We start from the raw sequence: 72,089 nt of genomic DNA on the forward strand, positions 1-72,089 counted from the left end.
AATTAAGAGAGTTAAAAAAAAAAAAAAAACTGAACCCTTAACATACTAGTGGTGTATTGTGCGGACTTTAAGGGGCATCAGGCAAGGAGATCAAGACATAGCAAGGGGCACAACCTGACCAGCTGGCCATCTACTTCTGCTTGGGTTTGATTGGTAAGGGAAGGCGAGGCAGAAGTGGAAGTATTAGGTAGCCTGCCCAAAGAAGTTGGTCAGTAGCAAAGCCATCATGAGCGACCAGAGTTGCAAAAATGTCAGTGATTGCACAGTTTCCCGCCTGCTCAATGTGGTGGAAAGTGAGCTCCAGGCAGGGAGAGAGAAAGGAGACCCCACAGAAAAACAGCTTCAGATAATCCTGGAGGATGCAGCCCTTTGGCAGAGATTCAAGGAAGCCACTAATGAAATGATTGTGACCAAGAATGGCAGGTGAGTTGATACTCTGCCTTGTCCGGGCTGGGCTGGGATTTAGAATACACCTTGCATATTGAACAGGGTGCATGCAGCCTTTCAAATAGGAACAGTGTGTGAGCTGATTAACCATGGTCATGAGAACTATATCAAAGTGTGTTCCCCCGCCCTCCTTTCCAGCCCCAGGCTAACACAATTAATTTCTCAGACAGCATTGTTAAAAACCTGGGAGAAGACAGTAGTCTGAGTCACCTGTTTGAGCCATGTCAGGTAGGTTTGAGGAAATTGGACAAGGCTGTCTGTATTAGAAGGAATACTATTCATACCCTGGACAAATTGCTGGAAATCTTAGGAAAAAATATTCATTTTTTAATACACTCTGAGCAGCCTATGCTGTTCTGGTTGAGAGAGACAGTTGACTAGGTTTAAGTTGAAAGTCAACTTGGTTTTGAACCTGAAGTGTTACCATCTGAGCAACACAAGTTTGTTAAATTTGTTTTTTTTTTTTACTTCTTGAGATTGGGAAGTAAAGGACAAGAAGAATTATCTCTATATCTACTTCTCCTGTGAGTCTGAGGTAAGTGTTCACTGGAGTGACTTCGGAGGGTACAGTTCTTTGTGACAGCATGGTTCTTTTGATATTTGACCACATTTTAAAATTCCAAATTTTATCAGTTAACAAAATTGGCAATGGTTCTTTATGGCATAGTTCAAGAAAGACCAACCAATCTTCATAGGGGATTTCAAGTGAGAATAAGAAGCTTTCACTTCATGAGGATGAAAGCATTATGAAGGCAAATAAGTATCTTGTTCAAATAGCAAAATTGGCATCCATTTTTTAGCTGATGACCCATGGGTCTACTTCTGGACTCAAGGGGTTCAGACATTAGGAAGCATCTGTATTTTTAATAGTTTGGCACTTCCTGGAGTCAGGATGTGTGTGTGTGTGTGTGTGTGTGTGAAAGAGAGAGAGAGAGAGAGAAAGAGAGAGAGACAGAGAGAGAGACAGAGACAGACAGAGACAAAGATAGAGACATAGAGAGAAATAGTGTGGGCTAACAGAGAAAAATTAAAGTCAACTAAATACCCAATAGACTACTTTTCCTTGACTGAGATGCCTACATTTTTAACTTTCAATTTATATTATGTATATATGTATGTATATTTATTTACGTAGGTATATATAAATAAAATGGTTTCTTCCTTCTGCCACAGTGGAATTCTGGAACTCAAATATTATTTGTGACTTCTTAAGGAAAAGGAATGAGCTACCTTTGTCATTGGGAATAATGCAATCGGGAGCAAAAGGAATAACAGTCAGGAGTTTAATCTTGCATTTTTGCTCTCTGAACATGGTTAAAAACTTCCCTGGCTCTCTTTCCTCATTTAACTATTGGATTATTTTAAACATTTGCATTTAAGTTGATTTTTTATAACCTCTTTTCCTCTTTGTTGATCTGAGTTTATACATTGTGTTCAACACTCAAACATTTACTAGCTATGTGTCTCTGTCGAAATCTCTTAATATCTCTCAGCATCAATCTTCTGATCTGTAAAGTACAGAATTGTGAGAATCAAATGAGATAATGAAATAATTTTGTTTTCTTATTTTGGAAAGAAATGGAAGTCTATTTGAACCTGGGGGGGGGTTCTTATTCTAATGGTATAGATTCCTGCCCTTCCCCCTCCCCAAGGTATTATGTATGACAAATATTGTGTCTTTTGACCTTCACAATGTCCCTGCGAGGTTGTTGTTCAAATGATGATGATGACAGTTGATATTTATGTAATGCTTCAAAGTTTGCAAAATACTTTATAAATATTTCATTTTATCCTAATTTTCAGCCATGATCAATCCAGTTTTATACTAAAGGCCTATCATCCGGTTTTGGGGTTTGACAGAAGCGATAAAATTTAGTAAGGGGGGTAGGGGGGTTTAGTGGTAAGAAACTGTTATAGATATTGTTTGTCTTTATTATCATTTTAAACACACACGCACACGCACACACACACACATACACATACGCATACATACACACATACACACACATCTGAGGAAACTGAGACTCAGAGAGATTTGAGTGATGACCAAGGTGTCACAGGATACAGGAGTCCAAGTCTTTTAAAATTTTAATTCCAAGTGTTTCGGGGGCACTTCCACTGTCTGGGTCTCCCAGAGGGAAAGAATGGTTAGTTCACATGTTTCATCAGAAAATGAATAAAAACATTTCATAAACTGCTACAAGTAATTGAAATGTTGAATTCTCTATGGGCATAAACTTTTTCTATCAGTTTCTATGTCAGCAGTCTTGTAGCTTTTGTTTTTTCTTTCTTCCTCCTATCAATCATGTCATTTTTTTTTTTTTTTTGTCTCTTTCCATATCATTCCAGGTCAGGATTTTGGTAGCCAGGACCTGAAGTAGATGAATTCCTATGGCTTTTTTTTTTTTTTTTTAAATCAATGAGGATTTATGTGGTTTATTACATATAGTTGAAATTTATATAGTACTTTAAGGTTTGTAATTGATGAGTCATTTTAGTCATGTCCAACTCTCCTTGACACTATTTGAAATTTTCTTGGCCAAAATACTGGAATATTTTGCCATTTCCTTCTTCAACTCACTGTACAGATAAAAAACTGAGACAAACAGGGTTAGGTGACTTGCCACGTATTTGATGCCAGATTTGAAATGAGGAAGATAAGAATTCCTGATTCCCCTCCCTAGTTAGTGCTCTATTCATTGTATTACTTAGCTGCTCTTAGTTTGCAGATCACTTTTTCAAAAATGAACTCATTTTATTCTCATAATAAACCTGGGGGATAAACACTATTATTAACCCCCTTATTACACAGCTCATAAGTCTCTGAAATTGAATTTGAATTTAGCATCTTCTTGACTTCTGATAAAAGGAGGAAAAAAAAATCAACTTCAGGCATTAGTGGCTCAGTGGATAGAGTGCTGGTCTTCTAGACAGGAAGATCTGAATTCAAATTTGGCCTCAGATATTTACCAGCTGTGCAACCCTTGGCAAGTCACTTGATCGCTGCCTCATCTCTAAAATGGGCCTAATATAAGATTTACCTTGCAGGAGTGTTGTGAAGGATCAAATGAGGTAATATTTATAAAATGTTTTGATATCCTTACAGTGCTATATAAGTATTAGTTATGATGCTTGTAATTATTTCCTTTAATTAGATGACCTTTTTAAAGCAACGAATGGTTTGATTCCATAGAAAAAAAGATAGTTTTGTTATAAGGGTCAATTTGACTCATATACTAAGAATCTAAATTTTCATGCTTCTGGACTGTTGTTTTTTAATCCCAGCTTTGAAGTCCTTGGCAATTTATTTTACTCCTCTATATCAGTTCTCTCACTTGCTAAAATAGGATAATTCCTATTTTATATTATATAAGGATTGGAATAAGGATAGGGACTAGACCTAGGATCGAATTAATTTAGGTAATTTCCAGGTGGGCAAACTCAGTCTTCCCATGTAGGTTAGCATCTTCTCTAAATTTATAGTCTTGGAGAAATGCTTGAGTAGTGGGAAGATAAATGACTAGCCCAGAGTGTATTTCAGAAGCAGGACTTGAATCCAAATCTTTTTGACTTGGATGCAGCTTCTTTACCCACTCTTTATTGATTCTCTTTTTGCTGAGCAATAACTAATCAAAACAATTATAAAGTGCTTGGCAAATGAAAGAAAACAGCCCCTTAGCTAGAGGGAAGAATACTGGTTTGGGAGACAAAACAACTAGGCCAGACTTCTGGTTCCAACTTGTGACCCTAGACAAGTCACTCACCTTATCAAGCTCCATTTTCTTCACCTGTAAAATGGATGAAGTCATATTTGTGCTCCTGCCTGCCTTCTAGACATGACTGGGATAAAGGGGCTTGTCAGCCTTGAAGTATTATGTAAATACAAGTAAATCTATTTTGCAGATTTCTTACATGTAGGTTTTAGGGTAGTTTTCCAAATTCCAGATGTATCCTTTGAGCAAGTAGGAAAGGGAACAAATAGAATGGAAATAAATAGAATTTATTTTGGTTAAAGGGAATGCTATCTCTTTGAGAACACTGGATTTTTCCGCATAAAGATACATGAAAGGTTTCAAAAAGACCAGCAATATGCTGAGGTGAATATTTTAACATCTAAATTAGCCAAAATTTATTTTTAATCTTCATTTTTTGAAAATGTTGAATTGCAAATTTTCTCCCACTCTCCCCCACACCCTGAGAAAGGAAGCAATATATCATTTAATCCATGTGAAGTCATGCAAAATATATTTCCATATTTGTTATGTTGCAAATAAAATAAAATAAAAAAGAAATATAAAGAAAGTAAAAAAAAGTGAATTATTGTGTTGATCATCGTTGTTGTCCAGTTATATCTGATTCTTTGGGACCCCATTTAGGGTTTCTTGGTGAAGATACTGGAATGATTTGCCATTTACTTCTTCAGATCATTCACAGATAAGGAAACTGAGGCAAACAGAGTTAAGTAACTTGTCCAGGGTCACACAGCTACTAAGTGCCAAATTTGAGCTCATCTTCCTGATCCCAGACCCATTATCTTCTAAAAATGATGAAAGAAACCATGAGAACTATCCACTGCCCCATCTGTTGCTCAGTCATAGTAGCTGAGTCTTTCCCAGTTGATGGCAATATTACTCTTATTGAAAATTAGACATTTTATAACAGAGTTTTACCATTCCATGGGCTGCCCAAGGCAAACTGTTAAATGTTTGTTCCACAAACATCAAATTCTTGCTATGTGAGGGAGCTGTGACCTGGTAAAGAGAGAGCAAGTCTCCCATTACACATAGAAAGTTTAAAAAAGGAATAATGTGACTTTTCTTTTAAGTGTGATGCAATTGGGTAAATTCTCTAGAAAATTTACAAATAGAACTGAAAGATAGAAAATATGATAATAATATTTATATATCTCTTTAAGGTTTGCAAAGCACTTTACAAATATTATCTCATTTGTTCTTCACTATAGCTTTATGAAATAGGTGCTATTATTATCTCCATTTTATAGATGAGGATACAGACACAGACAGAGGGAAGTGATTTTCTCAGGTTATAGATAATAAATGTCTAAGGGTGAATTTGACCTCAGTCTTCCCAATTCCAGCTCAGCACTTTCTCTCTTTTGCCGCCTAGTGGTCTTAAATTGTTACTGAACCTAAGACTATGCCAAATAAGAAGTAGAGCTGATACTCTGGCCCAAATTTTGACTCCAAAGTCCAGTGTTCTTCACTATCAATATTCTTTTTTTTTTTTTTTTTAAATTCAGTTTTATTTCACTTTCTATTTCAAATTCTTTTCTTCTCATCCTATTCATTTACTGAGAAATTAAGAAAAATGAAATCCATTACAAACATGTATTACATTACATTACATGCATTACAAACATGAAACAAATTTCTACACTAGTCTAGTTTAAAAAAGAAAGAAAAAAGAGAAGAAAATAAGCTTCAGTCTTAACTCTGAGTCCATTAGTTCTTTCTGCAGATGGCTAACATGTTTCATCATGAGTCTTTTAGAATTGTGATTGATCATTGTATTAATCAGTTACAATTCTTTCAAAGTTATTTTTACAATATTGTTATTACTGTGTAGATTGTTCTTTTGGTTCTACTTATTGCCCTTTGTCTGTTAATATGTCTTTCCGTTTTTTTTTTTTCCTGAAATCATTTCTTTCATCATTTTTATAGTACAATAGCATTCCATCATATTCATATACCATAACTTGTTCAGCTATTCCCCAAATGATGGACAGCTCCTCAGTTTCCGAATCTTTGTTACCACATGCTTTATTACTTATGCAATTCACTTAACTTTTCTCCAGCCTCAGTTTCCTCAATGGTAAAGTGGAGATAATAATAGCATCTGATGGGGGTGAGATGGTACCTCAGAATTGTTTTAATTTGTATTTTTCTAATCATTAGTGATTTAGATCATTGTTTTGTTTTTTTCCCCATGAAAACTGCCTATTCATATGCTTTGACCATTTATCAATTTAGTTCTTAGTCTTGTAAATTTGACTCACTTCTCCATATATTTTAGAAATGATTCTTTTATCAGAAAATACTTGTTGCAATATTTTCCCATTTTCTGCTTTTCTTCTGATTTTTAGCTACGTTGGTCTCATTTATGCACAAACTTTTTAATTTTATGTAATCAAAATTATCCATTTTACCTACTGTGAGCCTCTTTATTGTTTGTTTATGAACTCTTTCCCTATCCATACATCTGATGTGTGATTTCCTAGACTTAACTAGTTACTCTTTATGTCTAAATAATGTTACAATTTTGAGCTTATCTTGGTATGTGATATGAGATGTTTATATATACCTTGTTTCTACTTTCCAGTTTTCCCAACAGTTTCTGACAAATAGTGAGTTCTTATGCCACAGCTGGGATCTTTGGGTTTATCAAACACTAGGTTACTGTGTTTATTGCTTCTTTTATATTGTGTACCTAATCTGTCCCACTGATTAGCCTCTTTAAATCTACCTAGTTCCAACTTGCTTTGATAATTATAGCTTTGTAGTGTAGTTTGAAGTCTGGTACTACTGGGTCTTCTTTCCCATTTCTTTGTCACTGATTATCTTGATATTTTTGACTTTTTGTTCATACTTTAAAAAAAATGTTTTTGTTGTTAATATGGTCAATTATGCTTATATTTTCCCTTATCTTGAACCAGCCTTTTATCCATGGCATAAAGCTAGCCTGGTCATAACAAATAATCTCTGTGACACATTGCTGTAATCTCCTTGTTAGTATTTTAATTTAAAATTTTTGCATTAATATTAGGGAAATAGTGTATTGTTTTTCTTTTTCTGTTTTGACTCTCCCTGTCTTAGTAACGTGACCATATTTGTATCATAGAAGGAATTTGGTAGGATTACTTCTTTACTTATTTTAAAAAAACACTTTAAGTAGTACCAGAATTAATTATTTAAAAAATTATTTAATAGAGTTCATTTATAAATTCATTTGGTCCTTTTAAAAAAATAATTCATTTATGACTTTTAAATTTCTTTTCTAAGACAGGGTTATTTAAATATTTTATTTCCTGTTTTGTTAAACTATACAATTTGTATTTTTATAAATATTTGTCTATTCATTTTATTAAGATTGCTAGTTTTATTAACATCTAGTTGGGCCAAGTAGCTTTATTTTATCTTCAAGCTTTTAATACTTTTCCCATAATTTTCTAAATAGCTTTCATTTATTTTCTCCATCTCCCCACTTTTTTAGCTACCATTTTTAATTGATTTTTTAAATAACTTTTTTGGGGAGCTTTTTTTACTTCTTTCTTTAATTCTTCCAGGAGTTTTTGTTGGGCTTGTGCCTAGGCTGAATTTTCCCCCCTTTCGAGGCTTTTTCTTATAGATGTTTTCAAGTCATTATCTTCTTTTCTCTATTAATACCACAATAGTTCTTTTTTTGGTTTGTTCATTCTTCTAGCCTACTTCTTGACTTTGAACTATATGAGTTTTTGAGGGATTTTTGTTTTTTTTTTTTTTTTTGGTTCTGCTCATTTTTGGTATGGGTCTGGGGGATGTCTGACTTGAGCTTTTACTGTTTTCACACTTCAGTTTTGCAAGTTTTCAATACTTCCAAAGTGATGAGATTTGGGAAAAGATCTTCCTGGCAGATTTTCTAGGTTGTAGAGGAGGTATGCTAGAAGAGCTAGGCTATATATATATATATATATATATATATATATATATATAATATCTATATATCTATATTTATATCTATATATCTTTTCAATCTGTAATCTTGACTCCTCTTTATCAATATTCTGCCTTCCTGAACTATGGATAATCTTCAGTATTGTATGTAGACAGTGTCTGAAATGACCCTATCACCGAGGAAAAATGAACATTTTTTGGAAATGTACATTTCAAATACTTGATTCTCAGCATCTGGAGATTGAATCTTCCCTGAATCTTCCTTCATTGGAACCTCAGGGAAGCTTTACTGCCCATCATGTGCCTGCCAGTAAAGAGAGTATCAAGGATTTTGGCAGCTTCCCAACCAAACTGCCACAAGTGTAGTCCAGATATCATCCTCTTGGAGGTCACTGAGGAAGCAGCACAGGGTTTTAGTACTTGAGTTGGAGGTTAGCCAGGTAGTGAGATGAATTCTCAGAAATGATGCTGGGGTAGGTGAAGTTCAATAACCTCAAACATTTTAGGAGCTCTATTTCATACCAAGCTTGGGAGTTGGTCCCCTAAGGGCACTGGGCCATCACATAAAAGCCTACACCCTTCCCAAACATTAAAACACAGAATACTTTAGAGTAGCTAGAGAGCTGAGGCTCCCTATATAAGCTGGGATAGGAGTAGCTCATTTTCCAATATCTAGAGACAGGCAGAAAAAAATATAGTATATTAAATGGAGGGTAATATGAAAGTCTTGTAAAAATACACCACATAAAAAATTATGAGACCATATAGAGTAATCAAAGTGCAATCAGAAAAAAGACGTATATATGTGATGTGTGTATCTATGTATATTATATATATATAATTATGAAACTCTATATCATAGATATGTATATATATTTATGAAACTTAAATAAATAGGTACATATTATGAATATGTATACACACACACACACACACACACACACACACATATATATATATATATATATATATATATATATATATATATATAACCATTGGCTCAAAGGGACTCTTATGCATGGGACTCTCCTCATTGGTATAGATCCACTGATTACCTAGTGCCCTGTGCCTAAGTGAGGGATAGAGTTGGTGAGAGAAGAAAGATATTAATTAGTTTTTTGGTTTCCAGTTTTGAGAGAGAAGTCATACTATTCTAGACTTTCTCTGGGTTCTTGGGAAAAGAACTCTGGGAAGAATCTGATGTAATTTCTATCATTGTGTGCCTGTGCTAAGTACAGGTGATACAAAGAAAGGCAAAAATGGTCTTTGTCCCCAAGAAGCTTATAATCTAATGAGGGAGACAATAGCTAAACAATTATTTACAGACAAGATATATATATATATATATGTACAAGATAACTTAAAATAAATTTAGAAGGGGACAAATAAAATCACTTTTTAAAACTTGTTAACTTATTTGGTTCTATTTGTTAAAGGCAAAAGATTTTATGTAATACTTTACTTCTTATTTTATGTGATTATTTATTTGTTAATATCAATAGATATTAAGTTTATTCTCTCTGTCTCTATCTCTCTCTCTGTCTCTCTGTCTCTGTCCCTCTCTCTATCTCTCTGTCTCTGTCTCTCTCTCTCAATTAGGATTAAGTGACTGCCCAAGGTCACACAGCTAGTAAAAGTCAAGAATCTGAGCTGGATTTGAACTCAGCTTTTCCTGACTCTGTCCATGATACCACCTACCTGCTTGTTAAATTTCTAATGAAAAGAAAGCTCAGTGTAGACTTGGACCAATATACTAGTGCTCAGAGGGAATTTGAAATTTGGTTTTATTCTCGATTTGTATTCCTGTTGTGTAAATTAGAAACAATGGGGTTTGTGCTGTTTTTCTCCTGTTCCTGGGATCCCCTACATTTTGTACATTAGGGATAATGTTGACAATGAGCCCACCAGAAAAGAAGATTTGATTTAGAAAAGATGTTCTCTTTCTTCTACCACTGAGGAACTATATTGGTCTTAGACTATGTTTTTATATTCTTGCCCTTCTATTCTTCTGCTACAACTAGACAGATGGGATTAATGTGAGGAAGGGAGATTTTTTTGTTCTGTCTGATTTTGGAACAGATTTTAGATGAAATTTCAATTGCTCACAGGCTGTTTTTCTCTGGCAGCAATCTAACTGCTCTTGGGGAGAAGACAGAGAGCACATGTAGAAGAGAGCAAGTTCTGTTATGTGAAGAATTACTTGATCTTTTCTCTTCTCATTTAATTAGAGTAGTTTGAAGCTCAGAGATGATGTTATCCATAGCTGATTTTCTTGTGTATATTTCATTTTTGATCATTCAGACATCTTTATTGGGCAGACAGAACAGTGTTTGGCAGTCCCATATTAGGATTAGTGGGAAATCTGGGGGGAGGGGGAATGTGACTAGGTTGGGGTAAATGAGATTTTGCCCAGGGTGCCAAATTTTGAGGATAAAATAGGATAATAATAGCATGTAACTCCCAGGATTTCTTTAAGGATAAAATAAGATAATATTTGGAAAGCACTGTGTTATACCAGTCAATAAATAAACATTTAGGTACACTGTGCTAAGCGCAGGGCATGCTAAAGGAATCAAGACAATCTCTGACTCCAAGAAGTTTATAATTTATGGGGCAGATAGCAAGCTAACAGATATGTTCCGACAAGCTCTATTGAGGATAAATAATAAATAATTAAGAGAGAGAAAGCACTAGATTTAAAAGAAGTTGGGAAAAGCTTATAATTGACTGATGGGATTTTATTTGGGACTTTAAGCCAGGAAAGTCAGGAGGCAGAGATGAGGAGGAAGAGTATTCCAGGCATGGAGAGAGTCACAGAAAATGCCCAAGGCTAGGAGACAGAATGCCTTGTACATAGAACAATTATATAAATAGTGGATGTTGTTAAGAATACCATCCATGATAGTTATTCATGAATCTATTTTAATTTATATAGTACTTCATAATTTAAAGATTAAAAAAAAAACATGTGTTACATGAAAATTAAGACTATAAACTACAAAAATGGTGCCAAATGCTTTGGTCATTGGCAGTAAGAAAAAAATTATTTATATATAAGTACACATACAAATATATGTTATGTAAATATATGGGTTTATACATACACATTTACATATGTATATGCATATGTACATGCGTGTGTGTATATATTTATGTATGTTGATAGTGAGTTGTTTCAGTCATGTGCAGCTCTTTCTGACCCAATTTGGGGTTTTCTTGGCAAAGATACTGGAGTAGTTTGCCATTCCTTTTCCAGTTCATTTTATAGGAAACTGAGGTAAGCAGAGTTAGGGACTTGCCCAGGGTCATATAGCTAATAAGTGTCTGAGGCAGATTTGAATTCAGAATGACGAGTCTTCCTATCTCCAACCCCAGTGCTCTATCCACTGTACCCCTATATCTCTCCCCTTCTCTTGCCCAGAGAGTCATCCCTTATAACAAAGACTGTGGTGGGAAAAATATTTAGCAAAACCATTTGATATAATGAAAAAAATCTGACATTATATATATTGTTCCATGTCTGTGGACTTCCCATCTCCACATAGGAATTGAGGGGAGTATAACATGCTGTCTATTTTTCCTTACTAGACAATAATCTAGGTAAATTATTGAAGGTAAGAATACTGTTGTCTTCTTTGGAGACGAGGGTCCATGTTGAGCAATGTAATTATAGAATCTTAGGGTTTGGAAGGGACTTTAGAAGTCATATAGTTCAGCTGTGGACAATAACAGCAATACTATACAATGATCATCTGTGAATGACTTAGTTATTCTCCGCAATATAATGATCTGAGATAATTCAAAGGACTTATGATAAAAAATGTTACCTACCTCTAGAGAAAGAACTGATAAAGTCTGAATGCAAATGGAAGAACATTTTAAAAAACCTTTCTTTTCTGGGGATTTTTCTATGTTTTCTTTTACAACATGATTAATATGGAAATATGGTTTGTGTGACATGATCTGTAGCAGAGTGCTTGCCTTGTCAATGAGGGGAGAAGGGAGGGAAAGAATTTGGAACTCAAAGTTTAATAACAAAGAAGGTGAAAATTATTTTGACTTGTAATTAGGGAAAATAAAATGTTAGTATGTTAGAAATAAAAATTTTAAAGTATGTATGTATATATATATATGTATGTGTGTGTATATATATGTATATATATATATATATATACATATATATATATCATACAGTTCAGACTCCTATTAAGTGTAAGAATCCTTTCTATAATGTCCCTGAAGAAAAAGATCATTTAGTCTTTACTTGGTGTGGGGTATGGGGCCATCACCAGCCCCATCTTGACTTATGTCTTACCACTGGATTCTGATGACTCTGGAGGAAAGTGTGGGGCTGAAGATTTTGTACAAATCTGCCTCATTTAAACCAGTTCACTCACAAGTCAAGACATCATCCTTGGGATGTCATTTGTCCTTTTCAAGAATGGAGGACCTACAACAACAACAACAACATGGGACTCACTACTTTCAGAGGCAACCCATTTCATTGTTGGACATCTCCATTTATTAGAAAATTCCTCTTTATACTGAGCAAAAATTTGTCTTCATTTTCTATCTGGTGTTATTAATTCTGTCTTCTAAAAGGGGGGGCTCAAACTCAAATGGAAATGGGCCCCCCATGGACTACATATAGATTTAGAAAACCATGACATTACTTATGTTGTCTTTTTATTTATTTTGTTAAACATTTTCTGATTACAGTTTAATTTAATTTGATTTGATCCACCGAACATGTTTGATACCTCTTCTCTAGAGCTAAATAGAATAAATCAAAAGCATCTTTCACCTGATAATCATTTAAATACTTAATTATTTTATCTTTTCTTTTCTTGAATAATTAATTGTGAGGATGTTGAAGGAAGTATCTGAAGGAGGGATAGTTTCAAAAGGTGTGGGAAAAAAATCCTAGGTCTTTTTAATATTAAATTAAGGCAACCAATTCCATTTCATCAACTACTGACTTATTTGCCTGCTTTCCCATCTGTATAAATTTCTTGTGAGAATATTCTAAAAATTCACATAGGGTTTCTTTGTAGGAAACAGGTATGATTTTGAAAATGATATTTTACAGCAGAACACATCTTTATCATTACACAATTGTTAGAACTATTTGGAGAATACAAGATTCCAGTGTCCTTATTTTTGTTGGATCATTAAAAAAAATGTATTTGATTTCAAAAAGCAAAACACTGCTTAAAAGACTCTTCCTGAAAGATATCTCCCTTCTTTCCAATGACACTATTTAAGTTTCTTGAAGAAATAATAACAATATATTATATTAACATAACAATATGTGAATATTAAAATGACAATGACAAATAATAACAACTATAATAATCTTGCTTTACTCTAGAGGGAACCTCTTGAGGTAGATAAGCATTTTCTTAGGTTTTCTTTAGGGTACTATAGATGATATAGATGATATTGCCCATTTTGCATGTGTGAGTTCAGTTTTGTTTACCTGAAGTTCATCCATGTTGATTAATTTGTGTCTTCACAGAGACAAACTTACTAAACACAAAGTTATTTTTATAATCACAATGGGAAGTGGGAATAGGAGAGGACACTTTCAGGTTCCTATGTTAAACCTTCCCTTTAGAACACAAATTTTGGACTTTCTCTTTCAAGTTCAATATGAATCTCAGGCTTCTAGATGAGATTGTTTCTTGGAACTTTTACTTTTCCTACATTAGGTAAGCATACAGTGACCCTAATAACTCGGGCTTTTCGTCTCCCTTTCCACATTATCACTGTGGATCTGCTTTTACTTGCCTTGATTTGGGTCACTATATATTTGCTAGGTGAAATTATAACAGTTTAGAAAATTATAACAAGACTATGAAGTCATTAGCTCTAATAAGCTCTAAGCTTTAAACAAATGTAACTAGCCCTTGGGTCAGTGAACCTCTTAATTGATATGAGTTCATTTTGGGGACCTCTCACTTCTCTGTCTTATTATCCCACCAGGTAGAATATGAGACTGTAGTGTCTGGCACTTGCTTGAGTGTAGCCACTAGCTCCCCTTACAAGCACTCAGATTCATAATACCCAAAGCATAGAAAAATCTTATTTACATTAAAAAGGACTTATGTCTGAACCGTAAAGAATTAAGACCTTCCTATAGGATTATTTTTATTTGCATCTCTTTCTCTCTTCTCTTCCTCTCCCCCCGCCCCCTCTCTCTCACACATATTCCTTTGTTGTTCTCCCATACGTGGAATACATGATCTTCTCATTTTACCTCTTTGAAGCTAGTGAGTAGTAAACAGGATAGGAATTTGCAATATTCCACCTTTTAGGTCTCTTCCAATCTGACATGCAATAACTGATTCTAAGAGAAAGGCCAGAAATTTGACAAAATCATCTCAGTGGACTTCAGACAGTGAGACATAAACTAAGTCATCTCAATGGATTTGGCCAGTGCCGTTGGGGACTCATTGTTAATATTTAAGTTTAATCAGAATAGGCTTCCACGGTTTGGTCTGTGATTCAGTTCAATGAATGCTGAGCATTCTCTGTGAAGAATTTTACTAGACACTGAGGGTAAAGGGGAAGTTATTGTTGTTTAGCTGTTTTTCAGTCATGTCCAAGTCTTCAGTCATATTTTCTTCTTCAGCTCATTTTACAGATGAGGGAACTAAGGCAAACAGGGTTAAGTGACTTGTCCAGAGTCACATAACTATTAAGTGTCTGAAGCTGGATTTGAATTCAGAAAGATGAGTCTTCCTGTGTTTAGGTGCAGTGACCAATCTATTGAGCAGAATATTACCTGTCTTGAAGAAACTCTAATTCTATTAAGAGAGACAAAGCCAGTTTAACAAATATGTTAAGTATTGTGTGTACAATAAGGTGAGAAGATATCACAATGAGTGGGACAGTTCTCTTATGGCATAATTACTAAAATCCATTAATTATTCCAGGCCCTAATTTACCAGGTGAAAAGCTAGAGGCAGGAGAAGGGATGCTGAATTTAGTATCAAAGAAATGGATCTGAATTCTATCATTTAATTAGGTAGTTTGGGAAAATTCTTTACCTATCTAGAAGTCAGTTTCCTCTTCTCTAAAAAATGAGAGGTTTGATCAGATGGCATATAAAACCCTTTCCAATCCATGATTCAAAGAATATGCCCCCATCCCCTTTTCCATCTTGGTAAACTTTTCCAGTGTTTGGTGACCAAGGCTTGCTTCATGGCATTATTTTCAATGACATTTGGCCATATTTCTCTCCTAACATGCATCAAATTGTCCTATTAATACCTTCTCAGGACTGATTTTTAGGTCATGCAATATCTGAGCACTTAGATATTGATCTCTTGGCCACTTTGCTGTTGCAAGGAATTTAAAACACAACCAAAAAAAATGTAACTTTTATTTTTACAAGGCAGTTGGGGTTAAGTGACTTCTCTGGGGTCATGCAGCTAGTAAGTGTCTGAGGTTGGATTTGAACTCATGTTTTCCTGATCCCAAAGTTAGTGCTCTATCTACTTTTTCTATGAAAACTACTTGGGTATATAACTAAATCAGATCTGTTTTTTATTTTTTATTTTTTTTTATCCGTAAGGACGCCAGGTGGAGCCATAGTGCACAGAACTCTAAGTCTGGAGACAGAATTGTTATCAAATCTGGTCTCAGACACTTCTAGCTGGCTAAATTACTGAATCTCTATTTGCATCAGTTTCCCCTTCTGGGGATAAAAACGGCACCTACCTTTATAGGATTGTTGTGAGGATCAAATGTGCTTGCCACATAGTGAATGCTATGTAAATGTTAGCTGTTATTATGGCCACCAAAAACAGTCAAGACAAGTAGATGGGCAGAAGGTCTGCCATTTGCATTTGACTATGTGACAACAGGCAAGTGGCAACTTCTCCTTACCTTCAGCAGCTGTCTGACAAATTTAGACAAGATTTAAAGAAATTGCCATTCTGCCTTAGTGGACAGGATTTCCACTCTAGAAGTCCTTGACACTGAAAAAAAAAACAAAAAAAAACACAGGTTGGGTCCAAAAAGGGGAGAAAATTGGTGAAATGTGTCATGATTTTATGCATACTATTTATTAGAACTGAATAAATAGTTATTTTACATTCTCTTTTCTTTCTTATTTTCTTTTTTTGTTATGTTGTTATAGATTTCCTTGAACCTATTATATTATTTTGGGAAAATACTTTTTCTTCTGAGATTTTTTTATTTGACTTGAATTTTTTTTTGGTCAAATTCACTTTCTTTTCTCTTATATTTGCTACTTTCTTAGCTTATAGCTGGCATACCTTTTATATTTCCTGAATTCAGTTCTTAGTTTATGATGTTACATCTTTTTTTTCCACCCCTAAAAGCAAATAAGTTGGTGTTGGTGGCTATTGAGTTGGAGAAGAGGAAACTGAGGCAAACAGAATTAAGCAATTTGCATAGGGTCACACAGCTAGTGTCATGAGGTCAGATTTGAACTTTGGTTTTCCTGAGGACAAGCCCTCCCTCTATCCATTGTGTCACCCTATAAATAAATGGCTTATTTTTCTATTTTAAAATATAAATTAAAATGTAAATAAACAAGCAAAATAACAGAACAAGAAGCCTGTTTTTATTTAAAAAGCTTTGTTATCAGTTAAATATATATTTTTAAAAGCTCGATTCCATGGTTTAAAAAAATTGTAGACCCTTTTCAAAGACATAGTATTAGAGTATATCATCCTGCTAGAACTTCTGACTTGAGGCAGCATGATGTGGAAATGACCATGATTTAACAAATCACAGCTCTGGTTCTTAGCTTAGCCATTAATTAGTGGCATAACTGTGAACAAGTTCCTAACCTTCATTTTCCCATCTATAAAATGAGTTGGTTGAATTAGGTCAGAGGTGTCAAACATGTTGTTTAGCTCAATTTTCTCAAGTGTAATCAGAGACAAATTAAAATGTAATTGGGAAATAGTTAACAAAATACACAACATAAAGTATATTTTAAATATGTGTGTGTATATATATATATATATATATATATACTACATATACATGTATATATGTCAGAGAGAGAGAGAGAAAGAGAGAGAGAGAGAGAGAGAGAGAGAGAGAGAGAGAGAGAAGAAAGAATTGTTATCTTAAAAGCCAATGTGGGGCAGCTAGGTGGCACAGTGGATAGAGTATCAGCCCTGAAATCAGGAGGACCTGAGTTCAAATCTGTTCTCAGACACTTAACAAGTCTTAACTACGTGACTCTGGGCAAGTCACTTAACCTCAATTGCCTCAGTTAAAAAAAAAAAAAAAAAAAAGTCAATGTGGGGTTGCAGGGATCCTTATGTAGGGTTTTGTAGTCCCTGATTCTGTTTGAATTTGATACTACTTGCCTAGATTTCCTCCAAGGTCCCATGTACAATGTACAAACCCGTCAAGTTCTTTAACATTTCATGCTTCTCTGTTCTCTTGAAGACGCATGTTTCCTGTCTTGAAGATCAGTGTAACTGGGCTGGATCCCAATGCCATGTATTCTTTCCTGCTGGACTTCACCCCGACTGACAGTCACCGGTGGAAATATGTCAACGGTGAATGGGTGCCAGCCGGCAAACCCGAAGCTTCCAGCCACAGCTGTGTCTACATCCACCCAGATTCTCCCAACTTTGGTGCCCACTGGATGAAAGCCCCTATCTCCTTCAGCAAAGTGAAGCTTACCAACAAACTCAATGGAGGTGGGCAGGTAGGACTGAAAGAGTCACCAATCAAGAAATATCAAGGGTGCATTTAGGCAATTAGAGGGACCCTCACAGAGCTCTTATTCCACAGAAGCCAATTATTCCCTGGAGTCCAAATGTAAACAGGAATAAACAGCTCTTAATTGGCGCTTTCAGATTTTAATGGACTTTCAGATGTTAAGAGAGTGAGAGAGAGAGGGGTGTAGTGCAGTAGTTTACTTAATCATGGGGGCCTTTTCATAGTTTTGTCTTGTGCACTGAGGCTTTTATATAGGACTTCAGTTGAGGGGGAAACATTGTTTGTGAGTATTAGAGTTTTGTTATTCCCCTTGTTTTTTTTTGTGTAAGTGGCATGTTGGCAATAGGTAAGTACCTTAATAAAAAGCTGCCCTTGAATGAAATAATTACAGCTTCCACTTTGGATAATTATCAATAGAATATTCAATCAGCTTTGGTTTTCAGAAGAAGAAAAAGGAAAAAAAAAAAACCCTAAACAAAACATCCCTAAATCAGGAATGTTCTCTTTAAGGCTACCAGAGTGCTAGAAACACTGTGTTTGAAAAGTGTCTGTGTTTGAAAAATGACTAAAGAACTTCAGGGATGAGGTTCCATTGAGGTTGTCCAACTACTTTTCAAAATTGAGGCCATGTTGTCTACTGGTGATAAAAGAATCCTAACCAGAGATTCTAATGTTTGGGGGAAAGATGCAACGAAAGGTACTGGGAAGTAAAATGACCTTTGACCATAGTGCATAAGGTAGTGAGCAGCTATGTATATGCACCTGCACATATATGTACTTATGTATATATGTGTGTATTGGGAAGTATAGATAGAATCTCAGAGAGTTGGCTCTCTACCTACTGTGGGACCTGTTCTAGTAGCACCTTCTAAATTTTGGTACTCTGGGACATAGTCCCAGTTGCCTTGCCCAAGTTAATGACTCCTCTTTTTCAGGAGAAAAGCCATTGTCATTGTTGTATTCTCTCTGTCTTCTCAAATTACTTTTAATTGTATTTTATCTTTTATTCCCTTTCACTCTTAATAGAAAGTAAGCTATTTCCTACAGGTTAGAGACTACTAATTTTTGCCTTAATTACCGTCCATTTGGATTAGTACACACTTCACAGAGATCAATAATCAAGAGATTAATAATATTCCTTTTTTGTACAAAATGACTAATATTAAATTGTATATGATTGCACATATATAACCTATATCAGATTGCTTACCATTTCAGGGAGGGAGAGAGGAAGAAATACAATTTGGAACTCAAAACTTAACCCCTCCCCAAAGAATGTTAAAATTCTTGGGAGAAATTAAACTATTATTTAAAAATTAAATTAAAATTAAAATATTATTTTTAAAAGAGAAATTAATAAACATTTGTCAAATCCCTTAGATTCAATTTACTTTAGTTTTATTCTTCCCCTCTTCCTAATACACTTTACAAATATGGGAAAATGAGGTTCAGGAGGGGTTAATTGGCTTCCTAAAGGACCTGAGCCAAGACCTTTAAGTGACAGAGATCAAACTTATATCAGGATCTGGTATTCTGTTTCCTCTAGCTCCATTGCATTTTCTTAACCACCAAAAATATGTGTGTGTCTGGGATAGAGAAATAGACACACACACACACAAAGACAGAGAGACCCAGAGAGAGAGAGAGACAAAATGAGAAAGAGACACACACAGAGAGACAAAGACAGAGAGACAGAGAAAGAGAGAGAGACAGAGACAGAAACAGAGAGAGAGAGAAAGAGGGGGTGGCAGTTATCAGGATCTTGTGGTACAATAAATAAATGCTGGATTTTCAATTAAGTGCCCTGGGTTCAAATCCCAGATCTGCTCTTTTATGAGTTTCGTGACTGCATCACCTGTTTTCTTATCTGTAATAAAAGGGGCATTAGAGTAGATGAGTTTTAAGGTCCTTTCCAACCCTGAATCTTTGATTTTATTTTCTTAAATAATGATTTCCTAGAATGTAACAGGTAATAATAAGGAATTAGGTATAGTGGATTAAGCTTTAATAATAATATCCTTTAAAAACAACAATAACTTTTTATTTTTCAAAATACATGCAAAAGTAGTTTTCAATATTCATCCTTGCAAAACTTTGTGTTCTAAATTTTTCTCCCTCCCTCCCTCTCTCCCAGAAGCAAGTAATCCAATATAGAGTAAACATGTGCAATACTTTTAAACATTTCTACATTTATCATGCTGCATGAGAAAAATCAGAAAAAAAGGGGAAAAAAGTAAGAAAAAAAAACAAGCTAGCAAATAATAACAACATCACAAAGGTGAAAATATTATGTTATGTTCCACATTCACTCTCTATAGTCCTCTCTCCGGATGTAGATGGCTCTGTCCATCACAATCCTATTAGAATTGCCCTGAATCATCTCATTGTTGAAAAGAACCACATCCATCAGAATTGATCATTGTATAACCTTATTGTTGCTGTTTACAATGTTCTCCTGGTTCTACTCATTTCACTTAACATTAATTCCCGTAAGTCTCTCCAGGCCTCTCTGAAATCATCCTGCTGGTCATTTCTTACCGAACAATAATATTCCATAACATTCATATACCACAATTTATTCAGTCATTCTCCAATTGATGGGCATCTATCAGTTGCTACAAAATTTTTTACACCTCTAAGTCCATTTCCCTTTTTATGATCTTTTTGGGATGCAGACTCAGTAGACATTGTGGAATTAATAATAGTATTGAATGCTAATAAAGTATGCATCAATTTAACTCAACAAACATTATAGGCACCCCCCCCCACATACAAGGCATTGTGTGAACAAAAGATTAAAAAAATGAAACTATTGTTGACCTCAAAATAAGGAAATGAGCATTTATATAGTACCAACTATATGTCAGGTGCCTTTTAAATGCTACTCTATTTGATCCTCATAACCATCCTGGGATATTGGTGCTATTATGATCTTTATTTTATCATGGAGGAAACTGAAGGTAAGAGAATTTATTTTTTTATTTTTTTTTTATTTAATAGCCTTTAATTTACAGGATATATACATGGGTAACTACAGCATTAACAATTGCCAAACCTCTTGTTCCAATTTTTCACCTCTTACCCCCCCCACCCCCTCCCCTAAATGGCAGGATGACCAGTAGATGTTAAATATATTAAAATATAACTTAGATACACAATAAGTATACATGACCAAAACATTATTTTGCTGTACAAAAAGAATCAGACTCTGAATTATTGTACAATTAGCTTGTGAAGGAAATCAAAGATGCAGGTGTGCATAAATATAGGGACTGGGAATTCAATGTAATGGTTTTTAGTCATCTCCCAGAGTTCTTTTTCTGGGTATAGCTAGTTCAGTTCATTACTGCTCCATTAGAAATGATTTGGTTGATCTCGTTGCTGAGGATGGCCTGATCCATCAGAACTGGTCATCATCTAGTATTGTTGTTGAAGTATATAATGATCTCCTGGTCCTGCTCATTTCACTTAGCATCAGTTCGTGTAAGTCTCTCCAGGCCTTTCTGAAGGTAAGAGAATTTAAATGAATAGCTGAGGCTACATTTGAACCCAAGCCTTTTCTGAATGGAAGCCTTTCACTCTATCTACCATACCATTTAACTGTCTCTACTCAAGGAGGTAAATGTCTGTACCTTAGCCCCAGGGCTTTTTTTTTCAATTGTACTACAAAATACACATGAACTTTTAACTTGAGAAACACATTTATTAATCACTTACTATGTAATAATAGTTGATATTTATATGGTATTACCTACTATGTGTCAGTACTATGCTAAGTGTTTTACAACTCTTATCTTTTTTAATCCTCATGACATGCTTGTGAGGTAGGTGCTATTCTATAATCAAGGAAAGTAAGGCAGACAGAAGTTAATTTCTTGAGGTTAGATATGAAATCAGATCTTCCTCACTTTAGACTCAATGCTTCTTCTATTGTATCACTTAGCTGCCTTCTTATAATTAAAAAAAAAATAAAAGAAATTACGAGTCTGACTTTCTCCTTCCATGAGGAAAGCAGGCATAGTAAAATAAGTGAAATCAATCTTCCCTGTACCTCTTCTTTAAAAGGCTTCTACTTGCCTCCAAAGAACAGTTATTTGTAAGGTTACTTTAATTATAAAGTACTGTGTGAGAAATATAACTGAGCATAAGGGAGATCTTCACCACTAGTGGCTTTGAATGAAAATTCTCTACTGCTGTTGTCAACTTCTTGGTGAAGGGTTTGAGTGATCCAATATATGATGGAACCACCTAGATTTCTTTCCCTTGTTAGCCCAGTTTTTAATCTACTTTTCTGTTTATATTTCTTGATCTTCTCTTTCTTTTTTTTCTCTCTTTCTCCAACAGATAATGCTGAACTCTCTGCATAAATACGAACCCCAGGTTCACATTGTTCGAGTTGGCAGTACTCACCGGATGGTGATGAATTGCTCCTTTCCTGAAACTCAATTCATAGCTGTGACTGCCTATCAGAATGAGGAGGTAGGTGGGTGTAGCCTGTACCCCTTTTATTTCCATGTCAGGAAAACATAGCGATGGCTTCTCGGGGTGATGCTACATCATGTGGCAAAGGCATCTAGCTGAAGGTAAGATCTAGCAGGTCCAACTGAGCCAGAAAGATCACGTGTCTTTCCTGAAGATCAATCTAATTGAATGAGAAGAAGTTCATCACCAAAAGATTGGTCACAAATGATGACTTTTTTTTTTTTTTACTATGTGAGGGTTGAGATCTGTGTCAGTGAAAGGAGTGTTCACTCCTGGGAAATCAGAGCTCCTTGCATCAACAGAATAAGCAGGTTTCTAAAATTCAAGAATATTTCTTGGATATCAGGAGGCAGAGAGGGATAAGACTGGTGAAGGGTTTGAGTTATCCAAGAGAGGTTTGTGACTGAGTTTAAACCTGCATTTCCTTTCCCTTGTCAGGCCAGTTTTTAATCTCCTACTTTTCTGTTTATCTTTCTTGATCTTCTCTTTCTCCCTCTCTTTCTCCAACAGATAATTCTGAACTCTCTGCATAAATGCAAATGCCTGAATTTGAACCTAAATCTTTCTAAGCCCAAGACTTTAAATCCAAAGTCTTTTGCCCACACCATGTTATTTTTGGGCAAATTTCTTCACCTCTTACTTGATTTCATCATTTGTAAAAGGAAGTTGGACTGGCCAATCTCTAAGGGTTTCCCTGGAACTAAAGATCTCTAGTTCTGAGTGTAAGATATGAATATCTGAACATAAGACCATGCTTGACTTACCCATTAGGATGAATATCTTCCCTCTCTTTTCCTTACCCTGCCAGTATCTGGAGTAGCATCCACTTGCTAGTTGAGTCATTGGAAAGGCACAGCAAAGCACTAACACTGCCACAAAGCCCATTAATCTTGGTGACAAGTCAATGGAGGAGGTATAGCCTTTGCTCAGTTACTTAGTGTAGGCTTATAGAAATCAGTACAAAAACGGTTTGTTTCTCTAAGTTTTCAAAATCAGCCTGTCATGCTCCGGTATGAAATGAAGAAGTAACATTATTTTTGTTTTACTAAGTATCATTTTGCCCAAATAAATAGGTAAGTGACTTTTTACAGGATAGTTTTATCTAGTGCATCTAAGCTGGGGTGTAAAGAATCTGGGGGTCAGTCTTTGTTCTCTCCTTATGCCTCATCTTTTAATATTGAACTCTAGGGTAAAGCTGTAATTTTCATTCTTTTTGCAAATATCATGGATAAGATGTGACCCTCTGCAGGCTAGAGAGAAGGCATTTGGCAAGAGAGAAGTTGAAAGTTAGTTTCACAGTAGTTCAAGAGAATGAATACAGTATCTGGTTTATACTCCAACCTACCTTAGGCAGCTGAATGAATAAAGCCCAAAGCTTAGGCTTAAGAGGATTTGAATTCAAATTCAGACACTTATTAACTTAGGCAAGTCATTTCATTTCTGAAGCTTTCTCAACTGTAAGGAGGGGAAAATAATAGCATCTGCCTTTCAGGACTGTTGTGAGGATCTAATGAGATAACAATTGTAAAGCATATAATGCCATAGTGCTATACAAGCAGTTGATATTTTCTCCACTAATGCTGGTTTATTTTTATTTTTGCAAATCCAAGATAACGGCACTCAAAATCAAGTATAATCCATTTGCCAAAGCCTTCTTGGATGCCAAGGAACGGTGAGTAGATGTATATGATCACAAGGAAATTTCAAGTTTAAATTCTGCAAATGTAGAATCTGTGATTATTTTGACAGGAAGTATCTTAGACCTTACCTTTGGATCATCTATGAAGAAAGGGCTTGCTAAGCTAGTTAAATATCAGCATGGTTGAAGAGGATGAATGATCTTTCAAGTACTTTTAAAGCCCCTATTTAAATAGAAATTACTGGTGTAGTAATTCCAGCTTTTTAATTTTTTCCTTAATGACATACTATCAAGACTTTTATTTGGAAATACTTTGGTAGTCCAATTTGAGTATGCAAGTAGGTGTTTGACAGTATTACATAATTCAAATTTTTGAATTCAGTTTTCACTTAGTCTTAATTTGCATCAATTGCCTAGGAAACTTGGGTAATGGGAGATAGTATGATGTAATAGAATAAGCTCCGAGGTTCCAAATAAAGTCTTAGCTCTTCTGCTGTATGACATTAGGTATATTACATAACCTCTCTGAGTCTCAGTTTCTCCATCTATAAAATAAATATGCAACATAATTAAATATAGTATAATTATAAATATATAAGACAAATTGTTATGATATAATATAAATCCAACTATTAATTTGATTTTCTCTTACTGTTCTAAAAATGATATGATTCTCTGAAGTCTATGTTAACTGGACAGAAGGCCTGCAGAAACCTCTGGATTTGAATGTTAATTTTCGTTGTGAATGTATTCCATTTCTGCCTTTCTTTTCCATTCTGAAAAAAACAATGCAAGAAAATTATGCTCTTCCTGGGGCTACAGTGTGTGTGTATGTGTGTGTGTGTGTGTGTGTGTGTGTGTGTGTATGTGTGTAAATCAGTAAACGTTTGTTCATTAAGTTCCTACTATTTCCCCATGATGGTCTGGAACTACAAGAACAAAAATGAAAAATTCTCTGCCTTCAATGACCTTACAGCAGTCAAACCATACCTAGGAAGGTGAATTCTCCCTATAATATACTCAGTAAGTAGCTCTCCAGGCTTTGCTTGAAGACCTACAATAAGGGGAACCCACTGATATCTAAGACAGCCCATTTTGATTTTGGATAGCTCCAATTATTAAGATTTTTCCCCTCAAAATCAAATCCAAGTCTATCTCTTTACAACTTTTATCCTTCCTTCCTAGTCCCATCCCTAGTGCTAGGCACTGTGACTAAGAAAAAAAAAAGAAAAGGAAAATGCTAGGGTGCCATAGGAATGACATATGGTATAAACTAGTATCAATTAGGGCAAAGGAGAAATTAAGATAAAAAATCCTAAGAAAAATGAAGGAGAGATCATTTTTTTAACTTGAAGAGATGAAAACTACATTCACAGAGGGAATAGTACTTAAATAGCACATTGTTGAAAAATAAAGGATTACTCCAGCCAGTACATGGCGGGTATGCTTGCTCATGGATGGAGACAGGAGGCTATATAATGAACTTAGGGTGTACTAGTTCACTTTGGCTGGCTTGGAGAGTTTGACAATGGGGAATAATGGGAAATAGATTGGAAAAAAAGAAATCTGTACTTTATCTTAGAGGCAATAGTGAGTCCTTGAAAATTTTTAGGTCACATGTTATGGGGTGATTTTTTTTTTCTTGAATTTTTTTTTTGCACTGGACTGGACTGCAAGCTGCCTGAAATCAAAAGTGATGTCATTTTGTTACAAGGTCAGCAACAGGGACATTCTTGACAAAAGCTGCTGAGATCCTTCCTATTTTACTGAGAATTCTTGCAACAGAGCACTATGGAACTCTTGGGATTGTAACAATTTCTATGGAAGTATCAGTGGACAACTGAGAATTGTATGTGCTCTATTTTGGTCATAAAATTAAATTCAAGCCTTGGCTGGGATAAGTGGGAGAGAAGCACCTGGGAGAATGTTTGGCATATTGGTAATGGGTGGGGACAAGGGTGGGGACTTTTAGGAAGAATCCTGAAGAATGAAGAAATCAGATACCATTCTTTTTCTTCTTTCAGAAACCATCCAAAAGATGCTCCAGAAGTTATCTCAGAGGGTCAGCACATTACATATTCCCACTGTAAGTTTTATGGAATGTTTACAAGTCATAGATAAAGGTAATCTAGAGGAATTCTCCCTATATACTCAGTTGAATAAGTTGTTTTGATTGATTAAGGTAAAGTAAAACCTTCCAAAAGGGCCCAATTTAGTATTTTGCCAATTCAAAGGACATTTATAGCTTTTCCAGAATTACTAGTGATGTCTAGAGTTTTGTCATCTTGAAGATTAATCAAGGTCTGAGAGAAAAAATTACTAACATGGGAAATCTTGATGATATGACTTTAAAGTAGAGACTCTTAACTTTCTTTATGTCATGGGCCTTTTCAACAGTGGTCCAATGAAATTCATAAACCCTTCATCAGAACAAGATTTTTAAATGCATAAAATCATATACAAAATATTACAAAGGAAATAAATTATATTGAAATATAATTATCACAATATTAAGATAAAAACATCTTTAGAGACTCCAGGCTAAGTAAGAGTCTTTAAACTCTAAGATTTACATGGTGTTGAGATTAGGAGTCCCCAAAGTGCTTTCTGGAGGATCTCTTCTGCTTTCTTTGCTTTTGCTATTTTAACACTAGCCTTGAGCTCAGTACAGTTTTTCAGATGACAAAACCAGATCCATGATTTTGATATTCCAATATTGTTTTAGTTTTCCCACACTGGTCTTGGATTCTACTTCTTAATATCTGTAGTTTGGTTTTTAAAAAAGTAAATCATAAATAGCATCATCTTGACATCTCAGTTAAGATTCAGTGTGATGTAAAGATGGCCTTAAGAGTTGGAAAGAACCCGAAAGATCAGAGAAAGCAGTGAGTGAGCTAAGTTGGTAATGCTCTTCCTTTCTTAAAGGAAGATCCCAGATTTTCAGGCAGTTTGAATTGACTGATGGTAAAGATAACTTCTTGTCTTTGGGGAAAAGGTATAGGCTGAGACTGAGAGACCATATGTTATCACCCTAGCCTCAAGACTTGTTCAAGGTCGAGAGTATATAATATCTGGCACAAAGGATGATAGGAAACCTTAGGGTTCTACCTAAGGTCCATGGTGACTCCCACCTTTTGGAGTGTTCTTCAGTCTGAGAAGCCCAAAGAATAGGACATTATTGAGTAGGACCACTTCTGAGTTTTATGTCACTCCACCTAGGGAGAATTAAATCAAACAGTAGTCTAGTCTGCTTCCAAAGGTCCGATCCACAACAAACTACCTTCTTGCTACTCATCTACTCAAGAACCAGGATGGCAGCTACCAATGCTACTTTTGTAGCATAGTCACCATCTTTTCCTCATTGCTACCAAGTGGAAGGGAACTTAAAAGGATAGTAACAAAAAAGAAAGGATCATCATGGGCCTTCTGAATGGCCACATCAACAACTACGTATTGAATATTTCAAAATGGATATCCTGGAGCTATCTCAAATTAAATCTGTGCAAAACAGAGGTCATTATTTTTTTCTTTCCAAACCCATCCTGAGTAACCCTAGCTCAATGAGTAGGACTTTGCTCTGATGGGCTCAAATCTGGTTTTCTGGTCAATCCATGGGGCAGGACATTTAATTCAAGCTGCTCCTGCTCTGCTTCTGGTCCATCAGACCCTCCCACCCCTCCACATCTTCCCACTTCAATCACCAAATAGCAGAGAAGGGGAAACCAGTAGTCTCACTAGGCAGTGGAAAAAATTCCTGGTTCCAATGTCTGAAAATGACAGCAGCCACTTCCTAAGAAGAATTCCCTAATCCCAGGGTCACTGCAAATTCTCTCTGATGTTTTTGATTTAATTCCTGTTCCTCTCTTAAGGACTGGGGGTTACAAGACACCATACTGAGAGATCTCTCTCTATACTGCAGCTCCTAGAGGGTTTTCCCTTATTTAGACCTGCACTACCATTTCTGGTTGGAGCATGCTTAGGAAAGTCACAAATTTCTACTTCATCCCTTTTAAGATTGGTCCTCTAGACCCTTTCCTTTTGTGACTGGTCATTCCAAAAATAAAAGGAGAAGCACTTTGCTGAAACCATGCTTTAAATAGATAAACAAGTATGATACAAGGTAAACCTGATAGGGGCAAAGGGAAAGATCAAGACATAACTGCAAAAAAAACCAAAAACCAAAAACCAAAAACCAAAAAACAAAACTAGGGAGAGAACTGACATTTTCATCTGGGAGATGACTAGTTAGGCGACATTAAGAAAGGCTTCATGGAGGAGGTGACATCAAAGGTGGGTCTTAAAGGAAGAGCAGGATTCAAGAAGCAGAAATGAAGAAGGAAGGGTATTTTAGGAGATCCCCTGGATGAATGCAGTCCTGGGTTTTTTTTTTTTGTTTGTTTGTTTCTTGTCCTAAATTAGAGTGGCCATTTAATCAGTGTTCTAATATCACTTCAGGAATGATAGCACAGTCTGAAAGACATCTCCATTGATTGATTTTTTCTCAATAATATTTTATTTTTCTAATTACATGTAAAGATATTTTTCAACATTCATTATTTGCAAGACTTTGAATCTCCACTTTTTTCTTCTTCCACCTCATCTCCCCCCTCCCCAAGACAGCAAGCAATTTGATATAATTTACATGTACATATGTTTTAAACATATTTCCATATCAGTCACGTTGTGAAAGAAAAATGAGAACAAAAGGGAAAAACCTATGAGAAATAAAAAGTAAACAACAAAAAAAAGATGAATATAGCATGCCTCAATCTGCATTTAGTCTCCAAAATTCTTTCTCTGGATGTGGATGGTATTTTTCAAGTGATGGGTATTTTCTAAAGAGACGATATATGAAGACTTTACATTTACAAATATTTGTATAAACTTACATATATTGTGGTCCACATAAAAGTTCTATCCACTATGCAGAAATATCAGAAGGTTCCCTCTTTTCTATGTTTCATTAATCTCAGCAAAGCACTTAATATGTATGTCTTCCAAGTTTCTCTTAGGAAAATGAGTGTTTTATCTGGTTTACTTGGCTCAAGTCAGAGGTGACAACATTTTTTAATCACAATCAACTCACTCGCAAAGTGACATTGTTATTGTGCTGCTTAGGGACGGTCTTAGGGAATCTTGTGGATTTGGTAGAGAGGGCTGATGAAGAATATCGAACCATTCTCACACAGGCCAATTTTATTAGGAACTAAAGGAGATGGTAGAATTGGGTAATTGACACAGAGAAATATAATAATATATAATAAATATATGATATAAATAGATATATTGTAAATTATATTAATATAACAACATATATGTTAGAAATAGAATATGTGACATATAATTGTGTACATATATATATATATATATATATATATACAAACATATAATTATAAATGTAATTTGTGAACTACATGAAAGCAAGGCATTCTACTCACCTAATCATGCAAAGGAAGAGATACATCCCTCTGAACATAGTACATACCCCATCCTCCCAGCTTTCCCATCTCTCTCCCTGCCAATGAATATGTGTTGAATGGAATCATTACATTGCTTGCCATCTAATTTTGGGGCTGACACATGTTTTTGCCTTCTTTCTCTGTCTTTTTCAGTAGGAGGTTGGCTTATTTCTAATCCAGATGCGGTGTGCACATCAGGAAACTCCAACTACCAGTACCCTGCTCCCCTGCCTTTGGCTGCTCCGCACTCCCACCATGGCTGTGAACACTACTCTGGTCTCCATGGACACAGGACAGCTCCCTACCCTCCTCCTTACATGCATAGAAACCATTCTTCCTCAGGTGTGTGACTCTGTTAATGATGCCCAAGGGCAATGGGGGTGAAACAAACAGATATGTATGAAGGAAGACTGAAGTTAGCAGCTGTCTCCCTCACCCCCTACCTGGTATTTTTTTCAGCAAAAAAAAAAACCCCAAAAAAAACACAACACCCCCAAACACACACATATAGATATATTTAGTAAAATATGATTGTTCTGAAAAAAAATACCCTATAGTTATGCTCACAGTATTTAGAGAAATGTATATTTATCTTTTTTTTGATTGTGAAGGGACTTGCTCTAGGCTTATTGATGTCAATGATAATAATAATAACTGATAATTATTTAAAACTTTGAGATTTGCAAAGTACTTTATGTACATTATTTCACTTGACCTCAGCAATTGTGAGGTAGATACTATAGATATTATTTCTATGCTATATTTAGGGAGACTGCAGTTCAGAGAGTTTTAGTCACTTGCTCATGGTGCCATAGCTAAGGAAGGGTTGAAGATGGAATTTGAACCCATTTTTTTTTCTAAATCCCAGTATGGTACTATGCTTTGGATAGTTTCAGGATACACATGGCTGAGTAATGGAGCATTCCCATTTAATTCATCATGTATCTCTTCTATGGCTACATTGATTGGTGGGAACTTACAAATTTGGGCACTGGAGGCTATAAACATGGTCTCTGGGAGGCAATAGACCCATCGAATGTCTCAGTCTTGGTCTGATTCATGCACACCCAGGCTTTGCATTTCATCCTGGGTCTTACACTTTCTTGGAAGTTAGAACCTCCTTTAAAATTCTTTCCATCCATAAGACCTATGGTATCAATATTAGTAATTTATATTTATATAATGCTTTAAGTTAACAAAGGGTGATTTGTTTTTTGTAAGTAGTGAAAATGTTACTGTCGCCATTTCAGAGTTCAGGAAAATGAAGTTCAGGGAGGCTGGAGTAAAATGACTAGTTATTATTAAAAATTGGGGCTCACACCCAGACATTCTGACTTCAAAAGAAGAGCCCTTTCCACTCCAACCTAGTATCGTAGACTTAGAAACTGAAAAATGACTTGAAGATCATCTATTCCAATACTTTCATTTTAACAACTGAACTATGGAGAAGTGAAGTGATTTGTCCAAAATAACAAAATAAATGGCAGAGTTAAAGCTCTAATCCAGGATCTCAGGATTAAAATCCAATGTTTCCCCCCTACTCTACTGCAGAATGCTGGAGATACATGCAAGAACACCAATCCTTAAGTCCTTTTGTCCTGCTTTCTTTTTTGGATACTACTAACCTTCCACAAATACAGGTTTCCAATTGCTTAAAAGAAAGAATCCTTATTTCTTAAAACTTAGTCTATTGCTTCATGCTTTGTTGATTACTCCCATAGAGAAACTGTTTAAACCTGAGAAAGTATAGCAATAGAATCCAAATTGTTACATGGCTTTACTGTTACACAGGCACTAAATTCTTTCTTCTTTCTCTCCCTTCCTCTTTCCCTTTTTTTCTTCCTTCCTCCCTCCCTTCCTTCTTCCCTTCCTTCCTTCTTTCCTCCCTCCCTTCTTTCCTCCCTCCCTTCTTTCCTCCCTTCCTTCCTCCCTCTCTCTCTCCCTCCTTCCCTCCCTCCCTTCACTTTTCCCTTCCTTCCTTCTTTTCTTCCTGGGGAAGGGAAAGAGAGTTTGGACACAAGAAGTCTTAGCTGGGCTGTTTATGACTCCTGGGCATAGCTTAAGGAAATTCCAATTGTACTTTGTTCCTAAATGAGTCCTGAAGTATAAAAAATCTGATGTGTCCGTAGCATAAGGGAATGATGTTCCAGTTAGTGATAATGTCATTACTCTTATAAGCCCTCTGTCTGCATCCTGAGCCCAATTATTGTAATTTCCCCAAAGTGAACTTGATAGAGAGCTCAAGCAATAGCCTGCAAGTTTTTTCTGGAAACAACAGCTGGACTTCTTTATCCTCCACTCCCCATGCGCTCTCAGTCCCCCACACCAACGGAGCAGCCTCTCCCCGGCCCAGGTAAGGCCCATCAAGCAGAGCATGTGCACTTGCTGTTATGGAGATTTCCATGGGCACTCTGGATGTGTAAGCGGATTCATTGCTTAGAAATCCAATCACGGACCCCTCCTTGCTACTCTGCTGCCTTTGCTTCCTTTCTCTAGTATCAGAAGTTGGCTTGATCTAGACCCTAATATTGACCATGGTGGGAGAAGGGATGGAATTGAGTCACTAAGGTGAAGGTGGAGAGGTCTTTCTTTTTCTTCCCAGAAATTGGGAAAATATGGGCTCATTGCTGCTGCATTCTGCTTTATTCTGAATCAGCTTTAAGCAGGAGGATGGGGAGAAACTCAAGTCTGAACTTCTTTTCTTCAAGTCAATCCAAGGAATAAAATCCTCCAGGATGTCAGATGGAGATTGACTGAGAAAGATGTGAGAATTAGAAGTAGAAGGTAAATTATAAATTAGACAACCTTCTTCTTTGTCCTTTTCTGAATTTTCAACAAGCCAACTTCTTTACTCTTGCCTCTTCCATGGATGTGAACAAAGAAAGTATGGTCTAATGAGAGACCCTTACCACACCGGCAATATGTGTAATTAGAGTACCCCAAATGAAATAGTAACCAGGAAAAACTACACCAGGGATGTTTACTCATTCATTCATTTACTCACTCATTCACTCAGTAGTTATTTATTAAATGACTGCTAAGGGAAGAAACTTATACTAGGTGCAAGAATTTTGAAATTTAAGAAAAGCATAATAAAATATACCAAGGGCAAGGAGCATAAAGTGGTGATGTAACTCAGAGAAGACAGAAAGACAGCAGTGAGAAGGAAGTAAGAGTGTCTGATAATTTCTCCCCCACAGGGAGTAATGATGTGCATTGAGATAAGTAGACTTACTAAAAGAAGCTTAGGAACATATGGTGGAATATGGTTTGGATGATAAAGACTAAGGGAGAAAAAGCTGGATTAGACTATGGAAGGAAATGAGGTAAAGAATGAAGAGTAATTTCTCTGGAGAGAAAGACTATGAGACACTAGGATGGGCAATGAAGGGAAGCTAATTTTTTTTCCTGGACATTAAGAGAAGTATCAATTTGCCTGAGATAAAATATAAACCGGGAGAGCAAAAGGATGGGTTAGATTACTTCTGGAGTTTCTTTCCAATCATAGGACTTGTCAAATGCGTTTCTGTATTGGGATCATATATATGATATTAATGATCTAAGTATAATATCTACAACCCAATCAACAATTAACAATTAAAAATATTTATTAAGCAACTACTATGTACCAGGGACTGTTAGAAAAATAAAAGAAAAATGAAGCAGTTCCTTTCCTCTTGGAGCTTATATTTTATTAGAGGGGACAAAAGTATATACAAAATAAAACAAGAGTAATTTTTGCAAGGAGGACACACATCTGGGAGGAATCAGGAAAGACTTCATGTAGGACATGGCACTTGTTTTGAAGGAAACTAGAGATTGAAAAGAAATTCTAGTGAAGTCTTGAAGAAAACCCAGTACTGAAAGACATGGCAGTCTATAGGCAAAGCAAAGCAAATAGCAAAGCAAAGCAAAAGAAAACACGTATTCAACACAATTCCCATAAATTCTTTCCATGTTATTACTTGGAAATGTCTATGGGGTCCATCCATGCCATCAACCTGAAAAGTATGGCTATGATGGATATTTAATGGAGCCATTGGTTGGAGGTTATCATAGGTTCTAGTTTCATTATAGCTCTAAAAATAAGAAGACAAAGCAAGATTTCTAACTCCATGACAGTGATCATGAAGCCAAATTTACCAACATATGCTCCATGGGATATATTTCAACATAAACCCAGCTGTCTAGGAAAAGCCTTCTTTTTCATACAGGAGAGGGACTGTTGGGCTTCTTAGAACCAGTCTCACATGGTCAAGCAATGGCAGAGCTGGTTCCATGACCCTAACACGCAGTCCACTGCTCTTTCCGCTGGACCACACTGTGCCTTTTGGCTTTTCTAAATCCATGACAGAGCTAAAGTTAGAAAAAAGCCAAGGCTCTCCCTTCCTCAGTCTGTGCTTTCCATCATGCTGCTTGCGTTTCTCTTATGCTTTTGGCAGGCTTGTTGCCATCCTTTGTCTGTAGTGTGCCATTAGGACTTACTCTTCATGGTGCCGTTTTCCCCTGCAGTCACTACCCTTGCCTATGGACCATCAGTAACAGCGCTGGGAGTTCTGCTGACCCAGGCCCATCTGTGCATACCAGCTCTTCGGGTACATTTCTCCTAGGCAATACAGCTCTCTCCCCACCCTCTTCCTTGACCCCCATCCAGGTACCCACTTGTGCCAGCGTGGATGCCATGGGGGAGTCCTCCCTCTCCAGCATTGCTGTGTCCACATGGACATCAGTAACATCCCATTCCTTCTGATGGGGGAAACATTTTCTCAAACCTGAAAATTAAGACCTGGGGGGGACCATATACTGAAACTATATCTGATGAATCCAAATGGATCGGACTGCAAATGATTCTTTCTGTTCTTAAAGGAGACAAATTATCTTGCTGAGGGGAGAAGGAAGATTAGTACTCTAACATTGGGATGAATTGGGGGAGCTGGAATGAGTATAATAAGTTTTTTGAGTTAGGTTAATGTTAAAATGTTAAAATTAGTTTAGGCTTCCCTTTTCTATGCTCAGAACAGATAGGGGAGACTAAACTTCAATTATCTTTTGAAGACAAAGTAGTATGAAGAGTGTTGTGTGTGTCTGTGTATGGGAATGCTGCTAGATATTATTGTTAGTAATTTATTGGATTTTTTGGCCAAGTTTTTCAAGAGTCAAGAGGAATAACTATAAAGAATTATAGTTCTGAAACTCTGGGGATAGCTGCATTTTAGGCATATCCTATCTAGTTGTATGCATTTCAAACATTTTTCTCTCAGATCCAGTTCAATAGTTAAGATAATGCTAATTGTGTATCACTTCCCTACCTTTTTCTTTAACTGTTTTACTCCTACAGAGTTACTGTTAGTACCTGTTACTCTGTGACTAAGTGGTACAGTGGATAGAGAGCTTCTCCTGAAGTCTGGAGTTTAAATTTAGTCTGAGTTCATCTTCCTGAGTTCAAATCTAGCCTCAGACACTTGATACCTCAGTGACTCTGTGTAAATCACTTAACCCTCTTTCTCCCAGTTTCCTTGTCTGTAAAATGAGCTATATAAGGTAATGACAAACCACTGCAGTATCTTTGCCAAGAAAATCCCAAATGGCGTCATGGAGACTTGGACATGACTTACCTAAACTTCTTCTCTGTGACTTGTTTATTCATTTATTCAACAAAATTTTTTTGAGTGAATTCCTTATGCACTTTGAATAAGTGAATGCTCATAAACAAAGTATGCTGGGGCCAATAGTGCTTATTTGCATTTGGCTTTGAAGATGAAAATCCTAAGAAGGGATATTCTGAACTTACAGTTGGGAATGAAAAAAAACAATCATTTATCATTGATATCAGTGTGCCAGGATGAGGAAGGACAAAATGAAGTTAGAACTGGCTAGCAAAAAGGAGGAGGAGAACTCTGTCAAATGTATCCCTGTGAGAGTGCGAATTTTGGAACCTAAAACAATGCTAAATGATGGTCCTGGATTTCTCATCTGAGCTACAATGGATGCTTGTTATTGCTGGTATTATTTATTCCTAGTCTATTGTAATAGCTTTGAGGACTTAAGATTTTTTAAAAAAATTATTCTTTTTTTTTAAAACCTTGCTGTCCCTCTTCAATGACTTCCCCATCCTTCTGGCCACCAGGAACCTTTCCTTGTAACAAGGAATTATTTTTATGCAAAACAAACCCACACATTGGCCATATATGGAAAATGCTTTCTTGTGACTTCCATTGTCTTTGGAATTAGGAGTAATCAGTAACGCTAAAAATAAGAAGTCTTTATGGGCATCTTTCAATGCACACAAAAAAAGGAGGTTTGTATTCTAATCTATGTTACCTCAAATTATGATGTAGAAGGCAATGGAAGATGAATTTAGGTCAAAAGAGATAGAGATACCCGAGTTTCTGGAGAAACAAAGTTATATCTGGGTGGATTTCAATTCCTGGAATCTTGGATGCAATGATCTTTAGCCTACAGCAGGGAGAGGAATGGGGCTGATGGTCTACAAGAGGCAGGGTCATCTAGAAGTGGCAAAACCATATTTCTCTAGGCTCTCATCACACCTCTTACTTTGGTAGAAGTCCATCTAGGTTCTGTTCTTACTCTAGTCATTTGGAGCACACAACAACAACATCCAGAAGGGATACTGACGTTGTCATCTGGGGATGATGGTTTCAACCTGCTTTATTCTGTATTCCTTACTAACCTTTTGATTAAGGCCACATTGATGAATTGGAAATTCATTTTTTTCTTCACATTCACTTTAACTGCTGAACATATGAATAAGAATAAGAGCCACACAGGATTTAGGATCATAGATTCATGGGTGGAAGGAATTTTAGAGTTCATCCAGTGCAATTCCCTCATTTGATAGCTAAGGAAATGAAGCCCCAGAGAAGTGGCTTAGGTCACGCAGTGAGAATAAGAGACTGAATTTCAACTCATGTCTCCTGATATCAAATCTAGTATTTTCTCCATTGTTTGTGCCACTTTGGTTATAAATCTTGTCTCCTCATTTCAAAGTCAATGGTTGTTTATATCACTTGCCCCATTCATTGGACAAGAAGACTGATTGCTTTTCTTTTTATCTTCTGCACTTAGCATTGTACCTGGCCTACCATAAACAATAAATGATTATTGACTTACTTTCAAGCTGGCTGTTCTTTTAAAATTATCTTTATCTAATAAAATTCATTGAGAATTTATTTTATTTAGGATAATAAACATTTATCTTAGAATTTTGGCACTGCCACATTTTTAATGGCTTCTTTGGGGTGATAAGGTTCCATAGCAGGTATGCCCCAGCAAACATGTTTATTGAATCATATTCTATCTTACTTCATGGTATCCAAGCTATGGCATGTCCTCTTGTCCAAATCTGCCCATATTCCTGAGTCTTATATATACTCTTTCCTCATATAATCAATTCTAAATAAAGTCAACCTATGTCTTCATTTGTCACACAGTTCTGATACCTCACCATCAAAAGGGATTGCTATGCTCTTCCCCTCCTTCTGAAATAGGAATCAGTAATCCTACAATATTCCTCTAACCATGGAAACACAAAAGCCCTCTCCCACACAAGTACTGGAAAATAAATACCTGAAAAGAAAATCCATAAACCTTTATTCCGATGAAATAAAATTATATCTAGTGGGGCTGCTGGTGATGGTAATATCCCTGTGTCTCATATTTCATAGCCTTTTCTTTTGTAAAGGATGTGTGTGTGTGTGTGTGTGTGTGTGTGCGCTATAGACTAGCCTCTATGAGCGATGATTCATCTCTTTCTCTCTCTCTTAACTGAATTTGTTCTCTTGCTCCAGGTGTTAGAATTCCTAGTGATGGTTCTGTGATGAATTACTAGTGCTGCATACACACCCAAGAGGTACCAATCGTAGCTAAATCTGCTCCTTCCATGTTCATGAGTGGAGCCAAAATGCTCCATCCTTAAGATGGAGGGGACCCATTTTTAGGGGACTAAAAGGAAGCCATTTTTCAATTGTGCAGACCTGGGTCCTCCAATAGGGTAAGAGTTCTGGTTGGATGCCTGGAAATTTCTACCTTTAATTATTCTTAAATTGTTTGTTGAGAACTTAACTGGTCTTGAAGGAATACCATTCTTCCAAGTTTTTGCCATTTTCATTAAGCTGTGTCATCTAGCTCTTAATCCCTTGTCAAAAAAACCTGTTTTTCAGTTCAATTTAATTAACATTTTTTACATGCCGATTCTATTTGACACTGTTTTTTGATTGCTTATGCATATCTGAGTAGCTGAATCCAGTGTACCCAGTGTTCCAAGACAACTTTTCATTGGGATGAAACCCAGTACAGTGGGAAGGACTGTTGGAGTTTGAGCTCGCATCCCTGTGTGATTTTGGGCAAGTCACTTGACCTGTAAAATAAAAGGAGTAGACCTCAAAGTTCTCTTCTAGCTCTAACTTACAATTCAATGATTTTTTTGAGTGCCCTTCAGGCAGGAGCAGTGTTCTCTCAATGTTCCTCAGTGTTATTGGTAGAGTCCATTAAGATATTATTAGTGCAGAGATCGTACAAGGTGGACTTTTTCTAAGAGCTGTTCTGTTTATATGATGGCTTGTGTGACTTCAGTGGATTGTGTCCTTCTTTTGGAATGGTGGGATTAATCAAGTCATTATCATCATCATCAAACATTTATCAGAGCTCCAACTATCATGCTTTTAAAGAAGGTATCCATCATGCTTACCAAATACAATTAGGTCCGTGCTAGAATTTTTTTAGGGGCCCTCAGGCCTGGGAGGGACCAACTTTTTGGACCCAGGATAATTCACAGGAAGAAATTCACAGCACAGCAATTTCTTAATTTTATCGATGAAATCAGTTTGGTTTCATAAAAACAGCAAAGTAAGCATTAGCCAAGGACAAAGCAACTTTCATTGGTAAGTGTAATGTTCTCTTGTTGGATTTTCTTGGGGGTCTCTGGAGGCAGCCTTTGTTTCAGTTCAGTAATCGCCACAAGTATAGCCAGGTGGTAAAATCCAAATCCTTTATTGTCGCCTTCAAAGTCTTATCTCCTTCACTTGGGGCTCAGCTAGTTTTCTGGGGGTCTTCTGGAGTCTTCGTTTCAGTGGAGAAGCAAAGGAGAAGAGTCTGCCACCAAGGTGGTGTGAGATGGGATGAATCTGTCTGAGTCCAAGGGTTTGTGCTTCAGCCTTCAGCCTCTAGCCTCCTGTCCGCTTGTCTCTCCGAATGTCTCTGAATCTTCCTGGCTGAGGCTTCTAGCTTATAAGCCCCACACAGTGTACAAAATAATCTTTATATCACTGGGAAATCAATATTTATTGTAGGATTAAATCAAAGCTAAACTATATTTAACCATTGTCTCCTCAATTCCACTTAGTACCTTGTTTCAAGTTCTGGCTCATAACCTTATTTGTTGTAAGATTAAATCAATCATACTGAACCATGCTAAATAACTATTGTCTCTATCAATTGCTTTAGTACCTTATAAGAATCCTTTGTTTCAAGTTCAGAGTTCTGGCCCATAATAGGTAAGAAAAAAAAAGATTGGCTTATTTTATGACATGGATCTAGAAGTCCTGATTTTGGGACAAGTATCAGTCCCTCTTTTTGCTTTTTACTTCTTTGCTTAGCTCCAGTTCCTGGATCCAATCCTGCCTAGTGGGAGGATAATGGTTAGTTTTTCTTGAATAGTTGGTTCTCAGGTTTGGTTTGTTTTAGCTCCTCACTCAGATCCCCAAACTCCCTGATCTTTTATGCATTGATTCCAAGCTTAATTTCCTCCTACCTGTTTAATGCAAATTTACCACTCAAAGACTTTCTGGCTTCCTGAGCAGACTTTATTGATTTGTTCCATGACTCTGGCTAGTACTTCTAGTCCCAGACATTATCACAGCTTCTGTCTGTTAATAAAAGAAAAGGATTCACTCAAGTTATTCAGGCCTAGTTTGGTTTGTTAAAAGAGAAAATAATCAAAAACAGACCTGAATAGTGGGAGAAGTATTTAGTATGTGTCAGACACCATTTAAATGCTTTCCAAAGCACTAGATCTTCATGACATCTTATTTGATCTTCATTGCAATCCTGAGAGTAAGTGCTATTCTTATTCCATTTTGACATTTGAAAAAACTGAGGCAAATAGAAATTAAATGACTTGTTTAGGGTCACGCAGCTAGTGTCTGAGGTTAGATTTGAAATCAAGTATTCTTGACTTTATGAAACTCTATCCTATCCTACCACCTTTCTGTCTTTAAAATAAGAAGCCTTATAATCCTTTTGAATGAAAGTCAGATGGGAAGGGGTTGGAATTTGAGCTTTACTCCATTCTTGATTTTATATATATATAGAACTTTCTTTATGTTTGTTTTATACTTGAAATTTGACACTGGCCTTTACAAGATCGGTGACCCTAATAATTAGGTACCTATGGGATTCTCGGGAAGGAGTTCCTAAGTATTGGGGACATCCACCTGGAGTGAAGTAGGGAGGGTTGAAGAACAAGAGAGTGTGGGATAGTAGGCTAGTAAATACTAAAAGGACTGAAGTCCTGGCAAGTCTAATTTACTTTTTTTTAAAAGAGTGGTGTGTAAAGAGCACATTAAAATTAGGCGGAAATGAAAGTAGCCCCTTCTTATTTGGGGAAGAGTCTTCATGTGGCCCCTCAGCCAGTCTCATCTCTTGCGCTATAGTTCTGTAGTAATTCTCTTCCCACATCCCACCCCATCTTTGAGCCTGTTCACTTCTGGCCTCTACTTTTTGATAGGTTGTGTGTTTTTCAAAAGAAATCACCAATAAAGCACCAAACTTTATTGAAAAATCACAATATAATATCAACAAACCATCTTCATTTGCATTAAAAAATGCTTCCTTAAAAAAAGCAACACCACTAATTGAAGAATATTATTTTTTTATTTTATTTTTTAAACTTTTTATTGACAGAGCTCATGCCTGGGTAGTTGTTTTTACAACATTATCCCTTGTACTCACTTCTGTTCCCACTTCTCCCCTCCCTCCCTTCACCCCCTCCCCCAGATGGCAAGCAGTCCTATACAAGTTAAATAATGTCACAGTGTATCCTAGATACAATATATGTGTGCAGAACCGAACAGTTCTCTTGTTGCACAGGGAGAATTGGATTCAGAAGGTATAAATAACCCGGGAAGAAAAACAAAAATGCAAACAGTTTACATTCATTTCCCAGTGTTCTTTCTTTGGGTGTAGCTGCTTCTGTCCATCCTTGATCAATTGAAACTGAGCTAGATCTTCTCTTTGTTGAAGAAATCCACTTCCATCAGAATACATCCTCATACAGTGTCGTTGTTGAGGTATATAATGATCTGGTGCTGCTCATTTCACTGTAAGTCTCTCCAAGCCTTTCTGTATTCATCCTGCTGGTCAGTTCTTACAGGACAATAATATTCCATAACATTCATAATTGAATAATGTTATGGAGAACACTAGGATTCCATGATGGTTTTTGCTCAAACAGCTCTTGGGACCAAATCCTTAATTTATTCATAAAAAAAGAATTGAGACAAGATTTGAAAAAAGATGCTTTCAAACCTAGTGAGATAAAATCAATTTTTTTTGGAAGAATAAGTCCTTTGGAGTGGAGGAGGCAGTTCATTTGGTTCAGGTGACTTGGATTTGTCAGGAGCAGCTGACTGCTTTCTAATGATTTCTTTATTTATTCTGGGCATATGCTTGAAGACATAAGTCATGTCTCCTCCAGTGCAAAGAAAACAGAAGCAAGAACTGAGTAGCTATATTTTCTCTATGTGGTCAGTTATCCTTGTCTCATCCACCTTGAGAAGTGGCTCTTTTCTTTTCCTCGATGAAAAACAAACAAACCCAACAGCCACCTTTATTCTTGTCCTAATTTTTCCTTATCAGCCTTAGCTTATTCTGAGCTCTAGTACCTCTAATATTGTTAGCCCCATCTCCACAGGTGCCATGTCATCCCATACCTATGGTGATCAAGAAATCTGCTATGGGGCTAAAAGAGGAAATCTGCTATGGGGGAAAAGAGGAAAAGAAAAATCAAAATGGAAACAAAATCAGTCCAAACAATGTGACAATTCCCTAAAGGAATACCTGAAACTTCCAGAGTCCCAGGAAGGACCAAATCCAAGGTTTAAATAATCAAAATCTTTCCAGTTCACAGTGGGTGACTCAATGTAAAATGTGTCCATAAGCAGACGTTTCATCAGGGCTATAACCACACTTTCTGTGTGGTCAGTAATTTTTTATAACAAGTCAGGAAGAATTGCCTTGGACTACTATCCACTTAATGCCCATGACTCTCCATTCTTGGGAGACTAGAATGGGATGATGGTAGTGGATAGTGGAAAACTTTGCTCGATGAGAGACTTCTGAGGGACTACCCCATTCTTCTGTAGGGGGTGGTTAGATATCTTTACCTCCACTTTATTTCCATAAAGCAATGCTACACACTGGTCAAATAATCACTGTATGCTCTATTGGCCACAACATGGAGAGATTCAGCAGTTTTGCATCACAGTGAGCAATAAACTACAATGAACCTTTTTGCCTCGGGGCTTCCACTGCTTCTGAAGGCTTATCTCTTGTCCATGGCTGCTAGGAGCTGGGTTTCTGCCCATTCTACCCACTATCTGCTGCCTCTGAAACCCATATCTGTCTGCTACCCATTACTCTTTTTGGTGACCATGTGTTTGACATATATCCTTGCTGGATATCCACTGCTGTTGCTGCCCTAAGGTCTCAAATTCTATGGAGTCAACATTTTATAAATGAAGAAGCTGGAGATACTTCCCTAGGATTAGGTAATTATAGTGTGTTAGAGCTGGGATGTAAACCCAGTTTATGGCACCAGTTCAGCAATCATTGAAAATTTATTAATCACTACTATGTTCCAGGCACTGTGCTGAGGCCTTGGGATATAAAAAGAGGCAAAAGACAGGTTTGGTCGAATACTCTTTCCACTATACTGTGATGCTTAAGTGGAGTCATCTCTAGAAAATCAACCTTTCCACTTCAATGTATCCCAAGAAATTATGTACAACCAGGTTATTTCCTTAATTGTTCAAGAAAAGAAGTTTGTGTTGTTATGAGGGAACTAGTTACCTGGCTCTCTGTATATGAGATCATTTCTCTGGAATCTAGATCATCAGAAAATATTCTTTACTTCATTCCACTGAGATATTCCTTTTATTCCATCCCATCTTGTACCATCCCATCGTGTCCCATTTCATCCAAACCCATCCCATCCTTCACCATCCCAGGTCTCTATACACACTCATCCTATGGATTATCGGGATTGGGATATAACTTTTCATTCAATTCATTAACAATTGTTATGTACAGACAAGATACAAACAATATAAATTGAAGATCATTATTGAGAAAAGGCACCAGGATTAAGGGGATGGGGAAGGACTTCTTGGACAAGGTGGAATTTTAGCTGAGATTTGCAAGAATCCAGGAGAGAAAGCTGAGGAAGGAGAAAAATTGTAAATATGGAGGATAGTCAGTGAAAATCTGGGGAGCTGGGGGATGGAGTCTTGTGGGATGATCAGCAAGGAGCCAGTCTCATTGCATTATAGGGTATGTGAAAGAAAGTAAAATTTAAGAATATTAAAAAGGTAGGAAGGTACCAAGTTGTGAAGGCTGGAGCTAAGTGATTTGCTCAGGGTTATACCCTCTGTATGTGTTAGTTTGTGAATTTAGGTCTTTTGCATTTTGAGTTCCTAGTCACTTCACCATTTTGCCCCTCATCCAATTTAGTTGCAAAAATATGTATAGAACAAGGAAGTAAGGAGAAATATTGGAGGATGAACATTTAAGAGTGATATAATTTTAAAAGGTAAAGACTATTATTGCACAAAATGAGCTGAGATTGGCAAGGAAAGCTAAAGGTAACTTCTCTGGGGAGAGGATTTGTTCTTGCTGTTGTTATGTGGGAAAATGGGGGTCTTGAAGCTCAGGATAGGTGGGACCTGCAGCTGGCTTATTTGCTATAGGTTGCTTCTACTCTGGACCTAGATCTGACAACTTCTATTTGCTTTCTATCTCTACTCATGCCCTTTCTGGAGATCTCTATGTTCCTAACTTGTCCCCAACTAGCAACTTGAATGTCCCTATTTGTGACAAGAGAGAAAGGAAACCCACCAGATGCTCCTGAATATGAATCTCTCCCCTCCCTCATTATAAAATCCATGGCACCTGGATATGCATTTTGTTCCTGATATTAGTAGTTTTGCTAGCATAAAGAAGTCATTTAACTAACCTTCTAGTCCTCCAGACACCTCTCTGAGCCCTGAAAGCCTCAGAACACTGGCCGATCTGCATTGGTAGAAGGGCTTTCATTATTAGGAAGCTACTTATAGTCTTGAAATTACAGCTCTACTCACCCAAACCCCTCCTTTTTCTACTTTACAAGTTTGTTAATATCAAATCAACACCAAGATAATGCCCCATCATAAAGAAATTAGGGAAAGATGAAAAAAAATTACCTATCAAATCTAGAGCCAGGAGAAAGGATCATGTTCAATAGGAATACAGAGAATCACACAAAATAAAAATAGATAATTTTAATTACATGGATTTTTTTTTTGGTACAAATCTAACAGATAAAAGATTAAAAGGGAAACTGGGAAAAATAAAGCTTTGCAATAAGTTTCCTTGACAAAGGTCTTATTTCCAAGATACATAAAGAACTGATTAAAATTTATAAATTAAAGAAACATTCCTGAATTGATAAATGATCTAAGGATCAGAATAGACAGTTAGTCAGAGATGACAAAAAAGAAAATGTATACATGTTGGAGGAACTATGGGAAAATAGGCATATTGATGCACTGTTGATAGGCCTGTGAATGGGTTCAATCAGTGATATGCTGGTAAATATTTAATTATAATTTTTTTTAAACATAAGCACAACATACTTTTGTGTTTAATCTGCAACATGAACATATTCTTCATCACCTTCTTAAGTTTAGACAATCAACAATAGAATAAGTCACGTTGATTTATAATATTTTCCAATTTCTAAGGTGTGTGAATGTTCACACTGAAAAAATTTAATACTTGGTTTTAGAGAGACAGTTTGAGTTGACTCCAGCATACTCTTGGTGCAATCATTTCTGGAAAACAATGTACAATTACACACAAAAAGGTACAAAATAGTGTATACTCTTTTCTCTAGCCAAATCATAGCCACATCTTTATTCAGATGAGATTATAGAAAGAGTAAAATGTCTTTTATTATTTATAACAACTCTTTTTGTAGTAGCAATCCTCTCCTTTCCTTCCACCCTCCACAAAATATGGGGATGCTCCAAATTGAGGTAAGGTTGAGATATAATGAAAGTGATAGAATACTATTGTACTGTAAGAAATAAGGAAATAGATGATTTCAAAACATGCATGGGAAGACTTAGTTGAAGAGGGAAATGAGAACCAGAAGAACAATTTGTACTATAACATCAATATTATAAAAATATTTTAAAAAACTTTTACAAATGGATGAAAAATGAAATAAAATACAAAAAATGATTTATACAATGACAACAACAGTGTAAAAACAAGCAACTTTGAAAACTGTTGGAATGAAAACTATGATCAATGTGATGACTATTCACAATTTCAGAGGACCTTCAATAAAACATGGTATTTATGACAGAAAGGTGATGAATTTAGGGTACAAAATGAAAATAGATGTTTTTGTATACAGCCATTGGGAGAATTTGTTTCATTTGACTATCTGTGTTTGTTGCAAAGGGATTTGTTTTACTTTTTTCTTTTCTCCAATGGGACTTAGGGGAAGGGAGGGAGAGAAAAAAGATTTCTGTTAATTAAAAAAATAAAGAATTGTGTGTATATATGTGTATTACAGATGTGAAATATTGCATGCACTTTAAGATAAGATTACTGTATTATTAACCTTGTTTTACAGTTGTTTTACTTTGTCATGAGAACTCCCATGAAGTGGGATTAATCTGTAAATGCTTGTAATGGAAAAATAAAACTCAACAATGAAATTTAGGGAAAAAAAGAAGCTATTATGTTATAGAGGTGATTATACTCCAGCCTCCATATGTACCCTTTGGGAGGATGTCCAAGAGCTTAGTGAAGCTGGGTAAGCTAAGATCAAGGATTGACTATTTACAACTCACTTCCCCTTTCTGAAGACCATTACTCCTGATGTTCTGAGGGCAATCACTGTGACTGTATCCTTGTCTTCATTTTCAGCCTTTTCTTGTACAAATGAAAACATGTCATGACACAGGTCTATTGCTTTACACATTGATGATATTTCTAGTTATTACATAGAAGCCCCAAGCCCCATACTTGCTAGTATGGCCTGGGACAGAGGTGTCAAACACAACTGTACCCACAGTACTCCTGAGTGTAGTCCAGACTATATTAAATTGTGATTGGTAAATGTTTAAAAAACATAATAAAGCATAGGTGATAATATATTTTAAAACTAACTCAATATACAGTCTGTAAGAATTCTTACATGTGTATTAGTGCCCCCATTTCATTTTGAATTTTGACATCCTAGGGCACCCTCACTGGAAGTCTTCAAGCACAAGCTGCCATATTGGAAAGGACATTCTGGTCCAAGGATGGGTTGACCTGAGATGATTTCAAAGGTCTCTTCCAATTTTAATTAAAATGTAGAAATTTTAGGTGAAGCAAAAAAAAATCTCATGTTAAATGGCAGAGAGTGATAAAGTGGCTGGAAAGCTGACTTCAAAGTCAGAAGGACTCAAAGTTAGGTAAGTTATCTAGCCTAGGACATATAGCTCACCTGAGCTTGTGTGAGGACTATAACAAAGTTCTTCTGTCTCCTAAATCAGTTCTCTTTCCTATATACTCACTTTCTGTTTTCTTTTGTTTGCTGAGCATTTTCATTAGTTATTCCTTTCAGAAAAGAAAGCAATATGGGAAATAGAGCCTGTTTTTAAGCCAGGAAGGTCTGGGTTCTAGTATTGTCTCTGTCACATGCTGACTGTTATCCTGGACAAATCCCTCCACCTCTGAGTGTCCTGGCAACTTCCTAGACTATATGTTGCAGAGGAGGTACCAACTTGCATTAGTAGAGGGAAATCACAGTTCTAGTTCCTGACCTAATGACTATCAGAAGCTAAGCTAGAGAAGCAAAAATAATCAGCCTCCCCTGTGAGCAGCTTTTGTGTTCCCTAGAGATTATCACATTTGCCATGGATTTGGAGGCAGGTGTCTACTCTAGTGCAGCTGAGGACTTTTGGAGTTTATGTCCCTGAAGAGCAGGTAAAATCTGAGAATTCAAGGAGATCTTAAAAAAATGTGTCCAGTGTTGCAGAACAAAAGTATGACCTCAGTAAGTCAGGTAATCAGTAAATATTTGTTAAGTGCCTCCTATGTGCCAGCTAGGGAATAAGTGCTGGGCACATAAAGAAAGGCAGAAAATGATCCCTTATCCCAAGGCTCTTATAATCTAATGGGAAAAATAAGATGCAAACAATATTATAGAGAAAAACCAAATTCAAGGCAAATGGGAAATTATTCAACAGAGGGAAGTTCTAAGAGACCCTGGGATCATAGATTTTGAGCTGGAAGCATCCTAGAAGACCATATCTATTGTATATTTCCTATATCGCCCTCCCTCCTGCCTCCTGTTCAGACACACATGGACTTCAGATGGAAAATTGGACCAAGTAGAGGTTATTTCTGGGCTTCTCTTTGCCAAAAGTAGTTGCAAGTACTTTGAGCTTGAAGGCAGAACCCAGAGGTGGTGTAAGTACATTCATCATATCAGTATTATAAGTAGTGTTAGTCATGCAGTAAAACATGAGAATTAAAAAATACCCATCTGTGCAGATCTCAGTGCTCCTGATGCATTTATAGAAATAACAACCTCTTTCATAAGCTTCATAGGCTGAATATTACACTGTTATAAAGAACTTTTTGGGGTTTATTCATGGAATGAGAATAGAACAAGAAGATAAGAATGCACTCTTTTTACTTCTGTACATGGGATTGGATTAAGAGTCCCCTTCTGCAGGCTACAGGTGGTGGAGAGGGTTTTGCAAATCATGGAATTATCATCCTGGGGATGAATCCATTGCCAGTAGAGGCTTGAATTATATTTTGTTTACTGAGTCTCAGAAAAACAAAGTCTGATCCAAAGAAGCTATGAGGCTGTGGTAGGCTAGGTGAACTTTTTCTTATCCAGTCCTGAAGCCATCTTTGAGACTGAATTAGTTTAGGAGACAACATCCATTCTGAGAGAAGAGACTCTTCTTCCTCAGGTTTCTAACCAATGGACCAGCATGGTAAGCACAGAGGCAGAAGAGTAATTTCACTATATCTTTTCTCAGTATTTTTTCCATGATAATAGCTAAATAAACCTTTTTTTTTTTGGGGGGGGAATTAACGATTAGCCTATAAATGCCACATTTCTTTCCAATCTGAAGCTTAAACACCAGATTGGTCTAAATCAGTTCCAGCCTGAAAGGGGGTGGAATGCTCCTCCGCTCAAACCACGCATGAACTTTTAGTTTAGAAGAATCAATTCAACAAAGTACAACCAGGCTTTATCTTCAGTCACTGATCCCCTGAAATCTTCCCCAGGTTTAATACATACTCTGTTATTGGACCACATATGCTATAATCTATTTTACTTTGGAACTGCCATCCTGGGTCCTGTACTTTCTTGACTTCTCAATTGAATAAAAAGTCATATGGCAAATGTACGTCTAACCAGCCATGTTTATCTGCTTGCCATCTGCCTTGCCCGTGTACCCTCCGGACCCTTTGGCCCTAGTTCTTACCCTGGGGCTTAAACTATCTTGTGGGATGAATGTACAAGTAAAAACTCATATGACATATCATATCTAGCTGGACCAGCCATATTTCCTATTCCACTTAGCCTTGAAGATGGTCATTTTCACAGTGTATGTGTCCCTCTTCCTTCCTTTCCACCTCTGGCTCTGGGAACTATAATCAAATTGATCCTCTCATTATTCTAGAAAGAGAATGTCAATCTACTCCCCTTTGACTCTATTCACCAAAACACCCTTCCTTTTATTAGAATAATAATTCTATTATAATATATAAATTATTCTATTAGAATATATCTATTATTCTATTTGAATAACAAGTCACTTGAGTGTAGAAATCGTCTCCCTTTGTGTATTTGTATGTTCAGTCTTTGGGGGCAATTCTTGATGCGCGATAAGCAGCTCTTACTTTTTTCATTCATTCAGTCATAATTATAGATCACAAGCCCCCACCAATGTTTCCTTTTAATAGATATACCAGAAAACTTTTTTTTTTCCAAAGCAAAATATATTTAATTAAACAGCCTAACAAAACAAAACAAATAAAAATAAAATTCTCTTTCCCATCAAAAGGGTGAACTCAGGGCCACACTGAAGGGTTATTAAATTTCCAGTACGGGATTTTTTTCTGGGCTGTTCTGTTAATATAATTTAGTTGTAAGTTGCTATCCATGAATGGGCCACAAGTAACTCTCTGGAGGACTCTATGCTGTCATCTATTGGTCTGACACATATGAGCGGCTCTCTGCAAATCATCTACTGTTTTCTGCTTCCACCTGCTGGTTTTTCTCTAAATTGCTACTTCTGAAGGTTGAATATTTTGTTCTTTTGATACATAACTTAAGAATTTTCTCATTCTTTTGTGATTTGAATCTTAAAATCTCAACTAGCTGCAAAGTAAGCAGAAACCCATAATCTTAGGTTTAAGTTGTCCTATTGAACCCGTTTGATTCTAATTATCTATTTTCTGGGTTCAATCCTTTTATTTGAAAAGATTTTCTTTGACTCTATTCTACAATTATACTTGTGGCCCATGAAAATCAAAATTCTGAAAGCTTTTGTTGTCAAGATAAGGAGTAGGGTGGAGGTAGTAACATTTTGTCCTGTATTCCTGCTAATAATAAACTTGTTATTCTCTGTAAAAGTTTTCTTGAGTGTTTACTGTGAGCTCAAGAATACGTTAGAGTCCTTTGGGAGTTACAAAGAGTATCCTGAATATGTCATACTTTTCTTCTAAATTTCATTATTATAAAAGCTGAACTCTGTAGTTATATATATATATATATATATATATATATATATATATATATATATATATTTGCTGAGGCAATTTGGGTTAAGTGACTTGACAAGGGTCACAGAGCCAGGAAGTGTTAAGTGTCTGAGGCTAGATTTGAACTCAGGTCCTCCTGACTTCAGGGCTGGTGCTCTAGCCACTGTGTCTGTAGTTATATTCTTCTTCTTTTTTTTTTTTTTTCTGAGGCAATTGGGGTTAAGTGACTTGCCCAGGGTCACACAGTTACGGAATGTTAAGTGTCTGAAAGCAGATTTGAACTCAGGTCCTCCTGACTTCAGGGCTAGTGCTCTGTCCACTGCACTGTAGCTGCCCTGTAGTTATATTCTTAATAGATTTGTTCATCCAATTGTGATAAAAGCAAAATTAAATGTAGAATTTGCCTCTAGTTCCTTACTGTCCCCTCTCTTTCCCATTCCTTCCCTTCCAATCCTCCATGTCTAATGCTGGTCTGAAAATATGCAGATAATTCCTTCTTGCTTCACCATTGTGAATCCTGTAGACCCTCTCTCCTAGTGATAAAATCACTAGGGTATCACAACAGGTCATGATCTATTGGAACAGAGGTAAAGGCCTCAAGATGGAAGTAATTTTATCTTTACACAATGACACAATTACCTTTCTGATAGAAAATGAAAGCTCAGTGGGCATCTTTCTGCCCACTGACTGAGTCTTCATGGTCCTATGCTAGGGAAAGTCACTTTTTGTAGTGGGACTCTCAGAGTTGTTCCATACCATTTTGCTGTGGACAAAAGGACATAAGGAAATGTTAACAACAGGGTCAAACACAGGTGTTTATGAGAAATAAGGTATAATACAGAATAAAAGGGCATGCTGAGAAATGATGGCAGTTGTAGCTAGCTCAAAGAAGGCTGGGAGAAGATCCCACTAATTCTTTTGTGTCTGTTTCTTCCCCAGTTTTTCAGTCCTCATTTGAGCACTTTTCATAGAAGTAAACACATAGACCAAAAAAATATCCCACAACTTTCTGTCCTGCTTTTTGCTGCATTGATGTAATTAAGTTGAGTCTGACTCTTTGTGACGCCATTTGCATTTTTCTGGGCAAAGATACTAGAAAGGTTGACTATTTTCTTCCCACCTCATTTTACAAATGAGGAAACTGAGGCAAAAAGGGTTAAGGGATTTGCCCAGGGTCATATAGCTAATACTAATACTAATACAGTTTTGAATTCAGGAGGATGAATCTTTCTGACTCCAGGCCCAATACTGGGCCACCTAGCTGCCTTGTTTGTCCCCATAATATTTATTTTTCTAAGTCCTCCTGCGAGATGTGGGTTTAAGGAGAATGATCAATGTCACCACCACTAACTATCCTGACTCTGTGTATCTGGGGGGAAAACTTTGCCACTTCCTTCCTTTCTGTGCATTTCTCCTTTTCTACTGAGCTTAAAAAACCTAACAAACATCGTAGCAGAAAACAGAATTATCTAATTTCGATGTTCTTAGTTGGGGAGAAATAAAGTCCCAGGATCTTTCACAAGACAGCCAAATCCAAGTGTGGCTAGAAGGACTTCTGGAGTCCATGTTGCACTCTTGCCTCTCCAAACCTTTCATTCTTCATGTTGGAAGTACCAGAGGCACCTTTAGCCTACTCCTTTGATTGACTTATTCCCCTCTGATGTTCCATTTTTAAGGATTCCTGGGTCAATCATACCTCCATTCAGCTCCAGGCTGTACCTCAGGTTCTTTGAACTTTCTCTACCCATCTCCCTTCTAGCCTACTCCCACTTCTCTACTCTCCACCTTTTTAGTTTTCATCTATGTGTGGTCTTCTCCTTTTAGAATGTAAGGTCTTTGAGGGCAGAGGTTGGCTTTTTTCCCTGTTGCTATTTGTTTTGTCAAAACTTAACACATAATACCTTGTACACAGTGAGTGCTTAATAGATGCTCAATACCTTGTCTTCACAGGACTTGGAAGAGCTCAGGACCATCAACCAGAAGGGCTTAGCCAGAATTCTACCAGTTACTATGTGACTTTACATAAATCATATAACATATCTGACTCTCACTTTCCAGATCTATAAAAATGGGAGTAACAATACTAATAATGTCTGCTTTTCATATATCATAGGACTTCTAGGAGAGTCAAATGATAGCACGTATGTGAAAACACTGAAATATAAATGACATACATAGATGAGCTGTTATTGTCATTAGGCATTTGTACGGGATTTTTCTTTCTTTTATTTCTGTTCTCCACTATCTATACCTCCCTTTCCACTACCCCACAAGAACTGTTAATTGCTTAAAGGTTTCCTGTACAATATCTTGGACTCCCTTGTCCTGGATCCTCCTAAGTTCAGTAGACAAATAAATACTATTGGAAACTTAGTACTTATGATGTGGCTTGAATGCCCAAGAAAGTAACTATCAATGTTTTATTGAAATGGACTTAAAAGGTATCAGAATAGAAAAGGCCCATCCAGTCCTCTAAAAAGCTGATACTCAATGTTGATTCCTATCCATATTCCAAAGGAAGCATCTCTCCTCCCAATCTGTATCCCTTTTCCCATGTGTGAGGATACATATGTAGAGCTCCCTAGAGGGTCTAGATAGTTCTAGGATATGAATAAATAATGAGTATATAGCTCAGCTGAAAGGAAAGAGACTGGCGCCTACCCAGGTGGTCAGATTCAGAGTTTTGAATGTCATTGAATGTCTCATGATCCCAACTGAGCTATGTTCGAGCTAAATTTTCAAAGCTACAGCTTTTCTGGGAATGCTTCCAGCGTGGTCCCTTAAGATAACTCATATGGAACTACAAAATAAATAGCAGAAAAGAAGTAATATTTAAAAAGGGAGAAAGTATGTGTTTTGTTTTTAATTTCTGTCACTTAGACACAGAGATTCTAAAAGGCCGCTGTAGAGAGGAGCAGAGCTCACTCATTAATGATGGCCAATAAATGTTTCATGCTTAGGAAATGGTTCTTGTATACTTTATTCTGGATTTTTTCTGCTAATGGGGGGGGAGGAGGGGAAGGATAGCCAACAAAAGGATAATAACCAGATAATTAAAGTGAACAGATATTCTCCAGCCTTCATTTGGTCCTTTAGTTTGACTGATGCAGACCTTTTTTCCTTCCTATTTAGAGAGCAAAATTCATCATTTAGAGTTTTATCTTTGTTCTCCCACTGTCTGGTTAGGTAGGCTACCATCCAGGGCATAAGATGCAGGGAGGCGCTGGGCATGACGAGTGATACTTTTTATTATAATTTCTTATAAAGGCACATAAGAGGAAGTTTGGATAGTAGACAGAACATTAATCTTGGAGTCAGGGTTGAGGTCCTGTCTCTGATATACTAGCTGTGTGACCTTGGATAAGTCATCACTTTAAGGCTCCTGCCAACCATATAAGATGGTAAGTTGAAGACAAATATCAAGATTGGATCAGTGAAGAGAATTTCTTACAATAATGAAAGTACAGCTGTACAACCACAACTCCATATATGCATATATATGAGGTATAAATGCATATATTTTGAATGTCCCAGAAAATTTATTTTCTTTATGATGATAGTAATTTTTTGGTAAGTGATAATGGCTAGCATTTACATAGTGCATTAAGGTTTGCAAGTACTTTATTGATGTCTCATTTTATTCTCACAACATGTCTTTGATTTAAGTGCAAATATTGTCCCCATTTATAGATGAGGAAACTGAGGGAAACAGAAGTTAACCTATGACTTGCATAGACTCAGACAGCTAATGTCTGAGAATGAATTTGAATTCAGGATTTTCTGATTCCAGGGTCAGTGTCTCTCTAGTGAGCCACCTAGATGCTTTACTGTGGTTGAATTGCTAATTAATTTATGGAATTAATTAATTAATTAATGCCATGAAATAGGGCAGGCATGCTGAATTATTTGAGTAAATCCCAGGAAAGACTACAAATGACATTGGTCACCGATGCTGCGGTCACATTTTAATAAGCATTCAAACTCAATTGCAGAGTGCAACTCCGTAGGGCGGGCCACATTGTTTGAATGCCAAATGTACGTTTGCCAAAAAGACTATTTTATGGAAAACTTACATAAGAAAAGTGCTCATGTGGTGATCAAAAAAAGTGATACAAGGACACTCTCAAGGTATCTCTTAAAAACTTTAGAATCGATTGTATGCCATGGGAGACACTGGTCAAGGACTGCCCTGTATGGCGTTCCCTCCTCAGAGAAGGTGCTATGTTCTATGAACAAAACAGAATTGAATTATCTCAGGAGAAATGTGAGTTGCACAAAGTGAGAAAATCCACCTCAAATGTTCATATAGATTATTTTTGTCCGACCTGTGGTAGAGCATTCTGAGCTTTTATTTGTCTGATCAGCCACAGTTGGACACACTAACTTGATTTTCACATAGTAATGTTATTTTGATCCTTTTTGAGAACGAAGGACAACAACCAATCGAACTGGCATTTTAATAAGTCACAGAAGATAGAGATGAATAGATACAGAAAATACAGAGACAGATAACAAAAAGGGGTACAGTGGCAGATGACATGAAGACTGGGACAGGTTGATGAAGGAAGATGGACAGTGGAAGGAGAAGGATGAGGAGGGGGAAAGGCACAAAGTATTACTTATGTCATCATGGATTAGAATTGAAAGCAGCACTGACCTGATGGTGAGGGAAGAAGTCTTAAGGGGAAAGAGTTTGAGGTCTCAGTTTTATAGGGTTTCTTAAGGAACAGACTAATTATTATTATCTGTACCATGTTGGGGTCTAATTCATTAACATATTTAAATCTTCTCAAAGTTGTTGGTAAAACTTTAGAGTTAACATGGCCATGTCATCTCAGTTAGGAGCACCATTTAGTATTCTTCTGGACTTACTGTGGATGTCTGCAACTTGTCTGAGATTTATATGTTAGAAAACCAAAAAATCCTGACAACAAAGTCTAGATGGTTTGGTGTTGTTCAATCATTTTTCTATTGTATCCAACTCTCTGGGATCTAACATGGGGTTTTCTTTGCAAAGAGACTGGTAATAGTTTGCCGGTTTCTTCTCCAGCTCATTTGACAGATAAGGAAACTGAGGCAAACAGGGTTATATGACTTGCTCAAGGTCATACAGCTAATGTCTGGGGACAGATTTAAACTCAGGTATATGAGTCTTCTTGACTCTAGCCCCGGGACTTTATCTGTGCCCTTTTTAAAAATACATATTTCCTGAATTGTTGGTTAATATGTGATACAGTTTGCATATTATGGATCTGATCTTTGGAATAGTTTGTGACTTCTAGATTCCCTTTTGCAATCTTATTTCTTGCTATTGCTACTTTATATTGGTTATTTATACATTTACTTACTATACTGACTAAAAATAGAAGGGGATAATTGGGGGCAGGATCAGAATAAGATACAATTTTAACAAGTTGTTAGTTGTGGTAAATGAAGATGTATATGCTACAGTCAAGGCTTAAAGTCCCTGGGGACTAACAACAGCAATAATGTCTGACATTTATGTAGTGCTTCCCATATATTTTTATTAACTTATTCAATACAAGCATGGACATTTCCATTTACAAAGATTAGAAAAGAGAATTGCATATAAAATTGTGAATCTCTATTATGAACAGTTTAATATACAAGTATATACATAAATGGGTATGTACATACACATATGTAAACTTTATAATACTAGCATTCAAAGTTTTTGTTACTTAAGCCTTATAGTCATTCTATGATGTCAGTGACATGCATATTATTATTCCTATTTCATGAATGAGAAAACTGAGGTCGTCCAGAGATGTTAACACATGAAATTTGTCTATTCTTTCCTCTTCCACCTCCCCCCCTCTCCCCAGAGATGTAAATAAATAAGGAAAGAGGAGGGAAGAAGGAAACAAATCAGGTTAGTTAAAAATTAGACAAGCAAACTTTGGATTTTGAAGGATTCTTTTTAGAACTGGAAGAATTCTTAGAGATTATCTCCATCTAATCCAGCCCCCTTCTTTTGACAAATGAAGAAACTGAAACCCAGAGAAGGGAAATTATTCCCTCAAGGTTACACAGCTAATAAGTGAAAGAGCTGGAATTTGAATCTAGTCTTTTGATTCTGAAACTAGTGATTTCCTACCCTCATGCTACATACCATATATAATCTGCAGAGAGCACCAGAAATCCCTTCTCTATTTGCTGAATGTCCCTAGTTATGGGAACTGTCCTTAGTAGTTGAAATGCCTTTAGCTCTGTCCGTAGGTTTCCCACCACATCCAGGGCCATTTCCAATCATCCTGATCTATAATCAGACATTGGACTCAGATGGCTCCGGAGGAGAAAGTGAGGCAGATGACCTTGCACAGCCCTCCCTCAATTAAGTCCAGTTCACTTGAAGGTCATGGTACCACCTCCCTGATATTCTGGTCCTCTTGGAGAACGAAGGACAAACAAGAGTTTTGTCCACACTCAACAATGGGGCTGCTTTGGGAGTGTCAGAAGATTTGGGTGAACAGAATGAAAGCCAGAGCTAGCCCGGAGTCCCATGGAACAAGAAAGCCTTACATGTCTCTAATTCCTAGCTATCCTCATCTTCATGCTCATGGCAGCACCCTTGCTGTTTGAACCCTAGTTTTTCAATTTCTGGATTGGTTTATTGACCTGAAATCTGCACACTGACTGTAAATTTTGTGGTTTATGATCCCTGAATTGTCCTGGCTTTGGTTTATAACTGTAGTCTGATAATATTTTCACCCCTTCCCTCTCTTTTTGTCCTTGTGAAATCCTGGGTCATTTGACAAGATCAGAAGATCAAGGTCTTTATACTTGGAGGAGAAGGAACAGGAGGAAAATTCATGAGCAACCTAAGGGATCATCTAGTACCATCACATCTATTTTAAAAAAGTAAATTGAGGCATACGACTAACTTTCAAAGTACATGGGGTTCTGTCACACTCTATCATTTTTATTCAGGAATGCCATCTTCTTTGGTGGAATTATATTTGTATTACTTTGTCCTAGAGGACAGAGTTAGAAGCAATGGGCAGAAATGATGACAAAGAAGGTGGTATGGGTGTGTTTTAAAGCAAGTCCATTTCCTCATTGAAATGATAGACTGCTATGATTATAAAACTGTAGAGTACAATTACAATGATAATTATTGACACTTTTCCTCCTGTTGAGCTCAAATCTGTCGCCTGACAAATTCAGTCCTTTAGTTCTAGCTTTGCCTTCTGTGGTTATACAGAATAAGTAAAATCCTCTTCCATGCATCCTCTTTCCAAATATGTAAAGACAGCTGTCATAACCTCACAAAGTCTTTTCATTTCTTGGCTAAATATCCTTAGTTCCTCAAACTATTATTCATATGATATCATTTTCAAACACTTCATTATTCTGGTCAATCTACTCTGAACATCCTGAAGCTCATTAGTGTCCTTTCAAAATGTAATGACTGGACACAAAGAGTGGTTTGATGAAGGAAGAATTGTTGTTATTCAGTCTTTTAAGCCTTTCTTGGCCAAAATACTGGCCTGGTTTGCCATTTACTTCTCCAGATGAAGAACTGAGACAAACAGGGTTAAGGGACTTGCCTAGGATCACACAGCTGTAAGTTCTGAGATCTGAATTTGAACCCATGAAGATGAATCTTCCTGACTCCAAGTCCAATGCTCTATCCATTGCACCATTCAACTGCCCTGAAGGAAGAATATATTAGGACTATTGACTCTCAGTCCCAGTATCTCATTGTGGGATTGATAACTCCCAGTACTGCTAGAAGAGCTCCTCTAAAGAAATATTCAATGAGACGAGACATGCTGCTTTTTTGCCTTCTATGATGATAATGATTCATTCATAAATATGCTATTCAAGAAGTGAATCTATTCTCAACCAGCCATCTTCCTCCAACTTTGCCATAAAGATACAGTAAGATTTTTTGAAAAAGTATCTTGTAAAAACCAAAATGTTATATGTTTGAAGCATAATTCTGATGTATAATCTAGTAGCCATATGAAAAGAGGGAAACCATTTATTCTAAGTGAATCTGTTCTGCTTCCTAGTGAGAACTCCTTCCTTTGCAAATGTACTGTTAATTTACTGAAGCTGCTCCACAATTCTTCCAGGTTCCCTCATTCTAGTCTACTTTTAGAAAAAAAATGGAAAAATAACAAGAAAACAAGTTATTTGAATTATTATAATTATATAATATTGTTATATGTGACATATAATATAACTATATATAATTATATTATAATTCAGAAAAAATGCTCCAGAGGCAGCACATATTTAACTCAATCAATGAGCCAATCAATAAGTACTTATTTTTTTAAAAAATTTTTATTATAGTAACTTTTTATTGACAGAATCCATGCCAGGATAATTTTTTTTTACAACATTATCCCTTGCACTCACTTCTGTTCCGATTTTTCCCTCCCACCCTCCACCCCCCCCTAGATGGCAAGCAGTCCTATATATGTTGAATATGTCCTAGTATATCCTAGATACAATGTATGTGTGCAGATCCAAACAGTTTTCTTGTTGCACAGGGAGAATTGGATTCAGAAGGTAGAAATAACCCGGGAAGAAAAACAAAAATGCAAACAGTTTACATTCATTTCCCAGTGTTTTTTTTCTTTGGGTGTAGCTGCTTCTGTCTATCATTGAGCAACTGAAACTGAATTAGGTCTCTTTGTCAAAGAAATCCACTTCCATCAGATTACATCTTCATACAGTATCGTTGTTGACGTATATAATGATCTCTTGGTTCTGCTCATTTCACTTGGCATCAGTTCATGTAATTCTCTCCAAGCTTCTCTGTATTCATCTTGCTGGTCGTTTCTTACAGAACAATAATATTCCATAACATTCATATACCACAATTTACCCAATCAATCTCCAATTGATGGGCATCCGCTCAATTTCCAGCTTCTAGCCACTACAAACAGGGCTGCCACAAACATTTTGGCACATACTGGTCCCTTTCCCTTCTTTAGTATCTCCTTGGGGTATAAGCCCAGTAGAAACACTGCTGGATCAAAGGGTATGCACAGCTTGATAACTTTTTGGGCATAATTCCAGATTGCTCTCCAGAATGGTTGGATTTGTTCACAGCTCCACCAACAATGTATCAGTGTCCCAGTTTTCCCACATCCCTCCAACACTCATCATTATTTTTTCCTGTCATCTTAGCCAATCTGACAGGTGTGTAGTGGTATCTCAGAGTTGTCTTAATTTGCATTTCTCTGATTAATAATGATTTGGAACACTCTTTCATATGAGTGGTAATGATTTCAATTTCATCATCTGAAAATTGTCTGTTCATATCCTTTGACCATTTATCAATTGGAGAATGGCTTGGTTTCTTATAAATTAGAGTCAGCTCTTTATATATTTTGGAAATGAGGCCTTTATCAGAACCTTTAGCTGTGAAGATGTTTTCCCAGTTTGTTGCTTCCCTTCTAATCTTGTTTACATTAGTTTTGTTTGTACAGAAGCTTTTTAATTTGATGTAATCAAAATTTTCTATTTTGTGATCAATAATGGTCTCTAGTTCGTCTTTAGTCACAAATTTCTTCCTCTTCCACAAGTCTGAGAGATAAACTATCCTATGTTCCTCCAATTTGTTTATAATCTCGTTCTTTATGTCTAAATCATGGACCCATTTTGATCTTATCTTGGTATAGTGTTAAGTGTGGGTCCATGCCTAATTTTGCCATACTAATTTCCAGTTATCCCAGCAGTTTTTGTCAAATAATGAATTCTTATCCCAAAAGTGAGTATCTTTGGGTTTGTCAAACACTAAATTGCTATAGTTGACTATTCTGTCTTGTGAACCTAACCTGTTCCACTGATCAACTAATCTATTTCTTAGCCAATACCAAATGGTTTTGGTGACTGCTGCTTTATAATACAGTTTTAGGTCAGGTACAGCTAGGCCACCTTCATTTGATTTTTTTTTCATTAATTCTTTTGAGATTCTTGACCTTTTATTATTCCATATGAATTTTGTTGTTATTTTTTCTAGATCATTAAAATATTTTCTTGGAAGTCTGATTGGTATAGCACTAAATAAATAGATTAGTTTAGGGAGTATTGTCATCTTTATTATATTTGCTCGACCTATCCAGGAGCACTTGATATTTTTCCAGTTGTTTAAGTCTGACTTTATTTGTGTGGAAAGTTTTTTGTAATTTAGCTCATATAATTCCTGACTTTCCTTTGGTAGATAGATTCCCAAATATTTTATGCTGTCAATAAGTACTTATTAAGCACTTACTATGTGCTAGTCCCTGTGCTAAGTTTGGGGAAATAAGTACAAAGAATGAAATAATCCTCACTCAGGAGTTTATACTCTAAGCTCTGGCACCAACCATATTGCTATGTATATTAATATGTATTGAGAATTAATTTTCACAATAATAATTTTGAAATACTGGAAAATTATGAACAGAAAGATTTAGGTATATTAGGTATACTATGTTTTTGAAGGCAAAAAGGAAATTTACCCGTAAGAAAGAGGTTTCTTTAATCTCAGTTAACTAGAAAATTAAATTAAAAATCACCTTTCATGAGTAGTCTGGTTAATTGAGTTTTTGCCATGATGTTTTAACCACCATGAGTGCCGTTAACCAGTTACCTCCAGTTTAATAATAAGGATTAAAAACTATTAGGCACAAATTAACACATATTAATATATATTAAGTACATTAATGTTTAATTAACATCAGAGATTGCACTGGGGGAAAGGAGAGAGGTAACATCAAGCTCTCTATACCTCTCAGAGAGCTGGCTATCTCTATCCCCTTTGGTTGGGTGCAACATTAATGTAGTTAGCCTCTAAAGGATTAGTATGTGTGGATTTATCCTATTAAGCTTTTTACTCATTCTCTGAAAAACTTTCCTCTTCCCTTACCTACTGCATTTCAATGTTGTCAGTCAAGTGAGAATAGCATAATTGTATACAGTATTTATATACTATGAATAAAACTCCAATACATGAAGTCCTTAGTATGGTCTAGATGCCTGTAGCTACTTCCCAGACCTGCTAGCCTAAATTTTTTCTGGTCTTCAGCCAAGACAAGTTCTGGGAACTTAAGAAATATAGTTTAAGTACTTAAGTACTTAAATATTGCCCTCTCCACACTCCACACCAATTCCTTGTGGGGAAGAGGAGAAGCTGGCTACTCACGGAATCCAACAGGTTCAGTTATACAGTTCTTTGCCAGTTCCTATCCCGGACTACCTACCAATTATTCCCATGTCCTCTTTGCTCTAATATGGGTACATGCAGGAACACCAATAAGTTGGGGAGGACAATAGATCATATATGCCCTTTTTTTACATTAGTGAATCTGTAGGGAAAAAGATCTTTATGGGGCACGGCCAGCTTAGATCTCTGTCCAAGTGACTAGAAAGGCACACAGGTGCCTTATCCCAACATGGTACATCTCATCAATCCCACACATTTTCCTCTATCACTTCTTTTTCTTGAAAAGCAAGAAAGCTGTCATGGTCTTCATTCTATGTCAGTGAGACAGTTGAAAGGGGGAGTTAGGCTATTATTAAAGACTTAAACAGGTTTTTTTTTTTTTTGCTACATTGCTAATGATTCTGAGTATTGTATTTTGCTCACCATATGGGATGCACCATACCAGGTGTGAGAAATGCTGGCTGAGCACAAAATTCTTGTCAAATCTTTCATTTTTAATTAGCTCAGGTCATCACTCTTCCTGAACTGCTTTTATATAATGATACCTCTTTATTTGAGACTCTCTAGATAATCTCTTCCTTCCTTGAAGACTGTTTAGCTCTTAAAATGCTCAGTACATTGAAGAAATCTCCACAAAAGGGTATTTGAGTATCACTCTCTTGATTTGGGGAAATTTAGATTATGCCCTGGGGGCAATCCTGAGGTGAACTGTGCCGTTTTGGGGAAAATTAGTACAATAAAAGTTGCTGACACTAATTTAGACCTTCCTGTTCAGAAAATATCATACACATTTGAACTCATTTGATCCCCAGTCATACTGTTTTTTCCATGTTTTTTTTAAACTATATGAAGTCATATTAAAATAAAAACAAGGTCAATTTTGAGAGGAAAAAGAAATTATTTCAGGGGAAACCCATAGTCTTAGTAGGGATGTATGGAAGAATAGAGTTGCAATTTTATTTGCATAAGTGGTGATTTTTATGTTCAAGATGGTGAAGGGGGTGCTGAGGCTTATTGCAGGAATGTCTATGAGCTTTGTCTTTTTCTGATGCCAGCTGGTAGAGCCACTTCCTTCAATCAAGCAAACATCAAGCACTTTTTAAGCACTTACTGTATGCCAGGGTTTGTGCTAAATTCTGCCATACATAGATAATAAACCAGTTCTTGCTTTCAAGAAGCTTATAGTCCAGCCAGGGAGCCATGTTTATATCTACAGAACATACAAAATTGATATAAGGTCATTTATTTAGGGAAGAGATTTAGGGGGTAAGGCTTTAGAAGCTAAGGGAATTAGCAAAGGATTCACATAGAAGATGATGTTTTTAGCTGAGTCTTATGGAAAATGGATATCTAAGAGAGAAGTGGGGAAGAAATATATTCAAAGGCATGAAGCCCAACAGTGTGAGGGCAGGAAGATGAAAAATGGAGAACCATGATCAGAGTGGTTGAAGCTGGCTGAAGCATGATGTGCATAAAAGGCAGTAATATATAATAAGGCTGGAAAGTAGAATAGGGTCAAGGGATTAAGGATTTTAAATACCTAACAGAAGTTGATCTTTTATAGGGAGAAACTCCTACTGGTTACCTTCCTGACTCATTGTCTAACTGCTATCAGTGAAAAGGGAGCAAAGCCTGGGGTCAGTGTCATATAATGGAAAGGATGTGGGATTTAGAGTCAGAGACTTGGGTTTCGTTTAACTTTTACAGAATCATTTAGCTTCAAGTTTGCTATCTCAACTATACCATAGTTCTTGATCATTATCCCAGTAGAATGCAATCTCTAGATGTCCTAAAAAAACACTAGAAAGGCTTCAAGTATGGAGCCATTGAAGGAGGATACACTTTAAGTCTAGTCAAAAGTTAGAGAGGTTCTTCACCAGAAAGTTGACAATCACCTGACAAATACTAATAACTAAAAGTTATATAGCACTTTACAGATATCAATTTATTTTGTCCTTATACATCCTTGAAAGATATGTATTATTATTATTTCATTTTACAGATAAAGAAACTGAGGCAGGCAGCACACTTGCCCAAATTACAGCTTCTAAGTTTTGAAAGCTAGATTTAAACTCAGGACTTCTTGACTGCAAGTCAAGTGCGCTACCCCATGTGCCATTTGGAACATATCATTTTATGGCCATCAATTTAAGCATGGAAGAATCGTTGGTATCACCAAAGTACTTGTTCTCAGGGATGACATATTTTGTACTTTGTCATGAACACTGGATCTGGAGACAGAAGATCTGGTTTCCAAACCCAGATCTGCTCCTTACTCCCTGTGTGACCTTTGGCAACTGTTAGGCTTGGAATGGATTTTAGAGCTCAGCTCAGTGAATCTCATCTTCCTTATAAACTAAAGGATTTAGAAATGAACAAGAATTTTTAGCTTGGTTTCTGGGATCTTGTTTGAAAATTTTGATAATTTTGGTAACAACTAGTTGCCTTCATAATCTTTTGTATTTAATAATATGTATTTAATTCATGAGTCTGAGAAGTGGTCCAAAGTCCACTAAACTGCCCAACAGAACTATGACACTGAAAAGATGGAGAATCATTGCACTGGATGGTCTCTAATGTCCTTTTCCAGCAAAAATCCTTTTAATTGTTATTTTTCACTACATACTAGAGATGACTTGTTAATGATCTTCCTTTGCAGGATTCCCATAGCATTTGGTGCTGTACCTCGTGTATGTACTATCCTGTAATATAATGCTGCATCACACTGAATCATACTATGTTATGTCACTTATACTATACTACATCATATATCATATCATGTCACATCACATGTATCATATCATATTATTATATTATAATCATTCTTATTACACTGCTAGATTTTATCAGAATAGGGACCACAGCTTTTGTAAACTTTAGATTTCTCCTCTTAGTACCTTGAATACATGAAGCGTTTAATAAGTGTTTGTTGTTTTTTTCCTAGTTCTGACCTACCCAGACAGGAACTTGGGGATGGCCATGCCCATTTTACTGCATTAAGATTAATTTAACTTGAAATTCAGCCATCAGACTCCAGATGGCAGCAAAACTCCAGTCAATCATGGGATCCATAGAGTAGAGTTTAAACTACAGTTGGAACGGCATGATTTATTTTTTCCTCTCATATGCAAAGAACTGCAGACTTTTCTTTTAGAAGCAGCAAAGTTGGCTATTTACTGAGGGAGGTTGCAGAAATTGAACTGTCGCTTCCAAATTGGCAAGGCCAAAAGAAAGAAGCATCACTGAAGGCAGGGCTGGGCTTGAATAGGAGCAAGATCATTTCTGGTTGGAAAAATACTAGAGTTTTCCTTTCAGTATTCTGGTCATCTATAGAGGAAAAGCTTTCCATTCCCAAACCTAAGCGGTTTTTTTCTCCGTTTCCAGCCTGCAGAAAATGAAGGTTATGTAATGGATCAATGACTTCTGGAGAGGGAATTTTGCCCACATTAGTAATGCTCCATTTTTTTTTTTTGATCGATGACTGCAGTGGCTAACAATATTAATGGACCTCAGCTGGGTCAAAAATGAGTCCTCTGCAGGTTTCTTCTTCTATTTTTCCTAGAGGTTGGAGTATGTCATGGAAAAAAAGTAAAATGACAACAACTATTACTATTATTCCTGATAATGTTGTTGTTTAGTCATTTTCAATAATGTCAGCTTCTTTGTGACTCCTTTTGGGATTTTCTTGGCAAACATAGTGGAGTGGTTTGCTTTCTTCAACTCATTTTATAGAGGAGGAAAGATCAGGGCGGTTAAGTAATTTGTCTATGGTCACAAAATTGGAACATGAAGGAGCCAAAATTCAGATCCAGACCATCTGAAGTCAGGCTCCAGCCTCTCTCTCAGCCAGAAGATTAATTTAGTGAACAGGAATGATCTATTTCTGCTTCATAGACTTCATTCTGTGGGTGACTAATTGAACCTATTAAAAGAATCGCCATTGTGCCTATAGCCCTGGCTCATTTTTTGGGGGTTCTGGAGAAAGAAGATAGGATTGAAAGACCTCCAGGTCCATAGAATCTGGCTGGGTGTCAAGGTACCTGCAATCTAATTTCTGGGTTATGCCTTCTTTCAAGGAGCTTGGAGGCTGTAGAGGACAAGGGCATCTCAAGAAACCAGCCCCAAAGTCATAGAACCTCCCTGCAAATTTATAGGAATCTCCATCTTTAACCTCCAGAATTTGGACTAGGTTTTTGCCAAGTCTAACATTTTATGAGAGACTACAATGAAATTTACAGTGACATTTTTAGAGGGTAATTGGAGTCTTCTCAGATAACAACCAAACACTGCATTTGTATTTAATACTTCAGTTACCTGTTCCCCTTCCCTGAAAACCCCCCTTCCTCCAAACAAACAAAAAAAAACCACAATAAAAATTAGCCATTTACTGAAGATCTGTTTTTTAGAATATTTCCAAAGAGAAAATACAAAAAGTAACATGGTACAAGCCAGTATCATCTGAGGACTGGAGAAGAGAAAATTCAGCTGGGGCTGGGGATGGAGTTGTCTTTAAGTAATTGAAGGGCTGTCACATGAAGGAGGGATTGGATTTCTTTTGTTGAGCCCCAGAGAACAAGTCACAGAGGCTAAATTGAGTTTTGTTGGCAGGAAAATCTTCCTCACCATGAGAAGAGCTGTACAGCAGCCAGGAGAGCTGTACCACAGTGGAACAGGCTGCCTTGGGGGCTCTGAGAACTTTCTCTTAGGATATTTCAAACAGATGTACATTGACTACTTATTTCTTATATTATATTAGGGATTATTTTGTGGATGAGTTGGGCTACAGGACTCTGAGTGTCTTTCCAACTCTAATATTCTGTTGTGAGTCAGAGCAAAGTTGATAGCTTCAAGCCAGTTCTCTCTTCCCTTCATTTGCCTTCTCTTGCCTTGCCTTGCCTTTCTTTCTCTTTTCTTCCTCCTCATTCTTGTTCTTGTTCTTCTCCTTCTCCCCCTTCCCTCTCTTTTTCCCTCTACCCCCCTCTCTTTTTACTCTCTTCCTTCCATCCCTTCTTCCCTCCCTCCCTCTCTTTTTCTCTCTCTTTCCTTTTCCTCCTTCCTTCTTTCTTTCCCTTCACCTTTTCTCTGTCTTTCTCTATCTCTATCTTTGTCTCTGTCTCTATCACTCTCTATCTCCCTTTCCCTCTCTCCTTTCCTTCCTTTCCCCAAAGATGTCAATATTACCAAATAGCTATGAATTTCCAATGTAAGTCTGTAGTAAACTAGCAATAAACATGTTGGAGTCATCTTTCTTCCTTTCTCCTTCACTCCCTTGAATCTCTTCCCAAGGGACCAAGGCCTGTTAGGAAAAGCTGGAGAATATTTCCTTCTGATATCTCTTTGGGCTATTAGTCTAATCCTAGATCTATACAAAAACCTACCACAAAGAAAGATTAGACATCACTGAAATTATTACTTGAGAAGAAGAAAAGTTAACTATTTAGGTGACTGAACAAATCTCATTGTCTTTCTAGTCTTACCTTACTCACTTACCTCTGGGTAGAATGGGAATAGTAGCAGCTTTTCCATTCATAGCTCCACTGACATTCTGCCTATGCTTACACTTCTATTATATTCTCTTATTTCAAGGTCTGTCCCCTTTGTTCTTCCCACAGCAAATTTGCTCAATGTTGTTTTTATCTCTAATGCCTATGCCAAAGCTATTACCAATATCTACAATTATTTCCTTGCTCTAGCTCATCATTTCTTTATCTACTTAGCACTTAAAAACCTTCTGAAATCCCACTCCTCTGGGGAATCTTCCCTGAATAAAGGAAGAGAGAAGGCTATTATATACAAGATCCCACAATTCTCTGCTCATTTTTCCTTTCTTGCTTGTATATGTAGTAAGTATGTGTTTTTTAAATATATGGATTTATTTAAAACTTATTCAGTATTCTGCATGTCTATTGCATCATTGTGGCCAATGCTTGTTTGATTCAATTTAAAATCCATCAAGCACTCTTAAAGAGCTTTCAACCCAATATAAGGAATCTATATCTATATCTACTAAGGTAACACATAAGGGATGTATAACAGAGGCTGAGATAAAGTATCAGAAGAAATGTGAGAAGGGAGAGGTGATTTTCAATAAGAGAATTAGGAAAATCTTTATGGGGAGTGGCGCCTGAGCTTTGTCTTGGAGGAAGAGAAAGATGTCAGCACACAGAAACATTTAGGGAGTATATTTTAGTCATGGGGAATGTAATGACCTGTATAAATCCATAGAGAATGGAGAGGATAGTGAGAAACTGGGAGAATGTTAGCAAACTAGTTTGACAGGAAGACAATATTTGAGGGTCATCGATGAACAATAAGCTTGGAAAAGTGGATTGGAGACAACTGTAGATGACACTGAAGACGAGAGGCAAAAGCCTGGAAATTTTTGAGCAGGGAATTGACATGATCAGATCTATGCATCAGGAATATTATTTTGGCATCTGTGTGGGGTATTGTGGAGGAGAAAGATCAGAGGCAGAGACTAGGTATAAGGTTATTTAAATAGCCTGACTGATAGCTAATGGAGGTTTGAACTAGTGTGGGGATAATGTGAGTGGAGAGGAGAGAGAGGTAAAGGACATATTGCCAAGACAGAATTAGCAAGAATAGGCAATTAAATGGATGAATGTTTAGGGAGAGGTAAAAGTCAAAGGTGCCTGGAGTTAAATCAGAGTAGAGTTATTCAGCAGGAAATTGGAAATACAGGAATGGCTTTTAAGGGTGGAATAACAATAGCTTATACATATATAGCACTTTAATGTTGACAAATCCTTGCCTCATGACATATCATGCATGACACGACAGGTTATGCATGAATTATTGTCCCCATTTATAGATGAGGAAATTGATGTTCATAGAGATTATGTGATTTACCTAGTATAAAAAGCTAATTAAGTATATGTAAGTATACAGGATTTGATCCTAGGTTTCTTAACTCCAAGTCTATTGTACTTTTCAGTATAATAACTAATCTCTCATCATACTAGATACATAGATCTGTGAGTCAATGAACACCATTTTTAAGCTCCTACTATGTGTTAGGCTTCATAATGGATTTCATGATGCAAAAACAAAGACAAAAGTGAAGCAGTCCTTGCCTTCAAGGAACTTATAATCATCTACCTACCTACCTACTTACCTATCTCACACACATATAAATGTACATAAAAGATATAAATAAATACACAATTTTTTTTTGAGGAGAGAAGAAACTAGTAGTTAAGGAAATCAGGAAAGATTTCATGTTGAAAGTGGTTCCTGATGACCAATTACTCAAGCTTTGAAGGAACTTGAAGAAAGCTTACAAAAGTTGGGGGGGGGGGTTGTATTCTTCTTTTTTTTTTTTTTTTTGTAATTTTTTTTCCAGTTTCATCCTACTCTTGGTGATCCCATTTGGGACTTTCTTAGCAAAGATATTGGAATGACTTGCCATTTCCTTCTCTAATTCATAAAAATGAATTTTTACTACCTTTTAATTTTTTACACATGAGAAAACTGAGGCAAACAGGATTAAGTGACTTACCTAGGGTCACATAGCTGGTAAATGTCTGAGGTCAGGTTTGAATTCAGAGTCTTCCTGACTCCAGGTCCAGCATTCTATTCACTAATCCATCCAACTACCAGTATATTCTAAAAATGGATAAAATATGCAAAGACATAGGGGAATATGTAAGAAAGGGCAAGAGGGACTAGTCTTACCAGACAGTTGTATGCATGGAAGGGAAAAATATGCAATAAATCTGGAAAGGTAGGAAAGAAAAGGGGCCAGGTTGTAAAGGGCTTTAAATGCCAAATGGATTTATATTTGCTCTTATTCCTTATAGATATTAATCTCATATCTATCTGTATCTCTCTCTCTTTGTCTATATATCAATAATTGAAATTTATTGACTGACATGGATAGTCCTTCATTTTAGGAAAATCACTATTAGAGCTGTGAAGAGGACAGGTAGGGACAGACCTGAGGTAGTAAAACCAAACAGGAGGTTATTGCAATAGTTCAGCTGAGAAATGATAGGAGCTTGTAGAAGGACGGTGGTCATGTGATTGGAGACAAGGGTATAGATGTGACCAACTATGAAATAGGATCTACAGGATTTGGTATTGAGGCTAACTGAGGTCAGCTACTAGGATAAATAGAAGAATGGTGGTTTCCCTTACAGAAACAGAGAACTTGGGAAGAAGGATGGTTTAAGTTTTCAGAAAGGCAAACACTGAAACTATGGTAGTTAAACTTGCTATCTGTGTGACATTGTTCATCCCTCAGTGTTCCTAGGACTCAGTTTTCTTCATTTGTAAAATGTTGGCATTGGATTAGATGGTCTGTAAGTTCCTTTCATCTTTAAATTCTAAGAATAGGTGTGTGAGGGATGTAAAAGATCTTTACCCAAAAATGACTACTCAGAGATCATTCAGTAAAAAGCAGAAAAACTGTTTATTGAAAACCCCTGGAGGATGAGCCGTCCCATCATGAGATAAGAAAGAGAAAGCTCATGGTAGGAGGGCTAAAGAAGTAGTAAAGATACACAGCTTTTATACAAGAAATTACATCACAAGTAAGAGAGCATTGAGAAGGGAAGGGGGAGGCAGCTAATTGGTTGTTGCTATTCGCAGAGATTGGAATGGAAGGTTTCTGTTTCCCTGAAATCTCCTGATTTCTAGGAAACAGAAAATCAGGCCTTCAGGCTTAATCAAGCAGATAGTGGTCCAGCTAATAGACTAAATATCTATAAATGTCAAATACTGATAAATTTCATCAGCTCAGGTTAAGTAAATATGTTTATAGCTGGCCAAGACTCAAGTAAATATAAGCCTGCACATATTATATAGGTCATACGGGAAATACAGAAATAATGAAAATAAAATACAGAAAAAGAATTCATACATTCCTGTAAGTTCTTCACCTTATCTCTCTATTCCATACAGGTGAGTTTTCAAGTAAAAGCAGAAAAGAGAGAAGAGGACTAAGGATAAAGCCTTTGGGAACATCTACCTTTGGGGGAAGGAGGGAAAGATAACTACAGGGGAACAAGAAAAATGTTGCCAGGGAGGTAAGAGTAGAGGTGCTCTGGAACCATTTTGGACTGGCTCATGAAAGGCTGTTGTTCATGACTAATATGATTGCAAATGTATAACCTATATCAAATTGCTTACAGTTTTAGGAAGGAGTAAGAGAAAGTTGGAGAAATTTTGAAACTCAAAGTTTTATTTAAAAAATAAATGTAGCATCAGCCCTGAAGTCAGAAGGACCTGAATTTAAATCTGGTCTCAGACACTTAACACTTCCTGGCTATGTGACCTTGGGCAAGTCACTTAATCCCAATTCCTTCAGGAAAAAAAGAACATAATTCTAAGAATGGAGCCAATATGGTGGAGTGAAGCCAGAAACCTTCTCCAGCTCTCCCAGTTTCCCTTGAAAACCACAAGAAACCAAGCCTCTGAACAGAGTCTGATGAAATGAAACCACTCTCCAGCTCAAGATAGATTGGAAAAACTTCAAGAAAGGTCAGTCTCACTGGGGTGAATGGGATGTTCAGCCCAGCTCAGACATAGTCTGGGAAAGTCAGTGAGAGGGTCTTAATCACAGCAAATCAGCAACTTGGTCCTGGGTGAATAACGGAGCAAACCAGTGGGACAATCTTCAGTCCTAGCTCAGAAGGCAAATTCTGGGAAACCAGGCTGTTTGCTGGAAAGAGCAGATAAAGTACCTCCTGAAAACACAAGGGGCTCTTGTGCTCAAAGCCAAGGATCAGAGCTGCAAAGGAAGCTTGGGACAGTACCTCCTTTACCCAGGAGCAGAGCTTGACCATAAAAGCAAAAGAGGAAATACAAAAAAAAAAAAAAAAGAAAAGAAAATGAGCAAGAAATAGAAAAGAACCTTCATCAAGAAAGCTACTATGGTGACCAAAATATCAATTCAGATGAGGATAAAATGTCTACAGAGGAAATCTCAAAGAGTAATATGAATTGGTCTCAGGCTCAAAGAAGCTTTTAGGAAGTGCTCTTAAAGACTTTAAAAGGCAAATAAGAGAAGCAGAAGAAAAAATTAGAAAAGATGCAAGAGAGTCAACAGTGTAGAAAAGGAAGGAAATTCCTTAAAAAATACACTTGGCCAAATGTAAAAAAAATATCCACAGAAGAATGTAGAATTAACCTTCAGAAGTAGAATTAACCAGATGGAAAGAGATATAAAAGGTAACTGAAGAAAATCACATGTTAAAACCTAGAATGGGACAAATGGAAGCTAATATCTCTGAGATATTGAGAATCAGTCAAAAAAAAAAAACTAAAAAGAATAGAAAAATGGAAGAAAATATAAAATATTTCACTGTAAAAATAGCCAACCTGAAAAATAGATCCAGAAGAGACAATTTAAAGTTTATTGGTCACCTGAAGATCATGACCAAAAAAAAGCCTGGATAGCATTCTTCAAGAGATCATCAAGAAAAACTGCCCCAGTATTCTAGAAACATAGGGGTAAATACTCATTGAAAGAATCTATCAATCACAAGGAAACTGCTGCAAAACTCCAGCACTACAATCTCAAAGAAAAAATAATGCAAGCTGCCAGACAAAAATGATTCAAATATCAAGGAGCAACAGTCAGGATGACCCAGAATCTGGCAGCTTCTATAATAAAGGATTGGAGGGCCTGGGATATCATATTTTAGAAGGCAAAGGACTTGAGGTTAAAATCAAGAATTAACTACCCAGTGAATTGAGCATCATCTTTTAGGGGAGGTGATGGATCTTTGAAAAAAAAAAGAACTAAATGGAAAATTTAATATTCAAACATAGGACTCAGGAGAAGCATACAAAGGTAAATAGGGACAACATACCTAAAGATTAAAGTGTTTACATAGAATATAAACTAGATGGGAAACTATTATCTGTAACTCTTGAGAACTGTATCTGTTACTGGGGCAGATGGGGAGGAGGGTTAGAAGGGTAAGGGGGGTGGCATGCGGTTGGGGGGGGGGTCAAATGGATGGAAGGTGTGATTGTGAATGGACTCCAATGTGATATCAAAGAAAAAGATATTAAAGGGTAGAAAAAAGTCTGTACTGGGAGAAGAGAAAAGGGGATATATAATAGGACAAATTAGATCACATGAAGAAGCACAAAAGATCTATTTCAATCAAGGGAAAGAAGGGAGGGGGTGAGCATTGTCTGAAGCTTGATCTCATTAGTTTTGCTTCTAAGAAGACATAACTTGATTATTCATTTGGGAATAGAAATTTATCTAACCCTGTAAAGAAGCAAGAAGAGAAAGAGGAAAGAAAATGGAGGGGCCAAATAGAATGGAGTGCAGAAACAGTAGGTAAGAGAAGAGGGAGGGCTGATGGAAGATAAGGTAATAGATGGGGTGGGTTAAAAAACAAAATAAAACACCACTAAGTGGAAAGGGAGAACAAAGCATATAAAAA

The 72,089-nt window shown here is 36.6% G+C and overlaps 1 protein-coding gene across 1 annotated transcript; it reads left to right on the top strand.

Moving 5' to 3' along the window:
- Nucleotides 1-226: 226 nt before the first annotated feature.
- Nucleotides 227-34,844, top strand: TBX19 (T-box transcription factor 19). Its single transcript, XM_003767405.2, has 8 exons — nt 227-423; nt 17,556-17,820; nt 22,179-22,313; nt 23,927-23,988; nt 25,980-26,041; nt 29,568-29,756; nt 31,638-31,767; nt 33,927-34,844. The coding sequence occupies exons 1-8, from the start codon at nt 227-229 to the stop codon at nt 34,162-34,164; spliced, it is 1,278 nt and encodes a 425-aa protein (XP_003767453.1). The 3' UTR covers nt 34,165-34,844.
- The last annotated feature ends 37,245 nt before the right edge of the window (nt 34,845-72,089 follow it).

This window comes from Sarcophilus harrisii, chromosome 4, assembly GCF_902635505.1.
Source record: "Sarcophilus harrisii chromosome 4, mSarHar1.11, whole genome shotgun sequence".
Classification (NCBI taxonomy): domain Eukaryota; kingdom Metazoa; phylum Chordata; class Mammalia; order Dasyuromorphia; family Dasyuridae; genus Sarcophilus; species Sarcophilus harrisii.

What these genes read in the sequence shown, in the direction of transcription:
- TBX19 (XM_003767405.2), top strand. Translation starts at nt 227, where the DNA reads ATGAGCGACCAGAGTTGCAAAAATGTCAGTGATTGCACAGTTTCCCGC. An exon ending in AACTCAATGGAGGTGGGCAG is followed by an intron (nt 17,821 to 22,178) that starts GTAGGACTGAAA and finishes TTTCTCCAACAG; the next exon opens with ATAATGCTGAACTCTCTGCA. An exon ending in CTGCCTATCAGAATGAGGAG is followed by an intron (nt 22,314 to 23,926) that starts GTAGGTGGGTGT and finishes TGCAAATCCAAG; the next exon opens with ATAACGGCACTCAAAATCAA.